The sequence below is a fragment of the Neopsephotus bourkii genome, unplaced genomic scaffold, assembly GCF_033783945.1.
Source record: "Neopsephotus bourkii isolate Nb327-2 ecotype Australia unplaced genomic scaffold, CSIRO-AGI_Nbou_v1 NB_481, whole genome shotgun sequence".
NCBI lineage: Eukaryota > Metazoa > Chordata > Aves > Psittaciformes > Psittacidae > Neopsephotus > Neopsephotus bourkii.
The window spans coordinates 5,462-73,979 of record NW_026900982.1 but is presented as its reverse complement, the minus strand read 5'-3'; the positions used below and the strand labels follow the sequence as shown (position 1 = coordinate 73,979).

The 68,518-nt window shown below is 51.0% G+C and overlaps 3 protein-coding genes across 7 annotated transcripts; 2 read left to right on the top strand and 1 right to left on the bottom strand.

Moving 5' to 3' along the window:
- Positions 1-15,517: 15,517 nt before the first annotated feature.
- On the top strand, positions 15,518-28,531 carry ZNF395 (zinc finger protein 395). 3 transcript variants are annotated; one of them, XM_061350132.1, is made up of 11 exons: positions 15,518-15,540; positions 16,284-16,377; positions 21,492-21,750; positions 23,650-23,876; positions 24,252-24,364; positions 25,087-25,322; positions 25,442-25,542; positions 26,586-26,850; positions 27,627-27,719; positions 27,935-28,038; positions 28,228-28,531. In XM_061350132.1, exons 3-11 carry the CDS (start codon positions 21,502-21,504, stop codon positions 28,337-28,339), a joined length of 1,500 nt encoding a protein of 499 aa, XP_061206116.1. In that variant the 5' UTR covers positions 15,518-15,540; positions 16,284-16,377; positions 21,492-21,501; the 3' UTR covers positions 28,340-28,531. The 3 variants fall into 3 exon arrangements, with proteins under 3 accessions (XP_061206116.1, XP_061206119.1, XP_061206118.1); XM_061350135.1 differs by lacking the exon at positions 15,518-15,540 and having other exon boundaries at positions 16,312-16,331; XM_061350134.1 differs by lacking the exons at positions 15,518-15,540; positions 16,284-16,377 and adding an exon at positions 16,941-17,094.
- A 3,649-nt stretch (positions 28,532-32,180) lies between these two features.
- PNOC (prepronociceptin) lies at positions 32,181-42,314 on the bottom strand. Of its 3 annotated transcripts, none has more exons than XM_061350136.1 (4): positions 42,189-42,314; positions 38,332-38,468; positions 34,480-34,906; positions 32,181-33,250 (listed from the first exon to the last, which is right to left on the bottom strand). In XM_061350136.1, the coding sequence occupies exons 2-4, from the start codon at positions 38,449-38,451 to the stop codon at positions 33,201-33,203; spliced, it is 597 nt and encodes a 198-aa protein (XP_061206120.1). In that variant the 5' UTR covers positions 38,452-38,468; positions 42,189-42,314; the 3' UTR covers positions 32,181-33,200. The 3 variants fall into 3 exon arrangements, with proteins under 3 accessions (XP_061206120.1, XP_061206121.1, XP_061206122.1); XM_061350137.1 differs by having other exon boundaries at positions 38,332-38,474; positions 42,196-42,267; XM_061350138.1 differs by lacking the exon at positions 42,189-42,314 and having other exon boundaries at positions 34,409-34,906; positions 38,332-38,627.
- Positions 42,315-51,123: 8,809 nt separating this feature from the next.
- LOC133210605 (serine/threonine-protein kinase PDIK1L-like) lies at positions 51,124-60,321 on the top strand. Its single transcript, XM_061350131.1, has 5 exons — positions 51,124-51,348; positions 51,709-52,319; positions 54,030-54,246; positions 56,221-56,470; positions 59,906-60,321. Exons 2-4 carry the CDS (start codon positions 51,774-51,776, stop codon positions 56,436-56,438), a joined length of 981 nt encoding a protein of 326 aa, XP_061206115.1. The 5' UTR covers positions 51,124-51,348; positions 51,709-51,773; the 3' UTR covers positions 56,439-56,470; positions 59,906-60,321.
- The last annotated feature ends 8,197 nt before the right edge of the window (positions 60,322-68,518 follow it).

The following is a 68,518-nucleotide window of genomic DNA, read 5'->3' as shown; positions in this document are numbered from 1 at the left end:
GACTCTGAGCCTGCCCTCGGGCAGATGTGTGGGGCTGCACCCCCGCACCCCCCAGCCGGGGTCACTGCAGCCAAAATTGGGGAAATCAGTGAAGCTCATTAGCAGCAAGCGGCTAATTTCAGTTCCCTGACATGGAGAAGAGATGAGGATGCCCTATGGCCATGGAGCAGGGGATCGCAGGAGGCTGCATGGTCCAAAAGAAGCTCCTAAAATTCCCAGTTACAGCAATGTATCCCAGTAAAACCTGCCACAAGTCCCAGTTTCTCTGGCAGGATGGTGCCAGGTGTTTCACAACACTCTCTTGGCCTCCTCTGCGGCCTCCTCTGCGCTGATAAGAAGGGAATTGCTTTGAAAAGCTTTAAAAAAGATGTTTTAATGCTCCAAACCTTCCCACTGGATTAAGTGTTCAGCCCATTTGCTTTTCCACAGAGCCAAGATGAGTTTCTCTTCTCATTTGCTCCAGGAACCCTTTATTTAGCATGCTGGGTAACAAGGATGATTACAGCTCATGTACTAATAATATCCCCTTTTTATGACACTGTGGCTGATCTTCAAGATGCTCAAACCAAATTCCTGCTCCTCTCTGCACTACAGTGGGGGTTCCACAGTATTTCATGGGGTGGCCCCACCAGCTCACCCCCCCCAAACCCTATTCATGGGGCTCCCCTGGCTGCAATTCCCACTCCCAGCAAGGTATCCCTAGCCCTCTCCTGCTTTTCTGCAGTGGGGAAGGGAGGGGATCCCTGACAGTGAAGCCTTGGCACCTTGGGGTGCACAGGTGGGATGCTGGAGTTCACCACAGTGCTCTTGCAAAGAGGGTCACATTGGGGTGCTCATGTTGGGGTGCTCACTTTGGGGTGCTCATGCTGGAGTGCTCATGTTGGGGTGCTCAGGTGGCAGGGGCTGCTTTCTGCCAGGACAGAGTGGTGGGGTAGGGGAGACTTCAATGGCCCTGAGAGGCCCTGGCTCAGATCTAAACCCACCTCTGTGCTGCACACACGTACCCCAACCACAGCTGGGGCACCCCAAATCACATGGGACCGCCATATCCATGCATATTTACTGCAGGAGGAGAAACACCAAGGTTACACAGCTTTTACAGTGTCTCCTTCTCCTCTGGGGCGAGCAAACCGGCCGAGCGTCCTGCCTCACTGGCTCCCTGTGTTGACAGACCTGCACAGAGCACAGCCTCCTTCCTGGATAAATATTTGACCAAAGGCATGAGCCGCTGTGCAGGAAGGAGGGTGGCAGGGCCCAGCGCCACACTGGCCCCATGGCAGGGAGCATGGCCCTGCCAGCGACCCGGGATGCTTGCACTGGTTGTTCTTTGCTTTGTATTATCTTGCTTACTAAGAGTGGAGAGTGGGGAAGGAAGTGGGAGTGGGGCACATTTACTTACTGGGTGCTACTTTACCCTTGCATCAGCCAGGGATGCTCCCCGGTGTGATGGCTCTGGGGTACCCACTCCAGTGTAGCGGGAGGTGTCCCTGCCTGTAGCAGGGGGTTGGAACTGGATGAGCTTTAAGCTCCCTTCCAACTCAAACTGTTCTATGATTCTATAACCCCCAATTCTCCCTCCCTGCAGGCACCCCCTCTCCTGGTGAATTGCAGGATAAACCCACAGCAGAGGACCCCAGGCTGCGTGTGCCGGGCTGCACACCCAATTCCCACACACTCTCCGAACCAGCCTTGAGGACTCCAGAGTTTCTGCGGCACCGGGAGCTGCCAGTTCTGCCGGGGAATACCAGCACAACCATAGTGGATCCTATGCCAGATCCCGATGGACGAATCTATGAAAGCATCCGGTACAAATCTGGGACGCAGAAAAAGCCTGGGAATGCTGGAAGCACCGTGGGGGACTCCCCATCTCTGCCCACCAAGGACGAGCCAAGCATCTCCATGCAGGAGATCATCCCTCAGGAGGAGCTGGGCAGCGAGGGGAGCCCCGTCCCTGTGTATGCCCGGGTGTGCAAACAGCACCAGCGGCCTGCCAGGCACCCTGAGCCCCAAGAAGAAGAAGAAGCTCCATCACTGCCAGAAAAGCGCTTTGATGTGGGGTAGGATACCCCAGAGGTGGTTGGGAGCTGCCTCAAGCCCAGCCTGTTCATACAAGATTGATGGAGGTTTTTCCCAGCTGCAGACAGCAGCCATGGAGAGCTGCCTGCTCCCTCCCCAAACCTCACATTAAGCTTTAGGTGGCCCAGGTTATCTCTTCCCATCCAGCATGGGGATCCCTGAGTGTCTCTCCAGGGCATCCCCATTGCCCATTGACTTGTGGGGAGTGGGTTGTGGGTGACCCCCACGTGGGGTTGACTGAAGAAAAACCACAGAAGAAAAATGTGTGATTATTTTTGGAGAAGGTCCAAAAAGAACCCAAAAATGAATACGGTGTTTGGGGGTGTTGATCAAGTCTGAGCCAGCAGCGTGCCAGCAATGGCACCCTGGCTTGTGTCAGCAATAGCGTGGCCAGCAGGATGGAGACACTGATTATTCCCCTTTACTCAGCACTGGTGAGGCCGCACCTCAAATCCTGTGTTCAGTTCTGAGCCCCTCACTACAAGAGAGACATTGAGGTGATGGAGTGGGTCCAGAGAAGGGCAACGGAGCTGGTGAAGGGTCTGGAGCACAAGTGTGATGGGGAACGGCTGAGGGACCTGGGGTGTTTAGTCCGGAGAAGGCTCAGGGGTACCCTATTGCTCCCTACAACTGCCTGACAGGAGGTTGTTGTGAGGTGGGTGTCTGTCTCTTCTCCCAAGTAGCAAGCAATAAAACAAGAGGAAACAGCCTTAAGTTGCTCCAGGGGAGGTTTTACATTATATATGAGGAATAAATTCCTCCCCTAAAAGGTTGTCAAGCACTGGAACAGGCTGCCCAGTGCGGTGGAGGAGTCACAGTCCCTGGAGGGATTTAACAGACATGTAGATGTGGTGCTCAGAGACATGGTTTAGTGCTGGCCTTGGCAGTGCTGGGTTAACGGTTGGGTTTGATGATCTGAATGGTCTTTTCCAATCCAAATGATTCTGTGATTCTACCGAGGTCAGACTCCCTGTGAAAAATCACCTGTAGGAATGTGTTGCTTACACGGATGGAGAGCTGTGTAAATAGTCCTTAATTGCTATTTTAATCATTTTTAATGGGCATGCTGTGCTTGCCTTCATCCCTGGAGCAGTTTGGATGGGTTCTGCTGAAGGGACAAGCATCCTGCCATGAAGGCTCCAACACGGGTGCAGACAGCAGCCACGTTTTGCTGGATCCTAGGTGTGGGCTGGACTGATAGAATGGTGGGACTTGGCTTATCACCCCCCTCAAAAGGCTGGCAGGGCCCTGGGGAGGCCTGGAGGGCAGCACACAATAGGAGCAGCAGTTATGTGGCGTGACTGAGATAATGCTGTTGTGCCTGCTCTCAGCATGTCCCTGTAGCTCTGCTATGAATGCAACCACCCACCAGCCCCAGGCAGCTTCATGGGGACCAGCATGGCCTCATCTCCCCCTTCCCCACTTCCCATCACCTCTCATTTGCCATTTGATGGCAGTCACCAGCGGATGCTCATCCTAAAGCAGGCAGACCCAAGGAGACTTGTCATATCCGTCCCACCACTGAGGTACAAGGGACTGGCTGCTCCCATCTCCCAGCTCTCCATCCCAGCAGTTATCAATCCTCTCCTTCTCTCACCATATAAACTTCCAAAGCAGCCTGGGCTACAACCCCAAGCACTCCTCCTTCCCTTTTTGCTCCTGAGCTCAGCATCCTGGCAAAAACACAAACCATGTCCCACCAGGATGTGGCATCATCTCCCCAGACTGGGCTTTTCCCCTCCAGCATCTGCCCCCACCAGCACCAACACTGGAGGCCACAGGCCACAGTGGAGAAGCTGGGAGGAGACTTTTACTTTAAAGGGAAAAAAAAACCTCCACCAAAACCATAAATACGCTGCAAGGTTATTCCTGGCCCAGGAGCAGGGGATGTTTCTATTTTCACTTGTTTCTGGATGGCAGTGTGCTGCTGCAAGCGGATGGGTGAGTCAACTTGCACAACCCCGGCACGCTGGGTCCAGCACGACTGTGCTGACGTGACTGCGTTTGGTGAGGCGAGGTTTGGGTGGCTGAGGGTCATGCAGAGTTGTAGGTTTCAGCTCACCCGGGTCTTGTCCCTGCCCTACAGACCCACCATCCCCCTGCAGCACTGGATGACACTGGTAGAGGGAGGGGCTGCCATTCAGGGGTTACAGATAACTGACCCCGCAGCGTGGTCAGGGCTGCTGGGATCTATAGGCTCACCTGCCTTCCTGTGCACTCTCATGCACTCACCTGCCTTCCTATATGTTCATCTGTCTTCCTAAATGGTCATATGGCTTCCTATACACTCACCTGCCTCTCTATATACTCAACCATCCTTCCACACATCCACCTGCCTTCTGTATGCTCAACAGCCTTCCTATATGCTAATCTGTCTCCTATACATTCGTCTTCCTATACAGTCATCCATCATGCACCCCACCTTCCTATGTGTTCACCTGCCTTTGTGTATGTTCACATGCTTTCCTATAGGCTCACCTCCTTTCCAGCACACTCATCTGCCTCCCTGTACAGTCATCTGCCTTCCTGTACACTCATCCACCTTCCTGTAGATTCACCTGCTTTCTCATTCAGTCCTGTTGTCCTATGCACAGAGGCTGTTGGTATCATCCCCTGAGCTGCAGCAGTGTCTCCATAGGCATACAGGAGGGCAGGTATGTACCACTCCACACCATCTGCAACCCTATAGAGAAACATCAAAAACTGAGATTAAAGGGGAAAATATTATCTTCCCCAGCAGGTTTCCCTCCTCACAGCTTTGCTGTCACCCACAGCACCCACCCTGTTCCTCCACACAGGGACAAAGGTCCCAAACTGTATCCCAGTGCTGCCAGGAAGGAGAAAGGTGACAGTTCACTGTCCCGTGAGGAGTGGGGGGGGGCTGGAATTGCTTGAAACGCCACTAAAGGAGATGAGGTCTGGTGCTGCTGATGGAATTCTGTGTGAAACACCATTTTAATAGAGAGAAAATAAAACAATGGGGGACCAAGGCATGCGTAAAGGTCCCCAGCATTGGGTCAAGTTTGACCAAACCCCTCACACCTGCGCTGCTGCAAGTGATTTTAGTAGCATAAGGGGAAACACTAGATTCTCAGGAGTGTGATGCATGAAGATTTGATAAGACTGAAGGTTTTCCTGGATTGAGCCTGGTTTTCCCTGGTGTCCCAGAATGAGTGTGCGGGCATCTCCCTGTCCCTCAGTAAGCATTAACCCATTGGTTGATTTGCACTGGGATGGAGATGAACACTAACAACAGCTTTATGAGTGTCCTAAAAATAAGGAAGAGAGTTTAGAGCATTTGGAAGCTCATCCATCAATCACAAGTGTCAATCTCTATGAAAGAGGATTCATTTCTTCCAGTTCTGCCAGAATTATTTGGCTTTAGATTTAATGTACCTAAAAGAGGTGCCTCTGGACATTGTTGGAGCCCCAAAGAAGAGGGTGGTGATGTTCTTGGTCTGTAGTTGGATGCGAAATAACTCAGGACTTTTCTCCACTGAAAAAGGCAAAGACCAAACTCCCCTCTCCGGCCAACCAAAGTATCTTTCATTAAAAAGGGAAACACATTAATTAAGTTAAAACCAATCAACTCCTACCTCCATTCCTATCACAGAATCTCAGAATGGTTTAGATTGTAAGGGACCGTAAAACTCATCCAGCTCCAACCCCACTGCCACGGGCAGGGACACCTTCCACTAGCTCAGGTTGCTCCAAGCCCCATCCAACCTGGCCTTGAACACTGCCAGGGATGGGGCAGCCACAGCTTCTCTGGGCACCCTGTGCCAGGGTCTTACCAGACTAGGGTAAAGTCACTCCCTGGTTCACCTCCAATGGCTGGAGCAGGTTGGTGTGTGCTGCAAGATGGGTACAAGAAGATGGAGGTCAGAAAAGGTGGTGAGATGCTGCTGGGTGCTGGTGACCCCCCATACACCTGGGCTCAGAGGGAAGCCCTTGCAGATGCAAACAGGTGGGCAGCTTCTGAAACACCCATAATATTCCACGAATACCGTGGCCAAGAGATGCATTGCAGCAGGACGGGCTGTTTGCAAAGAGGGGTGGCTCTGGCTGGTGGAGGAAAGCCCTAGGGCGGTCAGGAGGCCACCCCAAAACACCGGCAGCAGGAGAGCAGCTCGCTGGAAAAACAAACAGACTCCAGGGCAACAGACAACCGGTCTGTTAGGGATTTTCTTTACCTGCCGCTCAAAGGAGAGGCCAGTTAATTATTAATTCTCTATTTTAAATGAAGCACAGTTAAGTAAGGAGGGTTGGCTGTGTAAAAAGCCCAGGACTGCAGGGAGGTGGAGATCAACAGAGACAGGGCCAAGAAGAAATTACTGTGATCCTAAAAGCCCACTCGGGGAGTGGCGCTGAGATCGCATCTTAGGGGAAGACAACTCTTGACTGTGTCATGTGTATCTAGCCAGAGGCCTCCAGCCCCTCTCCCCTGGCTCACGTGGAAGATCTCTGTAGGGTGCTCCCAGCGCTCCCAGCACTGAGACCTTTTGGAAGGGAGATCCAGGATAGGACAAGCCTTTGCTGATATCCCTGTGAAGAGTCTCAAAGCCTTCAGCAACCTGCAGGTTGGTAACTTTGTGAGCCAGACGTGACATCTCTATACTTAAGAGCCTTTGGTGGACTCCTATCTGTATGTCATACAAGCTTCTGGAGCAATGCGAACCTTTAGTACCCAGAGCATCCTGCAACAGAGTCTCACAGCTCCACAGGAGACTGAGATGGAAGGCTCCATGTGGTTTTGGACTTGTTGCAAACTGGTTTCACTCATTATCCCACCTTGGCCTCCTTCCTCCTCACTAGCAACACAGTCTGTGCAGATCATTATATCCCCCTTAACTCAGAGCTGAAAGAGCTTTTTCTTGCAGTGCTGCTCCTCCAAACCTCTCAGCATCTTCATCACATTCTTCTAACAAGAGAATTTCTGTGCTGCCCACTGAGAGCCAGTGGAGAAGCTCCAGTTTGTGCCCGGTGGTCTGACCCATGGTGAAGAGCCAGGCTTCTTAGCCTGAGCGCCCTGGCTTTTTTTCCCTAGATGCTGCATCTCATCGGCTTAGATCCACTCAGCTTCCAAAATAAACTAAGTTCAGACGCAAGACACAGCCTGTGCCTGGTGCACTTGACTGAGTGTTTTGTGTAGACCTGGAGATTCCTCAGACTGTGGGGACTGTAAGCCAAGAGCAGTGCTGGGAGTGAGCGCAAAGAGTTAAAAGTGAGCAAGGCAAAAGGAAGGAGGGGGAAAAAAAAGGCAGAAAGGCCAGAGTTTATTAAAAAAAATAAAATTAGAAGCAGGAGCAGAAAAGGAAACCCATGAGCCCTCTCTGCTCCTCCTTGCTCAGACCGCAAAGAGGAGGGGAGGTTGGAGCCCGCATAAGGTCTCATCTCCTAGAGAAGCTCCTGCGACTCCAGCACTGAGCAAACCCCTTCCCTAGCAGGCGCAGGAGAGGGACTACGAGCTCCTCAGTGTATCCCCGTGTTTCCTAAACCCCCTTAAGAGGCGTACCCACTGCGAAGAGCTGGTAATCGCTGGGTTTCGACATTTCCACGAAAGCCAGGGGCTGCAAGCGGCTCAAAGCACCACTTCCTCCGGTGAAACACACTGGGGTGCTTACAAAGCCCGGCAGCCCATGATTTGGAACTGTGGGATTTGGGATGCTCCCCGCGGGTGTCCCGGCAGCCGCTGGAGCAGGAGCGGGGAGCCTGGAGCCAAGTGGCTCTGCTCCCTTCCCCCTTCCCAGCTCCATCGGCAGCTTGTTGAGACGAGCCGGCGCTGGCTGCTGCATGCTTGGCAGTGAAGGCGCAGGGAACCTTGCCCGGGTTTGGCTGGGCGAGTTCCCTGGGTCGTGCACAGCAGATCTGGGATAAACTAAATCTGTTGTCTGCTTGTAATCTGAGGAACAAGGAGAAGCCGCGGTGGTGCGGGCACACTGTGTGTAGGCACAACCAACACGCAGCACCTGAAGGATGAAGGATGACAAGGCACAGTCCCGTTACCATACCAGGAACTAATTACATGGTTGCAGAAAACTGCAAGGAAAGAGAAGAAGCACAGGAGTCCCTGGATGATTTTAAGGTGATTGCTCCTCAAAGGAGCTTTTGCCGATGGGGTTTGCTTGACAACCTGCAACAGAAGAGCTCCCTTGCCAGAGCAGGTGCTGGCTTTGGGGGTTTTGCTTTGATGTGGCCCACCCAGTGCCCCTCAAACACTGTTTTTTCAGACTATCAGGAAACACTCATATCACATTTACAAACATTTTCCTACTTGCATTAGAAAAAACAATTTTAACATGTGAGTGGAGTGCCTCAGTGTGCCTTAGTCACAGCGTGCCTGAGATAAAAGCACCCCGACATTGATTTTTCAGCTAATTAATATATATATATATATATATATAATTTTTCCCATCTTTCTCTTTCCCCACCTAAGAACTTGTTGCATCAAGCAGGGGCTGAGGGCCAACATCTGGAAGCAAGACAGAGGCAGCAGAGGCAATCGGGAGACTTGCAACCCAGCCAAGGGCTCTGCAAACCTCCACCAGAACCCACCTCTCCTCCTGCCACAGCCGCCTCTGAAAAGCACAGGGAGGAGGAGGAGCAGGCTGGAGCACTGGCAGTGCTGCTCAGAGCACATCGCAAGCACGGGCTTCGTTACACGTTTGCATTGTTCTTTCCTGTTTCCTTTTTTGTATTGCAGTTGGAAATCCAAAGGGTGTCCAGGCTGCTGCTGAGTGCTCCTTTGCAGCCATGCCACGAAGCATAAACAGCCAGGAGCCCCTTATTACACTGTATATGGACAGGGAGCCAAACACCCTTTTTCATTTTGAAACTAATATACCCTCCCCCCCACAAATAAAAAGCACACGCTTTCTTTTTAAAACATGCTTACTCCTTGCAGTTTGTTTCATCTGAGATTGCTCTGCATGAAAAGCATTTGTGACAAACAAAAAGCAGGAGTGCAGCACCAAGCGAGCATCCAGGACACTAGTTTCTGCCTTCTGCATGAGATGTTGCAGGCTGTTTGGTTTATAACGTGGAAAAAGAGCCTGGAGGGCATCTGGATAGAAGCAAAATTGCAACCGGCTGAACTGCATAACCAGGAATTACAGCGGCACATCATCATCCTCCTTGCAACTCAGAAACAACACAGCGGCAGCTGAGGGCTGCAGGACATGTGTGGGTCAGAGCTTCTGCTGTGGATGCGGATGTGACAAGCCTCACCACCTCCACGGAGGTTTCCTGGGTTGCCCTGCTCATGTGAGATGCTGTGGATAATGCTGTTGCAGAAAGCTTCCCCCGACACCACATTTCCCTTCTCTGTATACAGCTTTGCAGATAATCTTTCCAAGCACCTCCCAATGTCCTGTTCAGCGTCCCATACGCTTCCGCATGGGAGAGCTGGCAAAATTGCATTGAAAGGGTGTTAGGATCAAAGCACCAGCTTTTGTGTCAGCGACTGGAACAGGCACATTGCAATAACCAGCTTGCTGGAAATATAGAGGAAAATAAAATGGGATTGTTTCACTTAAAACCAAAAAGCACATCAATTCTCTGTGGATACACACTTCCCTTCTCCCCAGACCAGTCTCTGACCATACAATGTTTACCGCAGTGGATCTGGATCAGGTGAGGGTTTGTAGCTGCTTGTAAATGCAGGAGGTTTTTCCCCCTCCAGTTTGTTGAGAGCATCAGCACTGGGATGGCCACACAACCTCCAGTTTGTTGCGAGCATCAGCACTGGGATGGTCACACAACCTGCTCCCAACCAGAGGCAGTGCACAGGAGCACACTCCAAGCCAACTGTGTGCTCACCAAGGCATGCAAGAACTTCATCTCCTCCCAAGAGCCTAACTCCAACTTTTCCTATGCAATGAAGAGATTATAGTCGACAAAACAGAGATGAGCAAGGCAGGTGCCCTGAATCCCAGCAGTCGGCTTCTTGCAAGAGATGATGCTCGGGCATGGCTTCTTCTCGCACCTCTCAGCTCACCAGAAGTAGCCAGGGGGGAGATGGACCGTTTTGCATGGCCACTACAAAACTCTCCCACCCTGCAAGCCGTGGTTTTGCAAGCCTTACTTTAAGAAGGTAATTAATAGCTCGCAGTGTGTGAAGTAATCAAAGTCTTGTTGAGACTTCGAATGAAGTGTGATTAACTTTGAATCAATTGAACCCCTCAGGGATGCCTCAGCCCTCAGCACAACTTTGCCATGGGTTAATATGCTTGCCTCCAAATAATTTCCAGGCATGGATGAGGAGATGGCACAGACTAGGGATGATTTCCAGGAGGCAGCTGGTATAGTGACTCTTCTCCCAGGGCTAGGAGAGTTCAGTGGTGGGGATGTGGTCAGACTTCATCAGTGGTCCTCAAGGCCTTAGTGTTGCTGATTCACCAGTATCGTTGTTGCCATTGAAGTTGAAACTGGGAAGAACAAACAAAGGAAACTCTCCCAACTCCAGCTGGCTTTTGGTAAGGGCAGGATTTTAGGCTAATATTCTCCACCTGTGCACCAATACAGCAAGTGTTCAGGCATTGCACAAGAATGAAGGGTTAAAATCGATAATTTTAGATGATGTAGCCTTCATCTTAGGTGGACACCATGTCCCACAGAAGAGGCTCCTCACTTCTGATGGCCAACCTGACTGTGCTGACAAGCTCTGAGGTTCTGTGGGATGAAACACCCCACAAACGGGGGGAGAAGTCCAATTTCCAAATGGATGGCAATGACAAAATGCGACTTTAGTGAGTGCCTGTGCCTTGAGTCTGGGAGGTCTGCTGGTCTCAGCTGTGGATGCTCAGTTTGGGAAGGAGGATGATGAGCAATGATGCGTCAGTTGACTTGCCTAAGTCAGCACAACTGCAACCATCAGGATGATGAGCTTCTCAGGAAACCCACAGGACAGCATCCAAATTCCTGGAGGATGCTTTTTAGGAAATGTTCATACTTTTCTTTAACTTCATCATCTTTGTCTTTGAATTTACTTATTTTCCCCCTATCCTCCCCACTTTTCTTCCTCAAATGACTTGATCCCACGAGCTGAAGATTTTAACAGCATCATGTCCCAAAGACTGCAAAAATTGGCAACTTTTAAGACTCAGACCCAGATCTTCCCAGCCTGCAGATGCCCAGATCACAGTGCATACTGGTCCTCTGTAACAGTCTCAGCATGCAGGAAAATCTAGTAAACCCCCTCCAGTTTATTTGGTTAATTTGGTATCAGTGGCTTGGCTCTTATTCATCTCCTATCAAAACAAAATGAATTATATTAATAGATTCAAAATGTCAGTTAAGCAGTTTATCCTGAACTCATGTATTCAGAAATTAATAATCTCTTGAGGTCAAGGGACAGAGGCCAAAGTAAAATGCTGGGCACAGCAGTAGGTGGGTAGAACCAAGCCAAACTTCAGCTGCTCAGCATTGTGGGACTCAAACTAACATTTAATATTAAGTGAAAATAAAACTGTAATAGTCATCCTGTGGACATGGTTATTTTATATATGGCATTTTTTCTATTGTGTTTCCCCCCACTTCTGTTTCAAAATGTTGCAAAATTAATTCAGAAATTGGGTGTGTTGCTCACATTGCACACATAGCAATACTGGGAACACTATAAAACAGAGTAAAAGAGAAAAAAGAACACCAGGAGTAAGCATATCTTAGTTTTACTTACATAAAACAGGCTAACCCATCACTAAACATTAACTGGGAATTTTCCCTTATGAGTGCATGGGGATTCACCAAGATACCCTGTCAGATTCTGAGCAACCACGGTTTCATGGGATAGGAAAGCAAACCTCTGCTGTAGATAACTGGCTTTAAAAAACTGAGAAACCAAGGGGAGGAATAAATAGTTTTATGTTCATTCCCCAAGGCAAGAGGATAACAGATGGAATCCCTCATGGACTTGAGCCGGGTGATCTGTTGTTCAACACATCATTACAAAATCTAACCAGGGAGTGAGTAGGGAGGTGACAATGTTTACAGGCAAAATTATCCCAAACGGCCATGCCTGAAACCAGGGGAAGATCTCACAGCACGGTGTGATGGGGAGATACAATGGGAGATGTGATTTAGTGTCAGTAAGAAACACATCTTGGAAAAATAATGCTAATCGTAGGTGTACAGCCACAGGCTCTAAATCAGCTATTACCTCTCCAAAATAAAGACATTTGGGAGTGATTATTGGTAGTTGTCTGAGAAGATCAGCTCAGCAGTAGTCAAGTTAAACATTGGCAGCTGTTAGAAAAGTAATATAAACCAAAATAGTAAACATCATTATGCTGGAGGTTAAAATACCACATTTTAATGACTGATTCTGATCCGTCCACCCCATCTCTGAAAGTAAATGGTAAGACTGCTAAAGCTACAGAGAAGGGCTGTCATGGTTAATCAGAGGGAGAAATAAGCTTCCGCGTAAGGGAAGAGCAAAAGCCTGTGAAGGACGTGACTGGTGGGGCAGAGAGAGAGAAGGTCATAGAGCTCCTGAGTTACAAATACTGCAGGGATGAGGAAGGACTAATTAGGCAGTAAACACCTAAGACAAAAGCTCGAGACACTGAAGAAAGCCCTAGACAAAGAAAAGCAAGGAAACTTTTCACGTAACACATCGGTCCCTGGTGAAGCTGTGGGGACAGGATGTGGAGGAGACCAGGCGAATTAAATGGGTTCAGAAAGGGACTTAAAGAAATTAATGGATTAGAGGGTCATTAGTGCTATTAAACATGATAGGAGGATGCTCTCCAGATTAAAAGTGGACTATTAACCACAGAAAAGCCTTCTACCCTACACAAAACGATCCCCATGTGAGATTTCAAAGGCTGTTCCTGCAGTGCACGCACTCGTCATTGGTGCTGCCACGCTTGCTCACAGCCTGAACAGAAATGCCACACACAGGGCGTCAACTCCAAATCCAGCCACAGATCTGCTCGTCTGGGGGTCAGGCTCACCCACGTATCAATGAGCTTTACACACTAGCATCGATCACATTGAATTTTATTGGTACACAAAGGAATTAGGTGCCCAGGAAGTACCTGGGATATTTAAGCAGTGGATCATGCACAAACTGCTTTAACTTATTGTTAAACACTCTATGCAATACTACACCTATACTTAGTTTCTAAATCTGGGCTATATACAGGCACCATTAGTACTTACTCTCCTCACATTTAACCTGGTTAGTTTACTTTCAGCTAAAATGTAATCTGACATCAACCTCAAACTCTTGACAATAAATCAGTGTAGTGAGAAATGGGAACGAGCTAGGAAAGAGCAACATTAAATAATGTCCTAAAGTGGGTTTTAAATGGCCTTCAGTGAGTTTTTCAAGATTTAGGATAGCTGATTTTTGCAATTATTTATTCACTCCTATGATTTTATGGAGGATTTTTGGTGGGTCATAAAGAATTTTTGTTAAAGCAGAGGGGTGAATAAATGCCCGCGGAAGCAGGAAGTGTATATGCGTGATGTTGCAGCCATACCATGTGCCTGGCCCGAGTATTCAGCGAGACATGGCAAGGATCACTTGCACTGCTGCTGCTCATTGCCTCTTGCATAGAAAACACATGATCATTTACCTTAAACTTTAACTGAACTTTCTCCTCTTTTCATTAAATAAAACGAACTGTGGTGCCCACAAGCCAACTCGAAGTTGAGCCACTTTACTCCCTGGAGTGCCGGGCTGCACCACTCTGAGGAGCATCCACACCTCGCCTAAGCTGTGGATACGCCGGACTAAAGGCAAAGCTCCCCATTCCCTATCGGGGAGCACACCCTCTCCATCGGGCCAGGGCAGCGCCAGGCCCCCACGGCCCCTCACGGCCGCCGGCCCGAGCGGGCCGCCCGAGGTACCCCTCACGGGAGACACTCCCCGACTCGGATGCTCGCCCAGGCCCAAGCGGGGCCTCCGCCACACTCCCCGCCCCACAGCTGAGGCGCTGGCCTGGGTGACCGGCGGAGGGAAGGAGGAAGAGACCCCGGCGCCGAGCCGCAGCCCCGTCGGCTGCCAGCTCCGGGCACCACCCCGCGGGCCGGGGGAGGCAGGAGGCCATGCCCAACCGCCGCGTCCTCTCCGAGCTGGCGCCGCACCCGGCCGCAGCGCCGCTAAGGGGCGCCGAGGGGGCGGGGCCTTTCCCCGCGACCCGTCGCGTATTGGCCGCAGAGCGGCACCTCCTCCCCTCATTGGTCCCTTCCGGCTCGCCTGCCGCCCGCCGATTGGCCCCACATCCCCCCTCCGCGAACGGGGGCGCGAACGTGCCGGGCGGGCTGTTCCCTGGCCGGGGGGCGCGCGCGGCCGCCTCGTGGGGAACTGCACGTAGTCAGAGCGGGCGGGGGGGCGGGAAGGGCACGCGCCGTTCCCGCCAGCGCCGGGGGCGCGTCAGGGACGGCTGTTGGAGGGTGGGGGAGAGGGACGGGGACCATGGGGGGTGAGGGGAGAAGGACGGGGGCCATGGGGTGTGAGGGGAGAGGAGGGGCGGCAGTGGGGTGCGAGGGGAGAGGAGGGGCGGCAGTGGGGTGTGAGGGGAAAGGAGGGGCTGCTATGGGGCGTGAGGGGAGAGGAGGGGTTGCCATGGTGTGTTAGGGGCAGTCTTGAGAGGAGGGGTGGCCCTGAGTGGTTAAGGGGTAGTCGTGAGGGGAGGGGCAGCCATGAGGGGTGGCAATGAGGGAAGATGTTAAAGGGAAATGAGAGATGGCCGGAAGGGGACACCTTAAGGGGAGGTGAGGGGTAGGGGCAGTCGTGAGTGAAGACCGTGACGGGAGGTGATGGGAGATGAGGGGTAGCCATGAAGGGTTGAGGTGGCAGCTGTGAAGTGCGTGCCACTATGGGGTAATACGAGGGGTGACGGTGAGTAGAGATCATATGGGGTATTGCCCTTACTGACATGGTTTAGTGGTAGACTTGGCAGTTCTAGGGTAAGTTTGGACTCGATGATTTTAAAGGTCTTTGCCAACCTGTGTTGATTCTGTGAGATGAGCGGTGGCTGTGAGTGGAGATCACAAGGGGAGATGAGGGGTTGTGGCCATGACAGGAGATGAAGGGTAGGGGTGAGGCACAATGGCAATGGGGTGTAAGGGGCACTATGGCAGGAGGGGTGGCCATGCAGTGAGGGGGCTGCCCTGGGGGGAGATGAGGGGCAGCTGTGGCTGCTTGTGAGGCCAGCAGAAGGTGGCTGGCTAGTATCACCACCCTCTGAGGAGCAGGGCTGAGATGCCCCAACACCACCCGCTGGCTCCTTTCCTCAGAGCAGCCAGTGCACACTGGTCACAGGGGTCCTGCTCGTCGCCAGCCCTGTTCCTCTCCCTCAGCTGCACCTCTTGGCCCCCAGGCCTGCGCATGGGGCAGAGCTGCCCAGTGAGGCCTGTGCTGTGGCTGGAAGGGTGTGCAGTACCCTCCTGGCTGCTTTGAAACGCCTCCACTCGCATGTTGCAGCAACACCTCTCTGGAGCAAGCTGCCTCCTAAGGTGCATTAGGACAAGGGATTTTGTAGGCATCTGCCCTCATCTGCATAGGTAATACCTCACATTTCATTTTAACAGGTATTGAAGTAGCTTAGAAATCCAAGTCTGAGGAGCTTGGGAGGAAATTTCTAAGAGCATTGCTGGAAATAGATGATCTTGGCTCCTGTTTGGCTGCTTTGGAGAAGGTGCCTTATTTATCCTGGACAAAATAATGCTGGAGATACTAGAGACCTTACACAGACAAGACAGATTTCAGTTCTGAAACGAGTGGATGATAACCCCATCCTGTCCCAACAATTTACCTTGGACAACCGTAGTAAAAACCCAGCTGCGTCCTGAATATTAGTTGGTGGTAAAAATACACTTCTTTCTGAAGCTGGCAATAGGCCCAGCATTTGTCTCTGCTGGCTGACACGCACTAAAACAAATCGCCTTGCCTGTACCGAGGTTTTAAAGGTGAACAGGCTGGTTGTGAGCAGCCCTTCGACATAGGGAAGTGCTTTTTATCCCAGGAGGTACAAATTGGTATTTGGCGGGGGGGGGCTCCCAAGTAAAGCCCAAAAGTGTGTTAGCTGCTGCCTTTGTCCATTAATAATGTGATATAAATGAACAAGCAGCAAAAGTGAGAATTTTTGTTATGGGGAATGCAGAAGTCGAGGTTTTAGAGGGGCGGAGGAGCATTCAGCACCCAAAACAAACCTCAAAAGAAGCACTGACGGTATTAATTCTCCCTTACTGCTAAACAGACTTGGTGAGATCGGTGAAGCTGTCCCGACAGAAGAAAAACCTTCGAGGTTTGTCTGCGGTCACGCAGTGCCGGGGACTGGAGTCGGGGTCATGGTAATGTTCCTTCCTAATTAAGAGACATTAGCGGTAGGTCCCGTTAAATGCAAACCGCGAGGCCCCGGCCGCAGAGCTGCTGTAAACGGCGGAACCCGGCAGGCAGTGGGGCCTCCACCTACCCGCCGAGAGCCGGCCCGGAGAGAAGCCGGGAGGGGACAGGGGATGCACCCACCGTCGGTCGCCCGCCCTCCCCCTGCAGCGGGCGGGTAGCGCCGGCATCCCCCGGGCCGGGCTGGGGCTGGGTGGCGGGGGCGTGCATTTAAAGGGAGCCGCGGAGCCAATGCGCAGGAAGGGGCTGAGCATGTGGGGAGGTTGTTTACAACAGCCCGGCCCCGGGAGCTTTAACCCGGCCGGCGGCGAGGCGCGGAGCGGGGCTCGGCTACCCGGACGCTGTGAGTAGCGGGCTGGCGGTGCTGGGTATCCTCTTCACGGCCGGACACCCTCCTTCCCTCCCCATCCTTGTACCCCGGCCGGTATTGCCGGGGGAAAAAAAAAAGGCGAAAAAAGGCCAAATAATAATAATAAAACCCCGCGCGCGGGAGCGGCTGTTCCCGCCTGGCCGAGCCCGGCCGCGCCTCCCCCGGCCCCGGCTCCTCCCCGCCCCGCCCGGCGGGGCTCCAGGCCGGGGCCGCCGCATACGTGAGCCGGCTGCGGCGGGGACACGGATTTCAAAACAAGCTGCGGCGGGGGAGGAGGGCGGGAGCCGCGCCGGAGGTAAGCGCCGAGCCGCGCCGGGCCCACTCCCCCAGCTCCCCTTCTGGCTGTGGCAGCCGGCTCTGCCACCCCCTCTCCGCGTCGGGTCTCTGCTGGCCGCCGGTGCGACCACCCCGCCGAGCCTTGTCCCGTGCATGCCTCCCACTGTCCGGGGGCCGGCCCGGTGCGTGCTCACCCTTCCCGGTGTTTGCACCCCTCCCCCTTCACCGGCCCGGTGTATGCCCCGCCCCCCGGCTTGCCCGGTGTGCCCCCCCCCCCCCAGCTCTTCCCCGTGTGTGCCCCCCGCCCGCCGCAGCCCGCCCCGCGCACACGTGCCCTGCCCGGTGCCGCCCTCCGCGGCAGGCCCGGGCACACGCCTCCTCCTCCCCTGCCTCTGGCCTTGCCATCTTCCCCACGTGCCCTGCCAGCCCGCACGGCCGCGGGCCCTGTCCACGCAGGCACGCACACATGCCATACATGCCCTGTCTTCTCCTGCGCGCTCGTCTCGGTCCCCATGCGATGGTTTCAAGTCACAGAGTGCCGGCACAGCTCCCAGAAAGCTGCAAACTCCCGCCCTTTCCTTCCTGGCTGCCCTCGCTGCCGGCACACACCGTCCCGCCAGTGCCTGGGGAAGTCGCTCTGCCTGCACCGGCGTTCCTGCTTGCACCATAAAAACCATTTTTAGGCAGGAGGGCGTTCTCCGAAAGCGTTTTCCTCTGGAATCCCCCGACGTGGGTTAGGGTCGGGCAGCCCTTCCTGGTGCTGCCGGCGGGGATACGGTGCAGCCCGCGGTGACACGTCCGCGGGCGTAACCCAAGCCGTGAGCACTGAGGCGGGTTTAGGAGGAAACTGGGAAAGCGCCTGTTTTGTATTAGTGTCTGTGAGGGTTAGGTCTCGGGTGGGTTTGGCTCTGTCTCGGGGTCAGTAGATCTTCTTACTTATTATTTTTAATAAAGGCCCAAGCTTTAGAGACTGCTCCATGTGGATATCTTGTCACAAGTGCCAACAGGCGTGGGGCTGGAGTGTGGTTTGTAAAGGGCTTTGGGACGTTTTGGGATGAGAAGTGGCTTTTTGGAAACCACAGGCTGCAAGAGAATCAATCAATAGAATCATAGAATAGTTAGGGTTGGAAAGGACCTTAAGATCATCAAGTTCCAACCCCCCTGCCATGGGCAGGGACACCTCGCTCTAAACCTGGGGTTTATTATTTGTTATTGCAGCTTTTGGGATCTCTTACAGGGTGGACTTTGTGGTACAGGTTGATGATTGGCAGAAGTTAGGCTGTATTTGAGGGAACCTAGTAGCACTTATTCCTAAAAGAAAAATGGGGTGTGCTGTAACTGCACATTCTTTGGAGAGGGGGATCTGTGCTGGTGGTCCTGGTTTGTGCAGCACCGTGGGTGCACGAGTTGCATTTCTCCCAGCAAACTCTGGGCAAACAGCTAGTGGGGTTGAACGCCAGGGCACCCTCCCCACTTTGTCATGGCCCACTGACCTTCCTGCTTGCTAAATGAAACATTCCTCATTTGCCAAACGAGGCACCCGCTTCCCCAAAACCTCCACCGAGGCTTTTTCGGTGCTGGTGGCAGCAACACCAGTAGGCACAAGGGCTGACGTTTTCCCCCGGCAAGAGCTGGAAAAATGCCGTCCAAAATATACTCCCGGCATTGAAGCAAGAAATAATCTGGGATCTGTGCCGGCTCTGACCCCTGTGGCGCGTGATTGCTAACAGCTGGGAGGGCTTGCGGCGGCCACAGCAGCGTGGCCTCCCGTCTCCGCCTGCACCACTGATGCCCTCCCAGTTCTTGCTCTTCTTGCTTTGTGTTTTGGGGCATGGGTAGGGAGGGAGAAGGATTTTTTGCATTAGTGTGTCACTCTCACCCATGGGCTGCGTGTCAAAATGGGGTCCGGCATTCAAAGGTCTGCTGGAAGCAGATGTGGCTCTTGGATGGCTTTTGGGAGGGTTTTCTTCCCCCCTCGTTGCAAGCGCGCCTCTCTCCTCCTTCCCACTCTCCCCCTTGGACTGGGGGAGGAAGGAAAGGGAAGGCAAAATAAAACCACGAAGGAAATGAGAAGCAGCTTCCCACCTTTGGCGTTGCCCTCCCCATATCTGGCCATTGGCCAAGTGCTGCATTCAAACTGGCGCGCACTGACCACTGGGGAGGCAGCAGAAATTCAGTGCTGTCTTCCATGCAGCGGTGGCATCGACACTGACACACTGAGCCCTCAGAGGGGCAGTTCCCAGTGCCTAGGATATCTGAGAGCAAGGGTTTAAGGTGATGTGGGAGAAAATGTGTGCTGGTGGTTAATGACCATGGGGGGGGGCTTTACCGCAGCTTCACTCTGGGATTTGAGACAAACTGTCAGGTCACCTTGTCAGCCCTTTTGGTCTCCTTTTGGATTGGAAAGTCTTGTATGGGCATGTAGATCTGAGAGCAGAGCTGTTCGGCCAGGTCACCCATGTTCATCACAAGACATGTACCATGGGAAAAAAAAATGACCTTATCAGACAGAGTGCTCCCAGGAGCATCCCCCAGTGATGCCCATGTGCTGCAAAATCTGGCGTATTCTCGGGCAGGGCAAGATGAGAGGGAAGCCCAGGGATCAGCCCTGCTTGTCTGGCTGCTGCAGCCTCAGATCCTGTTCTGGTGGGAATATGGCAGCAGTGAAGTCCCTCTGCGTGGTGGGCTGGCAGCCATGGCACGAGGTGCTCTCCACGGCACACCTCCATCCTTTTCATACCCTATCCCTCTTTCCCTGTTCTGTTCTTTTGGCTCCTAAATAGCTGTTAATTTTCAACTTGGGGACAGTGGGATTTTGGGGGAGGACAAAGAGAGCTGAGTTAAATAACATACAGTTATTCATACCACTGCTTGTAAAATCCTGGGTGTCCTTTGAAGTGGGACATGGTTTGGAGTAAGTAACCCTTCCTGGGATGGCTGGAGACGAAGAGGAGCAGTGAGTTCTCCATCCCTTGTCAGGAAACTTTTCTCATCTGAATTAGCATGCAAGACAGTGCTGCATAAACCAGAAAACCCCACTGTGGAAACACAAAATAATGTGGCATCTGCCATTAAAATGCTGTTGCTTCCTGACAGTGACCCTGTGCAAGGAGGAGAGGGTCTGGGCACAAGTGCCTGGCAGCTAAGGGTTAATCCTCCCTCTTGCACAAGTAGCAGCTCCTCAGACTTGGACTCCCAGTGTCCTAGGTTACTCTCCAAACAGACACCCAACAGACACCCTCAGCCCCTGGCCGGTTAGGTGATGCTCATTCACAAGCCCAGGGAGGGTGACAGAAGTGGTGGGTTTGTTGTACAAAAGCATGTGGCTTTTATGGTTCACCTCAAGATGCAGGGCTGCACCAAGCCTCTTACCTCTTCTCCCTCCTCCCAGTCCCCAGGCACCATCCCCTTTGGCCTTGCTGCTCTGTGCATCCTCACTGCTCTGTGCATCCTCACTTCCTGTGCTTCTTGGTGTCTCAATGGAGGAGGCATTGGGAGGAAGATGGGACAGAGGACAGTGTGTGCTGCTGGGGCCATTGGATTTGTCAGGGCGGGATGAAACATCTGTCCCCAGGTCTGGGTGTCCCTCGCTTTTAGGGAAACCTGTAAACCCTTTTTTCTTCTAAAACAGTAAAATCTACAGACACAAAGAAATAAGGCAGATTCTGTATAGGGTTGCTGCAGAGATACACTAAGAGGAGGAAAATCTATGTCGGGGGAAAAATGGGCGGAAAAATAGTTTACAGACTTAACAGAGAAACAGTTTAGGATGAAAGTGCTCCAAATTGTTCCTTTTCTAACAAAGCAGGGCAGGAGGATGCTCCTGTTCTGTTGCTAGATTGACCCTGGGAGGGCTGGGCATGAGCTGCAAGTGTGGAGAAACCTTTTGCAAAAGCACAAGAGCTCCAGAAAAGGGGGAAGTGGGGATGCCAGCTGTGAAAGAGCACTGCCTTTTGCTGTCAGAGGGCTTTTGTCCCCTGATGGGGTAGGGGAGATGCAGGACTGCACTGGGCACAGGCCCAAGTCTAGAGGTCAGGGTTGAAGAGCACCGACAGTGGGTTTTAGTGTGATGGAAGGGAATAGCTGCAGTGGCCTCTGGAGCGTGTGCCAGTGTTGGCTCAAGAGGCTGTCTTGACTCTGTCCATGGGGTTTCCTCGGAGCTGGTTCATCCCTTTTTTCTTGTTCTCCAGAGGTATTTAGGAATGACCATAAAGACAAGAGCTGAGGGTGTGGGGTGGGATGTTCAGGCATGCTGCTGTCTCTGTGTCCCCAAGGGGTCATGGCACGTGGAAATTCTGGAGCAGCAGAGAGCTGCTTTCTCGACTCCTGGGATGGTGGTGGTAATGGTGGAAGATACTGGTTGAGTTTCATGGTCCTGCACTATAGGTAACATCCCTATGTCTTTCTCTTCAGCAGGGTGTCCGACATGGCGAGTGTGCTCTCCAGGCGTCTGGGGAAGCGCTCCCTGCTAGGCACCCGTGTCTCCACCCCTGGTGCCTTGGCCGATGGGGTGCTGGTGGCCACACAGATCCCTGGCTTGCAGACTGACCTTGGCCGGGCATCCACCTATGCGGTACCTCAAGAGGATGGATCCTGTACACTGTTAGCGGAGGAGAGCAGCCAGACGCCCAGGCTTCCCAGCCCCAGCTGCCAGCAGCTCTGTGCCGGACAGCAGGTATGTACAGAGGCTCTCGGTGTCCTTGCCTGGTGGGATGTGCTCTGGTGGGTGAGAGAATTCCTGGGGCTCTCCGGATGCAGAGTGCATTGGGGATCTGCCAATACTGAGTCATTAATAGGTGTTGGTGTTAGTGCCCATGCCCCTAGGCATGCCTGGTGGATTTCTGCTTGAGCTGGTATGGTCCAAACCCATCTCTTCCAGGAGATGTTTCCAATCCTAGGCAAAAGTGGGTCTCCAGAGAAGAGGGTGAGAAGACCTGATGCTTCCCTCCAGCATTCTCCAAATGACTGAGGCAAAGGGAGGTGGTTTCTATACATTCAGTGACTCCCAGGGGATTTATCTTCTATGAACATGTCCTGTCTCCCCATAACTCATGTTTACATCTGAAGGGAAGCGGCAAGGAGCCCCCTTCTGCCTCGGGGTTGAGGGCTGATGGTATGGGACATGTGGTGAAGAAGCTTAGGTAAGACTGAGGCGCAATGGCTTACCCAGAAAGAACATGTAGTCCTGCTAGATCCCAACACTGGTTGTGCCATGGGCTCCTGAGGGCCGTGCCTTGGCCAGGATGCTGCCTAGAACAGGAAGCAGCACTCATTTTTGAGCCCACCAGAGCAGTTCCTGCTAATTGCTGGCCAAGCAACAGTTTTCAAGGAGAGCTGTGAGCTGCTGACATAGAACCTGTTTCTCGGCTGCTACCTGCAAAACTGTAAAACATTTTCTGGACAGAGCTCATGAAGTGGATCGTAAATAAAGTCCCTGTTTGATTTCCTGGCTCTTCCTGCCCCATGCTCATTAACCACAGGACAGTGAGAGTTGTTCTCTCCTATGTGCTCCACTGTGGAGGATTTTGTTTGCTTGCTTTGCTGCTGTGAATGGCATAAAAATAGTAATGGGGTACCTGTGCCGGTGGTTGTAAAGCTGAAAGGGATGTGGGCTGCTTGTGCTGTGTGTGGTTCATGCAGAAGTCTTGCTCGTTTTCAGAAAGCAAGGTCAAGGTCTTCTGTGTCTTGATTCTTGCACTGATCACCGTAACCTTGGTCTCACTGCAGGCAGCTTTTTCCACCATGGTGCTTCTCCTGGAGGTCCCACCTGAGGTAGTTTCACATGCTCCTCCCCAGTCAGGGTATAGGGGTATGTGTCCATCCTATGTTGGCTGCTTGGTACAACACCCATGGCACTTCCATAAAGAGATATTCCTATAAATAGCCAGAGACACGTGTAGTGTCTTTCAACCAGCTACATTTCCACTAACAGAAATAGGTTCATGGGTGGTAGTGGTGGAAAACTGCCCAACAGGAAGAGTTTGGGACTCTGAAGAAGGGCATGAGGTGAACTTTGCACATGTCCTTCCCCTGCATGAGGAGTTGAGACTGGAGGAGACAAGGCATACATTCAGGATCACTTCTGCCAGGAAACCTCTGTTCCCCTGCTCCCCCTATGCCTGTTAATCTGCATACGTTGCTAGGGTGTGTAATAATTGTGGGACTCCTTGCAGTAGGATGGCGTGAGAACAAAGCCAGAGCAGACAAATTAATTGGAGGAAAGTCCACCCAGAGTCACAACAGTCAGAGGTGGTTGATACTGGCTCAGGAAATCCCTCAACTTGGGATGGCCAGTCAGGGAGACTGTGTCTGGGAAGAGCACCTCTCTTGGTGGTGGGGTTGCGATGAACCCTGGTCAGGCCTCTGGTTTCCTGTGAGAGCAGTCTGAAGTCCAAGTTCTTCATGACAGGCTCTGGCTTTATCCTGAAGCTCTCCATGGCCCCTTCTGCTGGAGAAGGAGGAAGAGGGGGAATTCTGCAGCAGGCAAAGGCTTGCTTGTGCTGTGGCAGGACATCCCCCAGCAGCAGCAGGGCACCAGGTGGCACCAACAGACCGCCTCTCATGTCATTTTCAGGTCCTCATCACCTACAGTGGGCAGGAGTGCGCTGGCCTTGTGGAGCAGCACAACCCACTGAGTGACAAGATGAAGGTGCTGCCAGAGCAGGGCTTGCAGGCGTGCTGGAGGGTACAGGACGTGCGGTCAGCCATGCTCCAGCCCCCTACCCTGCCTGCAGCTGGTGGTCCCACCCCTGCTGATGCACTGCAGAGATCTGTGTCCAGCAGCATCGATGTGCCCAAGAGGTTCGTGCCTTTGGCTGGTGGGATTTCACTCAGGTGGGAGAGGGGCTCTGGGCAGCTCCGGCAGTGCTCACGCTTGGTTTTATGCCAACAGAGCGAGTGGTGATGCTGAGGATATATCTGCCTTCCCAGCATGGGATTATCCAGAGCATGGTTAAATTTAGGATTAAGGGGATTTTAATTTTTTTTTTCCTCCAAATGGGAAGAAAACATCCTTCCCAGTGACTTCAAAATGAGTCAGTCTATGGAGGGAGGCGGTAGGAGTGAACTTGTGCTGCTGCTGCAGATTGGTGCCCTTTGGGTGCCCAGTGGGTCATACCTGGGCTGTTTCTCTGCATTTTCCTTGGCACATGTCACATCTCTCCCCTTTTGGCGCAGGAAAGCTGATGCTGCTGTGGAAATGGATGAGATGGTGGCAGCCATGGTGCTGACAAGCCTCTCCTGCAGCCCTGTGGTGCAGAGCCCTCCTGCTGGTGAGAGCAGCATCCCCCGTGAGTATGCTTTTAAAAATACACATATATATAAAAGAAAAAACATCTGAAAGAAAAGGATATGTGGAGAAACATGCTGAGCCATTTGGATCTCAGTGCTGGGCTTCTTGCTGGCTGCATTCATTCTTTATTCCTGTTGTTGAAGAGTTGCCAGCACTGTGATGATGCTGGGCTGGAGGTGGCTGGGGAGCAGCACAAGGGTCATGGCAGAGCCCACAGGTGTCAGCACCAGTTGGGGCCGAGTGAGCTGTGATTCCTCTGGCAGCATGGTGTGGGGTAACCCTGCTCTCCACAGCCGTCCCAGGGGACCTGGGAGCCCCACGCAGGAGTCCCATGCCGGGGAGCACCACTCAGGCACTCCTTTTTTTAGCCACAGTTTCATTCCCCAGGGGTCAAATGCAGCCGGCAGGATAAAAATAGCCTCTTGGAGCCGTGGGAAATGTGCGTGCCCTGGTGCTGGCTGCTTGCTGTGTGCTGGCTGTGCCCGCGGAATTGCACTGATGCCAAGGAGCATGGGGAGGGGAAGCAAGGGATAAACGACTAATAATTGGGAGCTGGCACTGAGCAAAAGTGCAAAGGCTTCACCTTGCCAGCTTTTAACAAAGTAAATCGTTTTAGGCGAACTGCTGTTGTGAGTGATCCAGGCTCAGGGCTGGTCTCTGCCCTGGGGGGCCGTTGATTGGCCTTGAGCTGATGGTGGCGCATGTGTCCCCTCCCTGCAGCCTCACGGGCAGTGTGTGATCCATGGAAGGAGAGCGGTGATGTCTCGGACAGCGGCAGCAGCACCACCAGCGGGCACTGGAGTGGGGGCAGCGACATCTCTACCCCTTCACCTCCCCACCCCGCTGGCAGCCCCAAGTACTCCAGTGAGGGCCTGAACTCTCCCCAGGTGGATGATGGCTTTGAGACCGACTCTGACCCCTTTCTCCTTGATGAACCCGCTCCACGCAAGAGAAAGGTACTGCTGCTGTGGCAGGGGGTGCCAGCACCAGTGGGGCGGCTCTAGCTGAGTTGGCATCCTGTATAGAGAGGATGCTGCTGCTGGGCAGAGAGTGACATAGGCTATCTCTCCACCAGAACTCGGTGAAGGTGATGTACAAGTGCCTCTGGCCAAGCTGCGGCAAGGTGCTGCGCTCCATCGTCGGCATCAAGCGGCACGTCAAGACCCAGCATCTCGGGTAAGGTGAAGATCTTCTTAATCCCCCTCTGACCACAGGTCCTGCAGCTGTGTAATTTGTAATTCTTGCAGCAAATATCCCCAGTGTCAGAGATAGTGGCCTTTGTGCACTGAGTTTGGCAGTTCTCATTCGTGTTACAAGAACCACTGTTGTATGTGTCCCCGCCTTTAGGTAGCCCAGAGCTCTCGGGAAGGTATGGGAGCCCCATTTGAGCTTTGGGACTGCCCAGCTTGGATGTGCATTTTTTTACTGGGAGAGTTCAGGTCACTTGTGAACCCTGGGCAGATGCAGACAGGCACCAGCACCACTGGGTTTTGCAAGGGATGCCAGCCAGAAAGCTGTGCCTCCTGTGGCCATTGTGTCTGGCATAGGCACCCATGTGCCAGCGTGGTCGGGACTGCCTCTTTGACATTTTGCTTTGCTTTGTCCCGATCTCTGAATTCCCCCAAAATACAAGGTGGCAAGGGTGGGGGGATCACTTTGCTGTGCTCCCCTACTGTGGGCCTGTGACACTTTGCATCGCAACCTCAGTTTTCTCATGCCTTTGTCCATATTCTCCAGTGTGGTTTTTTTTCTCTCTTGCCTTGCAAACATGAGCACTCTGGGAAAGGCCAGGATAGAAGGGCTGCAGTGCAATTGGGCAGCGCTGGACTGCCATCCAGTGCCGGCTGGATAAACATGCTGGGAAAATAATCAAAAGGACTTCAGGGCTGTTTCCTGCTGGGTCAGCTGCAGGGTTTCATCTGCAGCTGTGCTAAGTGAGCTCGATTAGAAATGAGCAGGGGATTTTCTGTGGTGCCTGGTCAATATGCCAGTATTTTTTAAGGCCCAGAAAAAGGTATTGATGTTCCTTGGAAGTGTGAGGTGCTGCTGCAGAGGCACTGGGTGTTGCTGATCACAGCTGATCTGTTATTCTGGAGTGTGAGGGTGGAGCTGCTCTGGCTGGGAAGGCAAGATCACTCTCCCTCCAGGAAGTCAGGCGCCACTCACCTGGATGGAAACCGGGCTGCCTTTTCACTGATGCTCCCCTTTCCTCCTGGCAGGGACAGTGCAGACTCTGACCAGCGGAAGCAAGAGGAGGATTTCTACTACACTGAAGTGCAGGTGAAGGAAGAGCCAGCACCAGAGGTGGCTGCCACCACCAGCCCCATATCCACATCTGCCCCCATCATCATCCAGCAAGCCCTGGCGAAGCCAGAGGCGCTGCTGGTGGAGCAGCCAGTGCTGGAGCCCGCCCTGGCCAGCAGTGCCCTAAGCCAGTCTGCCCCCAGCTCCTTCTGGCACATCCAGGCGGATCACGCCTACCAGGTGAGCTGGTGGCATCTCCTGGGGATGGGTCGTGTCCTGAAATCTTGGCAAAGGGCAGGTCATGATCCTGGTTTTGCTGCAAGTCCCCGCTGCAGCAGGGGTGTTTCATTGCCACTCCCACATTGCCACTTCCACGTTGAAGGGACTTTGGTGCCCGTGTAACAGCATCTGGAGCCTGCCTGCTCTTCAGCCCTTGAGCAGCCAGCTTCATTAACACCTGGTTGAGTGGTTTATGTGCTCCTGCCACAGCTCCCAGGCCAGGGTGAAGCTGCTGGCCTCTGCTCCCCTGCAGTTACCCCGTGCTGGTATGCAACACGCCCTTCTGCCGGCAGATAACCGGGGCTGGAATGCAGCCGTGCCGGATCCTGAACGTCTCTGCTGCACACTTGTTGCAGAGGGCACAAGCTTGGAGGCATAGAAAATCTGGGCATCTGGAGTGGTGGCCTTGTGAGAACCATGGGCCAGTGGTCCTCATTGCAGGGGCTTCTTGAGAGCAGAACGCTCTTCTGGAGCTGACAGTTAGTACAGGGACAAGGTATATAGATCCATAAGCTGCTGGCGTATCCATTCCTGTCCCAGGGAAAGGATGTGATGTCCCCTGTGTTAGCAGGATCTAGCACCGGAGGAGGGCTTGCGATGGGGATTTCCATCCCGCCCCAGGGCTTGCAGTTTGTGGGTGCTCTAGGCTGGTCTTTGCTGGGAGATGAATGCCTGTGGGCCACACACAGGAAGGGGGAGGCTTTGAGGCAAATGCTGATCCCTCTTTTCCCCCACAGGCATTGCCCTCGATCCAAATTCCAGTGTCCCCTCACATCTTCACCAGCATCAGCTGGGCCACCGCCACCTCAACCCTTCCATCCCTGTCACCGGTGAGTCCTGCATGTGTTTCCCCTTCATCCTTTTGGGGGGCAAGGTTGGGCTAGGAGATGAAGGGGGACCTTGTCTCTGCTTTATCGCTCCCCACTTAAAGCATCCAGATTCAGGGACTAGGGACACACCTCCCATTGTCCTGTTGCAGCACTCGGGCTGCACAGCAGGGGGACTACATCATTCTGCATGCCCTTTAACACCCGATTTCCCGCAGGTGCGGAGCCGGTCACTCAGCTTCAGTGAACCCCAGCCACCAACGCCGATGCTCAAGTCCCACCTGATTGTCGCCTCGCCGCCCAGGGTGTCTGTCGGCACCAGGTGAGGGTCCCTCTGGCCAGAGGGGAGCAGAGGTGGAGCCCATCAGGAAAGGGGTCCTCTCCTGCAGCTCTGCTGAGGTGTACTGCAGCGATGATGCTCAGCTGCTGTTCCAGAGCCTTACCCCTTCAGTACATGAAAGTATCTGCAACAAGTTGATAAATGTTATTTCTTGTTTCCCCCCTTTTGCAGGAAAGTCCGCGGTGAAGCCAAAAAGTGCCGTAAGGTTTATGGCATCGAGCACCGGGACCAGTGGTGCACAGCCTGCCGGTGGAAAAAAGCCTGCCAGCGCTTCCTGGACTGAGCGCAGCACCGCGGTGCCGTGTCCCTCCCCTGCTTCTACCCAGGAGCACTGAAGTCCCTCACTGCTGCAACCAGGGACCTTGGAGGTATCTCTTGCAACCCCAGAAGATGCCTCCAGAGCTGCCTGTAAATTCCTCCTCGTGTATATTGTACATCTGCTGGTTTGCTCTGTTTTTAAAAGAACGTTTTCCAACTTTTTTCTTTTTTTCTAAACCTGGAGAATATCTCCCTTTGTACAGTAAAAGCTGAGGCTGGGAGGGAAGGAAGCTGGTTCCTCAGGGTTCACGGGAGATTGTAGGTGATTTGGGGACCAAAGACCTTCCTGCATTTCCCAGATCAGCCCTAAGATTTCCCAAACTGCCACAGCATGGCTGGGGTGAGGCATCGAGGCAGCTCTCTGCGTCCTTTTACTACCTATAAAAGTGCAAATTCCTTGTACCCTTTAAGGGAAGGGGTCTGTAATGATTCTAGCTTTAAGAAAGAAAATGCCATTGGATTGCTGGAAGCCAGGTGGGAGCTGTTCTTGGTACAGGGGTTGGAGGGTTCTTTCCCTGCCTGCATGTGGTCTTTGCTTGGGTCACATCACACCTGTGGTTTGAGCCTACACATGCCTCCAGTCAGTTCCACTGACTCTTGGGAGGGGGGAAACACCCAAAACACTTTAATCAGGAAAACTCTGAGACTTTTTAAGGCAAAACCTACATTTTAGGCTTTGTAAGTCTGCTTAGCTCTGTGACAAATCCAGGTTGTGGTGCTTGCCACGTGTTTCAAAACAAGGTTGAGCAGTTTTACTCTTTTGTAAATTAATGATTCCACCAGTAAATGCAGCTGGGAGGACTGGGAAGGCCAAACACTTCAATATTGGCTTTTAAATCCCATCGAGCCTGGGGGGAGTCAGTTTTCTGACTTCCATCCTTTAAAATCGGTATTTACCCGATCGAAATTGCTGGTGCTTTCTTGTCAATGTTGCTGCTGTCTCTGCTCCACCAGCAGCACTGGCAGGGCATCATGCTTGGTGTCAGACTGGGATGCCTGTGGCCCTGGAGCCAGATTCCCGGTCACTGGTTTTCTTCCCTCACTGGAACCGGCAGCTGTTTGGATTTGTATTACTTTTTTGCTGCGTTTTTGATAATCACAGTCTCTAACCTGCAGCCATCGAGGCGAGAGTGGTCCCTGCACTCAGCTTCAGCCTGGGTTGGTTTTAAGGCCAGTGCCACAACCCAACTTTCCTTATAGAAGTGAAATCAGGTGGCTGGGAGAGTCCGGTATTGTTCCCAGATCACCATGAGCCCTGCTGCTGAAGGGATCAGATGGGCAGGCGAAGTGGGTTGAGATCCATTTATTCCTGGTGCTTGTCGATGTGTTTGGGTATTTTTTGTTGTTCGTTTCTACTTCTGTGCATGTAAACAGTTTCCCATCCTGCAGCCTGATCTCTCTGGTATCCAGCTGGCCAATGCAAAATATGGCCACTGGAAAGCCAGAGGGAAACTCCCCAGGCAGGGAGTGACCCTGCGGGGTTCCATCCCTGGGTGTGTCTGGACACACTGGCTCAAATCCCAGGAAGAGAAGTGGTTTTGGCTCTGCTTGTTCAGGCTCCCATCCTTGCTGGACTGCAGTGTTAGGAGTGAAATGTCAGAAAAAGCAATTCCCACTTCCGTCGGCACAGGTGCCGAGCCTCTCAGGAACGGCACTGGGATGTCATCATGCATGGTTTTGGTGATGCCAGTGGCTCTCAAGAAGCAAGCTGGTGCTTTGGGATCTGTGCATTCCTCAACCCACCTTTGCCTCCACAACACAGAGAAACCAGGCAGGGCCAGAGATTCTGTTCCTTGTTCTTTATGCCCTTTCCGCCCCAAATGAGATGGGGCAGAGCCGGGTCTCTCGGTACATTGGCCAAGCATGGCTAAGGTCCCACTGGTCCCAGCTCAATCACTCTGGGAATTGTCAAACCAAGCCATCGGGGTGCAGCACCGCCTCCTCCCACTGCACACAGCACTTCCTGCCCAGCAGCGGTGCTGACCTGGCATCGGAGTGTTGGAGCGTGGTGCCATTTTATCAGGGATGCAGGTACAGCTGCTTTTCCAAGGGCTGCTGCAGTATGGACAGAGGTGAGCAGGGTTGTCCCTAGTGCTCACAGCGCTTTCCTGTTGGGTTTTTATTTTTAATGGAGAAACTGGTGCAGAGTGGGTTGGAATTCATTTTTTTCCCTTCTGGTTTGGGAGTATTTTGGAATTTTTACACTTTAGAGCAGAAAAACCTCATATTTTTGCAGAAGTGACAGCAGGCTTCCACCAGGATGGTTGGCATTGGATATATACTTTTATATTTCCCCCCTTATTATTTCCCTTCCCTTTTATCTTTTAACTTGCTTCCAGCCACCTCCCAACCGTTGGACTTTCCCTCCTAACACTTGAGTCTTGCTGTTCTCAAGAGAACTCCTCTTCATCCCCAGCCACAACATGTAAATCCCATGTGGAGAGTTTTCCCTCATCCCCATGGCTGTCTCCCAGAGTGCATATATGTATGTACATAAGAACCTCTTAATTGGACGCTAATTAGAGGCTGCTTCCCCTTCTCTGCTGGGATACACGGCTGGAGGGGTAGAGCTGGACCCCGATTGGCAAAGCGAGTGTATTCAGTGCAGGGTGACACCACGTTGTCACTGCTGCCATCAGTGGGGACTGCAGGGTCCTGTCACAGGGAACACTTGGCCTTGTGGCCTTGCCGCTGGTCAAGCAGGGACGGTGCTGGGTTGAGTGAATTTTCTGTCATGTTGAAGCTTTTTTAGCTGTCTTCCGAGTATTATTTTTATTGTAAAAAAAAAAAAGCCCACAAAAGAAAAGAGAGGGGAAAAAAAAAGTTAAATAAAAATGTGAAATGTAATTTTTACAGCAGCAATATGAGATATATTTTATAAGAAATAAAAAGAAAAGTTGCCTGATGCCTCGTTGGCTCTGCCTTGTCCTTGCAGCCCCAGTGTCACCCCCAGTGTCAGTGGGTGCTCCCGTGTCCCCCAATACAGCGGTGGCAGCACTTTCTGCGGCTGCTCAGCCTCAGCCTGAGAATCGTCTTGGCACAGCCCTTGCTGGCACCACTAGATAGCAGTGTCTGCCCGCTCTCCGCGGCAGCAGGTGCTGCGCATCCTTCTTTTGTGCTTTTCCCCCTAAATACCCTAAATCCAGCAACTTGTGAACCTGATACGTGCTAGACCCGTGTGGGTTATGTGCAGGATGGGCTCAGCAGAGTCTCAGGGCCTTCCGATGTTCAAGTTGAGAAGTTGCTTTTAATGCAAAACCCCCTTGATAACTTGATTTTATTGGGTTTTTTAATGCATGTGGAGGTGAAAGAGGAACGGGAAAAGGGGAAATAAAGTGGAGAGAGGAAGGGACTGCAAGCTGTGGCGATGTCACTCCTCTCCCCAGATCTAGGGGCTTCTCAGAGCAGAGCCCCCTGACCTCCAGTTGGGCTGGGGATGCTGGGGGCTGTGGGTGCAGGTGCCCTCATTATCCCTATGGAAAAGGGTTGTGGGTGGGATGGAGCCAGATAGGAATTCCTTTTCTTTCTCTAAAACCCTAAAATCCCTTTTTTCACCCCCAGTAACTCCCCAGTCCATCCCATTTTTGGTTAAGGGGCGTGTGTGTGACACCACCACTTTCCTAAGTGCTGATTCCACCATCCTGCTTCGCAAATACCACAAATGTACCAAAATCTCCCTTTTTTCCGCCCTAAAACCAATTTATTCCACAGCGGAGCAGGATGATCCAGCATCCCCCATGTCTGGCAGAGAGGGGGGCACAGCAGGGACCTGCTCCACAGGCATTGACGGTCGCCAGTCGCAATAGTATTGTAGAAACAGTAAACTAATTTATTAATCCTTTTGCTATGTACAAGTTTAATGGAGAAATCTTTGTATGAAACAATTAAAAAGAACAAGATCTTGGGATTTTTTTTTTCCTTTTTTTTTTTCTTTTCCATAGGGATTATTATATTCTATTTGTTTCGTACAAACAGTGAAGGGCAGCGCTGTGGGTGAGACCCGAGCGAAGTCATTCCCATGATACGCTTTTATTGTCTTATTTTGGTTTTGGGGGGAGCAAATTAGGCAGGAGAACCGATTGGCTTCTACGATTCTCCTAGGAGCGACATGGAAAAACCGCATCCTGGCGTGTGGGGACTGGGACATGGTGCATGCCAAGGGGGGGACGTGAGGAGGACATGCGCACGGTTGGTGGTGCTGAGCAAAGAAGTCAACCCCAGAGGCTTTAAAAAGCAAGGAAAACACCTTTAAAAATGGGGGGAAATAAAAGAAAACAGGGAAAAATGAAAATAATCAGACATTTACAGGTGGTTTCTGGGTGCAGGGGTTGGAGCTGGTCACTGCTGTGGTAGCCATCAGGTTGGATGTGCAGGGATGGATCCCAATGGGACGTGACCCCTTGGCATCCCCCATCCGAAAAGTTGAAATCCTGTGGAAAGCAGTAAGCCCCAACTGGGGAATGCCAACCACTGCTGGGAAGGCACCAGGAGTATGAGATGGGATGATTTTCACTGGATCCAGGGTGGCTTTTTGACAGTGGCCAACGCAAAAAGAAAACAACCCAAAATCCAATATATTTTTTTCAAAATTCACCATTTTTCCTTATTTTGCTCAAATTCCCACCCGCTCCCCCGTGCTCTTCTCCCGCCCTCCCCGCAGCATCTCACTCCCGTCACCGGTGGAGGCCGAAATTCGTCAGGTTCCGGCTTAAATCTGGCTTTAGTGAGTGAAGAGCAAAGTGATTTTTCTGCCCGCATGCGAGTCTGAAGCGCTTTGGGGTCCGTCAGAGGGAGGATGGAGGCTGCTGGGGTGGACAGGAGCAGGGTTAGTTTTGCCTGTGCCTGGCGGAAGGTGCTGGGATGCGGTGCCGGAACGCTATAAAAAATAAAAAAAAATAGAGGAAGGAAAGGGAAAAAAAAAGGGGGGGAAATAAAAAAAAAAAAACAGAAAAAAGGAAAAAAGTAAAATTAAAAAAAAAAGAAAAAGAAAAAAGGAGCTGAGCCTCATGGAGGGAGCAGGGGCTCCCCAGGGGCTGTGGGGTCAGGGGTACATCCCCTAATTTTGGGAGATGCTACCCAGGGGAGGGGGAAAAAAGGAAAAAGAAACAAAAAAAGGGGGAAAACCTAAAATTCTCCCAAATTGACAATTTGGGGAGATAGGGAAGGGGGTGGGTCTTGGCAGCTGGAGTGGCAGGGGGCTGCGAGCACCCCAGGAGGAGTGGAGGGAACATGCCTCTCCCAGGGGCAGGGGCTCAACCCGCTCCTCAGTTTGAGAGCATGGAGCTGGAGTGTTTGGGGAGGATTATACAATATCTAAATGGAAGAGGTTCCACTTTATTTTAACTTATATTAATTTATTATTTTAATTTATATTTATTTTAATTTCTTATTTTCATTTAAACCATTTACATAATTAATTTTTAACAATATAAAATTTGTATGTTCTTTTTTTCAGATTCAGTTTAATTTTCCAAGTTTCTAAAATTTAGTTTATTTTTTATTTTTAAATATTTATTTTCTTTTTTATTTTTTAATTTAACTGTGTCAACTGTTTTAATTTTTTCATTTTTTGAAATTTATTTTAATCCTTTATTCTTCCATGTTATTTTTCCATTTTAAAAAAGCAATTTCACTTTCTTCTTTAAAAAATTATTTATTCACGCTGTAAAAATTCGGATTAGTTTTCAATTTGTGAAAGTTCTTTTAATTTTTCATTTTTAAATTTTATTTTAATTTTTCAATTACAATAAATCTGAATTCATTTTAAGGGATTTGTACATGCTTTGGAGGGGGGGTGCTGAACCACCCTTCAATCTACTTGGTGTGGAGGACAACACCTTTGTGCCCATCCTCTGACAGGAAAGGGCCTTTCCCCGCACACCCTCTGGATGCTGAGATGCCGAAGGCCGCTCTCAGCATCCCTGGTCTGTAATTTCCCATTTCCAGATTAATTCTTTTGGCTCCCTTTTTAATTTGCACCCATGGACATGAGGAGGAGAGGGGTAGAGGGTTGACTTTTTTGGCCATGGCGGACCTAGCCGGGCAGCGCGGGTCTCCGTTAGATCTCGTTGTGCTCGCTGATGCCGCCGGCAATGTCGTACTCACTGGAGCGGGGTGACATGCCCAGGTACTGCTTCAGGAACTCGCTAAACCTCTTCTGGTTGTTCCACTTCCTCGCCGACTTGCGGACCCCGATGAAGCCCCCGTACCGCTTCTGCACCCCCCTGGCCATCGGTGCCGGCCACGAGCCACGTGTCCCACGTGGGAAACTGCCGAGGCGCCGGGAAATGTCCTCGGGTGGCTGCAGGAAGGCTCCCGGCTCCTCTTCGACACCTTCATCTTCGGCCTCCCGTCGCCGCAGCAGCTCGCTTACCTGCAGCGGGCTCACCGGCACAGCTGCCACCGCGTCATGCCAGGGATCGCCAGCGTCCTGGAGGTCGCGGGGCCGCGGGGCGGGTCGGCCAGCAGCAGCGGCACACAGCTCCCAGGTGGCCCTCGGCACAGCTTCGCCTTCACACTCCAGGATGCAGACCTGCATGGGAAACACAGGGGTAGGCATCAGACGGGGTTTGGTACACGGGGTGGTGAGCCCTAATGCCAGAACACCTGGCATCCCCCCACTTCCAGCCTGCCCAGTGATGCAATGCATTGGAAGACACCCATGGAAAGGTGCCAGCAGCTCATCAGCCCTTGCTTGGCCTCATTCAGTGAGGTGCCCCTTCCTAAACCCTGTTCCTGGGCTCCCAGTGGTGGTGGAGACGCTGGAGAGCCATGGCAGCTGTTCACCATTCCTCTCCAGATGCTCCAGTCCTTGCTGGATATGCTCCATACTTCCCAGTTGACATCCATGATCCCATTCCACCACCCCACGCTCCACACTGCTGGACCTTTAGCTGGGCACAAGGCCAGAAAATCACCCAGCAATGGGATGGCAGAGGTGGGAAGGGACCTCTAGCATTGCCCATGGGTTGTTCTTCCCCAGGGGTATGACTTTGCTCTTCTCCTTGTTGAATTTCATGAGGTTCTTATTAGCCCATCTCTTCAGCCTGGCAAGGTGCCTCTGGATGGCAGCACGACCCTGTGGTCTACAGTCTGCACCTCCCAGCTCTGCATCATCTGGTACTTGCTGAGGGTGCATCTGCCACATCATCCCAGTCATTAACGAAGATGTCAAGGTCCTCCAGGTTTCAGTCCACCTCACTGCCTGTTCATCCTGTGCTTCAGCAGCTTGTCTATGAGGATGTCATGGGAGACAATGTCAAAGTCTGATGAAAGCCAAGACAAGCTTTGTCGCACTGCAAAAAGCTGTCAGCTTGGTCAAGCACTACTTCCCCTTCATAAATCCTTGCTGTCTACAACTGGCGACCTCCTTGTCTTTCATTTGTTCAGAAATGCGTTGCAGGATGATGTGCTCCACCACTTCCCCAAGGGCTGAGGTGAGGCTGACCAAATAGCTTCCCAAATCCTTTCACACCTTCCTCAAAGACATACGACATCTGCCTTCTCCCAGCCCTCAGAAACCCACCCCAATCACCACATCCCTTCAAAAGTCATCAAGCCTTAACAAAAAGATGCCCTTTGGCTTCCTCCCTGGTTGTGTCTTATCCCTTTCTAAGAGGCCTCACGTACCAAGGCAGGCCACAGACCCAACACTGAGGTGGGGTAGTAGCCCCAGATGGGCTGGTACCACTAATCCCAGCACCCAGGAGGAACCATCCAGGAGAAGAATGTAGAAAAACCAAACCAAATAATACCCAGAGAAACCAGAGCTGGAGTGCCCAGAAAGAAAGGGTTGTCTTGTGTTGGAGAGTCTCCATCCCAGTATTAGCTTCATGGTGGGCTTAATACCAACTGGAGGAGCCCGTGCTGAAGCACATCAGTGTGTCTTATTGCTACAGGCCATATCCAAGACCCGAACCTTTGCAAACTCTCCTCACCATGGGTTCATTAGCTTTGGCAAGCAGGAGGTGCTACAAGTCCCATTGTGGTGTCTCAGGGCTGCAGTTCAAGCATGCAGCTTTGCAGCAATTGGCTATTTCCACCCCTGAGGGCAGCCAGGCTCTTCAGACAAGCAGTGAGGTGGTGATAAGGGTCCATGTGGACACACCAAGTGTATCCTGTGCTGAGCCAAGATCCTGTCCTGGGATTTCCAAGGCTATGTCAGCATCTACAGCTGATGAAGTGTCCTGGCAGTGGCCCACGCTGGAGATGAAAGGTTGATGGATCAAACTCGGGTAGCAGCTCTGATGGGCACCAGTGGATAGGCTTCAAGAAGAATTACACCAGGTGTCCTATTATCCATCCCAAAAGCAGCACTGTAAACATTCCAGTGTCTTTGACCATTGTGTTGTGGTCTTAATTCACATGGAAATGGCTTCTGCCACCAGGCCATCCCACAGAGTTTTGGGAATCCTCATTAAACACTAGCCAATGCTCCTCCATGTCAAGGGTTCAAACTACCTTGGGATGCTCCTTCCAATCTTCAGTTGGCATTAGTGGTGCCACCAGGAGTTTACACCATCCTAGATGACTCTAGGGTACCACAATGTAGGTGATTCATCCATATATTGAAGCCCAGCTCCACCAGCTCTCCCTGTCCTGCCCTGGCAGCTACGACGCTGGTGCAGACATGCCTGTAACTTCAGGGGGATCTCCTATTTCTGCCCCTGAAGTATGGATCATCCACACCACTGGTGGGTGGGACTTCTTTGGAAGTTGCTGTGGAAATGGTGGACAATTGCATCAAATTCCACCACGATGCCTCTTCCAGCTCAGACTGAGCCTCAAAAAAACCCAGGTTCCTCTGCTCCTGGTACAAACCACTCCCTTTGAGAGACAACCTTGTACTGACCCATGAGCCAGCAACCATCCCGTCTGTTCTCCGTCTTGCCAGCCAGGGCAAATAGAGAAAAACGCAGCTCCAGAAGCAGGACCAGGCAGGAAGGCAGGGGCTGCAGGAACACTGGTACCTTCAGACTGCAAAACAACATGCTGGGGCAAAACCAGAGCAATCGCCCTCCAGAACGTGGTGGTAGTGAGATGGGAATGCAGGATTTGCCTGCAAGGGGGTGGCATTGGAGTGGCTCCAGCATCTCCACGGAGCCCTGGCACTCTCCAGTCCCTCGTGTTTTTGCAGGGGTATTTCCCAGCCCTGGGGGCTTCCTGAGCTGCTGGCTCCTTTCAGGTGGATGTCTCAACCTGCTATGGTTTATCATTGCTTATAAATTGGTGAGCAGGCAGGGGAGAAGCGGTGGATGATCCCGCAGGAGTGGAGGGGGAGCAGGAGGGAAAGAAATGCTGCTGGGCAGGGCACAGCCACGGCTCAGCAGCAAGAAAAAGAAAGGATTAGGGGCTGAAATAAATAAAAACCAAACAAACAAAAATGCTCTTTAATGGCTCTTTCCATCTGATGTTGGAGGCAAATCAAGATGGTGAGAGGGTCTGCAGGGTGCTTGATGCCCAGCCCCCCTAAACACTGTGGTTCACATCCATCTGCAAACCTGGTCCCATCCTGATAGGACTCAGAGGGAGATTTGGGTGTCTTCTTGGAGGATGGGGTGGGCATTGGCAGCAGTCTGGGGTTGGTATAGGTGGGGACAGTGATGCTGCAAGCCACGGGGCAAGAAGGCTAGGGATGCTCAGGATCTTGGGAGCCTCTTAGCCTCCTTGGGCCATTGCAGCCTTGTCCGCATCACTTCCAGTAGCTGATTTGGGGTCTGCATCTTTCCGGATGGTATCCCTGCGGGGTGCCCAAGGAGGAGGGGCAGTGATGGCACGTGGCACCTTCCCCTTGAGGTTTGACATCAACCAGCAGCCAAAACCCTCCCCAGACCCCAAACCCCAAACCCCAACCCAGCACAGAGAGGAAGGTGCCCACCCGGTGTAGGGGGGTACAGAGGTGTTACCCCCGCTGTGCTGCCCATGGCAGGGGACGAGCCAGCAGGCAGAGGCACTTACGAGGACGTCGAAGCTGTCCCGGTAGAGGTGGCGGTCGCAGTGCAGGCAGTCCCCCCGGCAGTCGCCCCGCGCCCGGGCGAAGAGGCAGAGCAGCAGCAGGTCCCAGAGCACAGCCCTCATGGCGGCACCGGCAGCGGCTGCGGCACGGGAGAGGGAGAACCCGTGAAGCCGGGACAGCACCGGCACCACCGAGCCCTGCACCCGCACCTGCACCCAGAAGCGCCCGTTCTCAGCCCGTCCTCCCGCACCCCAACCCACACACGCGTGTTCCCGGTCTCCCTGACAGAATTATACGTTCAGGAAAGGAGCCCCGGTGCCTCCTCAATCCCAAAACCAGAGCCGGTGTGTCCCAGCTTCATTTTTTCCAGCCTATCTCGTGGCATGCGTCCCGGACGGGGCTTATTTTAGCAGGTGGACGTGTTGGGGCAGCACGTCCCTGGCTGTCCCCTGAGCAGGGCGCTCCTTATCTGAGCATCGCTGGGGCTGGGTGAGGATGTCCCGCTCCGGTTTCCCCTCTGGGTTGTTTCACTGGTGGTGGCACGCCTATCTCTGGAGGGTTCAGCCATTGCTGCTGGCAGGGATTGCTTGGGTCTGAGCCCACCCAGTGTGGAGCAGCAAAGCCAGTTCCCAAACTGTGTCCTGTCTGGCTTTGCCAACATCGGTGACAGACAGCGGTTAAGAGACATGACCAAGGTTGTGTGCTTCCCTCCACTTCCTGGAGGTTTAGCCTGATGCATTCCCATGGCCATCTGCAAGCAGGAAAATTGGTCCTCCTGCCCCGCTCCTCAGCCTCATGCCTCCAGGAAAAGGGATACTACATCCCCACAGTCCTTAGGAGCAGGTCCTGGTGCTGGTTTATAAGGTTTATAAGCCAGCCAAGGGCAGGAGATGGAGGTGATGGAGAGGAGCAGGATAGGGATGTGAAGGTTGGTGCACTGAGGTCCCAGCACTGGAGCAGTACCCAGAAACCCCCATAACTGGGATGCTCAGAGGTGAGGAAGACCTCAGTGGTGGTGGCTTTGCAACCTGTGTGCTGCTCCAGCACCATTTCAGGCTGCTTTATGGGGGGGACTTTAGCACCTGGGGATCCCCACTTATTTCTCACTCTACCAAGGTGGGGAGGGCACCCCCACTCTTTGCAGTGGAAGCAGAGCACCCAGTGGGGTCCTCAACCAGCATTGCAGTCACCTTTGGTCCCTGCCATCCAGGCAGTGACACAGAGCCTGGCAGCTCCCAGTTGTCATTTGCTGGAAAGTACAAGGGGAAGCTGATAAGAGCAGGGATTGAGGCTTAATCTTCATTGAGTCTCATTAAAACTGGCTGGCGGCGTGAGTCAGAGGTGTGGCAGAGAGCTCCCAGCAGAGGGCAAGCCCCCCCCAAATCACTCAGCTCTAAAATGGGGTTTGGCAGAGCCAGGGAGGGGGCTGCAACCCACCCCCCAGCCCTGTTCCCATGTCCCCATGAGACATCAAGTCCAATGTCCTGGGCTAAGCAGGTCACATCTGGCTGCGGAGGAGGCTCTGAGATTACGGCTTGGCTTTTCTTCCCCGTTAATTGAAAGATGCTATCGGGCGGGCGGGATGCGGTACCCTGCCAGCATCACCGGCCAGGCCAGCGGTGGGAAGGAGGGAAACAACCCCCCCTTTTGTGCATTGGTGTGTGTGTGTGTCCCCCCCCCAGATTAAATCAGCCCTTTAAAAGGGAAGGACCAAGTGTAGTGGGGTTTTTTTCTTGCTTCTGCCCTTGGGTGTTTGGGGTGAGGGGGGTTGCAGGTAATGGGGTGGTGATGGCGCGAAGCCCTTCCTGAGTTTCACATTCACAGACCCATGTGAAAAAGGATGTCTTTTTTTTTCCCTTTTTTCCCCCAGTCTTCCCTCTTTTTTATTTTTCCCCCTTTTCCCCATTTCCCCCCCTTTTTTCCTCATTTCCCCTCATTTATTCCTCATTTTCCCGCATTTTTTCCATTTCTTTGTATTTTACTCCATCTTTTTTTGGGGGGAAACCAAACCTGGGCCCTATATCTTAAGGGATTCACCAACCAGTCCCACTGCTTTCATGTCTTGGGATGCCATCAACCCTGGCAAAGGCTGTGACAGCCCCGGTGTCATACCACAGCCACCTCCATGGCTCCTTGGACACTGAGGCTGCTCCTGGACACAAACCTTCCTCTTCCTCCGTGAAAACTAAACCTATCCATCCAGGGAGGGGGCGCCAGGATATGGCCACTCCATCTCACAAAAGAGCTTTGGGACCCCCCCCACTGCTACAGGCTGCCCCGAGGGTGCATCCTCCGGAGTTTCAATCCAGTGGAATTACCCTCATTAATATTTTTTTGGGGAAAGAAAGAGGGTTTATTTAGAAATCCAGCCTGCAGTTCAGATAATGGCAAGGTCTGGTTATCTGTAAAGCTTTTATTTATTGCTCCGGGTGGGATGATGTGGGAGATGCAGCCGTATGAAAGGGCTGATCTGGGGGGCAGCGGGAAAGATGTGGGATGTGAATAACCCGAGGAGAAGAGGTGGAAGGGGAAGCAGGTGCTTGCTGAGATGGGTTTTATTCGCTTGATTTGATGTGATTTGGGATAGGAGCTCGCGGGCAGTGCTGGGGAGCTGCTCCCTGCCTCTCTCCTGGCATTCTGCAGCCCCTTTTCCTATGGGAGAAACTAACAGAAGGGATTATCCCAGCAGTAGGGTCGACATCCTTCCCCAAACACCTTCTCAAGGGTTTAAATGTAGCGAAGCTCTCGCTTTTCCAGGTCAGGATCAGTCCTGCCACGTGAGGAGCACATTTAGGAGCGCCTCGCTTCCCACACCTGGAGCAAACCAGCCCAAATTCATGTTTTGCTTGCTAATTCCCACACTGCCCAAAGCCAAGGCCTGATCCAGAGGGCAAGAAAGATGCGATGGGGCAGGATCCAGCCCCGCTGGGAGTCAGCATTGAAGGAGTCAAAGCTTTTTCCAGCCAAAAAAGCACAATACTGTCCAACAGTGTCCCCCACTGGCACTGGCTAAAATACTCCCCCAGCTCCCCCAAACCCCGGTGATGCCGCTCAGCTTTTGGGGGGATTTTAGGGAGACTCGGTGAGGTTTGGGGCCGGGGGCAGGGTTGGCTGCAGATTCCCAGCGCTCGCCAGAAAAAGAAACGTTTTCTTTTTTTGAACCCCCTCAATCAGGTAATTGGCCATAATTGGCCAAAATTAGACGCCGCGGCGTGACTATAAACACAGATGTGGGCTCAAGAGGCTGAGAAAGGCTGTTTAGAGGTAAAAAAGCTCAGGAAGAACATTACTCCCTGCGTCCCCGTGTCTCAGCCATTCATTCCTGCTTTTCTGAGGGAGACTAAAAAAAAAAATCAAAGCAACAAATAAACCGTTTTCCTCCTTTTTGTGCTTTTTCAAGAGGAAAAAAGGGATCGCTCGCAAGCCGGGCATCTCCCAGAGCATCCCGTGGTGGCCCCAGTGAAGTCCTGGCTAGGAAAGAAAGGGGCAGAAATATTGAATGGGGAAAATCGTGGCACGGCAGCTCCCCCAAAAAATCCCCTATAAATCCTACTCGTCCCAGAGGAACCCACCATCACCCCCTGGGCTTCCCCCTGGCTTCGGGCAGGTGGCCCGTGCTGACTCTTGTTGCATCCCTCCGGCTCCACTCTGGTTGATTTTGGGGCTGGATGGTAAAGCTGAAACTTTTCCTCTTGTGGGATAGAGGAGATGGATTTCTCCCTCTGGGAAGATATTTCATTTAACCCTTATCCATTCGGGCAATGTCTCCGGGTGAATTGGAGCCGGACAAACCATTCTCAGGCAAAAAAATCCCCATCCAAGTCCCCCCCAGGATGGAAAATGAAAGCGGATTTCCTACCTGCGGGTGTGCTGTCGGCTGCCGGCTCCTCTGATCTGTGACTTCTCCGGTGCCTGTGCCACGGTGGTATATATAGACAGTGTACACACGCATCCCCACACCTCCCTCCCCGAACACGTGCGTCTCTGAGCCCACCCCCGGGGGCTGCCAGTGGAGGGATGCGCCAGCCGGCAGCTGGGGAGCAGGGATGTGCATCCCTCCCCTCCTCCTGCAGCCTTCACCCCTTCCTCTTCCTCCTCCTCCCCAAATCTGGGGGCAGCCTCGAAAGAGGTGATGGATGCTGGCCTTGTGCTTATCCAAAGGTGTGGTGTGTCTGAGCAGCCCAGGGATGGTGGGGTTGGGATGGAGACTGGGGGGGTGTAAAGCTGATGCTGCTCGGTGGCCCCAGCGTGCCCTGGTCCAGACCTGGAAGGTTACAAGGATCTGAAGGCATCAGCAGCTGGGTAAGCCCCAAAAGCACCCCCAAAATCACTGCTCAGCCCTTCCTACAGGGGGTCTTTTCTCCCCCTCAGGCCCCACAAAGAGGCAAAGAAGGGGTCTCCAACCCTGTTACCAACCCACTCTGCCACAGCTGCGGCAACAGCGTGCTGCTACCGAGCACGTCGTGCATCGATGGCAAGCGTGCGGGTGGGAATAATTGATTTCAGGCTCAGTGGATGATGGAGGGGGGGGGAAGCAGAAAATTCCAACTCCACATTTCACGGATGATGGAAACGCCCGGCAAGCCAGACACAGCCGCATGCCGGCACCTCGCGAGGCGGAGAGCTGGATTTGGCCATTCCAGCATCAGGGATAGATACTGCCTTTGGTTTGGAAAGGCCAAATCCATCTTGACCTTCAGTGCTTTCTCCTGCAGACCAGCATCACCCCATTTTTCTCCCCATTTAGGTGACCTGCAGCAATAACGCTTGTCCCTGCTGGTGCCAGCATGGAACCAGGACCCCCCCAAGCATCATTCCCTGCCCCACCTCAGTAATTAAATAATAAAATCTGCCTCCATGCTGTGATCCTATCTTGGTAATTTCTTGTAATGACTCCCTAGGAAGGGCTGGAGATCGGAGCTAAACGCCTTTTTTGTTCAGATACAGCTATTAAATAGTTGCATTTAATGCCCCCCGGGTGAGACCTCGGATGCGCTGGTGCTTGGGCAGGCATAAAAAAATGTAGAAATTGATGAAAACAGGCAAAAGTGGTGAAACAGCATCCTAGGAGTGATTGAAGGGGACCTGCCCAGTGCTGGGGGCAAGATGTAAGCCTGGATTTGGGGTGTTTCAGTGGAAAATTTAGGCTGGTGAGCTATGCCATGCCAGTTTCGTGGGCAGCCAGTTGTGAAGCGGTTCCCCATCTTGCTCCCAGATGAGCACTGGAAATAGAGTCTCTGCTTTACTAAAGATATATATATAATTGATACTTATATTTTAACTTGAAATATCTATTTTATATAGATATAGATATTGCTTCATCCTTCCTTAATCACTTGCCTTTTCATTAAGGCCATATTCCCTGCCTCTTATGCAAAGCCGAGCAGCAGCTGAGCCAGAGTGAGAAAGGCTTCGTGCTTCTTTTGTCCTTTCCTGGGGTAATTTCACAAGCTCTTGGTGCTGCTCTTCCCTCCACAGCCCCCCCCAAACAGCAATTTCTCAGCATTTATTGAAGTGCCACAGCCTTTTCTCCCCTAACCTGGCCAAATGGGGTTGCCTCCACATCTCCTTGTCTGAGCCATTGATAATGATGCTGTTGAGCTAGCAGGAGCAGGAGGCAGCAAATGACATCGAGTGATGTCATTTACAGTCTTGCTAATTAACAAAGGGGTGGAGGGGGATGATTGACAGCCGAGGTGCCCAAACCCAGCATGCTAGGCAGGAGAAACACCCAGCTTTGCAGAGTTTCCAGGTTTTTCCAGCTCCAAGATAAACTCCCATCATCAGTACTGGGGAGGGAATGGGTTTGGGATCTGGAGACAATTGACTCCTTGTAAAATTAAGATTAATTTTAGGATTTGTTAAGGTTTTGGGGCATTTCTGTTTTGAAGTTAGGTCCAACTGAGCGCTTTCCTCCGTGGTTTGGGGCAGGGGAGGGGAAGAACAGCTCTGGCGAGGCGGAGCAGGAGGATTCGAAGTGACAGGCAATTAGCAGCGAAAAGCAACGATCCCTTTCAGAAAGCGGACATAAAGCAGATGGGATCTGGCACAAGGGAAACATGGAGAGGATTCAAAAGCTGCCTGGAGGATGCAGGAGCTGGAAAACTCTGGAGCTGGGAAGTTTTGTTGTTCCCCAGGTCTCATGGATCTTCCCGCAGCTGGAGGCACCAAGGACATACCCAAGCCTCCCATGTTCCCTTTTGGATGCTGCCTGATTATTTTCCTGATTAACCCCTGGTGTTTATAGGACAGCCATCCCCTCCACCAGGAAAAGCGTTCCCCTGAGCATCACCTCATTTCCCTGCCCCTGCTTGGGTACTCGTGCCCAGGAGGTGATTTTCCAGTAGCTTTTCAAGAATCAGACACTTGATGCAAGGGCCACATCCTGCTCACGGGCGCCCTCAGTGTGATGCTTTCATAAGATGAAGGAGCAATTTAAAAGGCCTCACTGCCCCAGTTTGGGGTTGATAAACGCCACAAGTGGGGTACAGACCAATGCTGCTGATTTACTCCTATTGGCAATGACTGGGGGCTTTGAGTTCTGCCCCGGCAGGATGAGGATGAGCGTGATGAAGGTTCAAGCCATTTCTGCTCCCCAGCAAGCAGCTCAGCGCTGGGCAGGAGAGCAGGGCTGGCACACTATGTCTCCTCACCAAGCTGGGTCTTGCACAGCCACTGAGCACCACAGCCAGCTGAGTCCTGCTGGGTGGCAGGCAAGGACTTGCCAAGCACAATGGGAGCCTGTTTGCATCCTTCACTCTTGATAAACCTCACCAGAGGCACCTGGCTCTGGGCCATGTGTGGGGATCACTGGCAGCCCTGCTGAGGATGCTGAGGTTTGCCTGGAGGCCTGCCTGCATTGAGCAGGAGGGAGATGCTTTGGGCAGGGGTGGAGAAAGTGAACCTCAAAATTGAATGCAAAGCTGGGGGGGGGGGGAATGTAGCTCTTTCCCAACAGGGGTGGCTGCCATGGGGGGTACCCTCTGGCTCCATCACTATAGAGGCGAAGGGTGCTGTGGGTGCTATTGCAACTGGGTTGCAGCTGATTCAATTGACTGGGTGGGAAAATAAGCTGATTCTCTCTCAGGTTGGCCGTCCACCACTTTAGTGAGTTGGATGAGCTTGTAAGGGGTTTGATGGGCAACAGGAGGATGTGATGGGATAGAAACCCATGCAGATGCAGCTCTTCATGGGCAAAGCAGCACATTATCCTCTGCCTGGTTGCAGTGTGGGCAACGATGACTTCACTGCTGGGTCTCCACCACAGTCTGGCTGAAATAAGTCTGGGGCCAACAACAGGTGAGTTGGGAGACTGGGGAAATGTTAAGGAAAAAAAACCTATGAAAGGGAGGGGAGAGCAGTCCCTTTCTGCACTTTACATCATGCAGGAAAGAAGCAAAGATGATATTCCTGTAATAGAGAGACTAGAGTGATTCAGCTTGAGGTGACATCTAGGAAGATCATAATTTCTGCTTGCTGCCCTTCATCCCTGCTGCTGGGAAGGGCCAATTTGGACACAGAAGCTCCACTTTGCATTGGGAAAGGGAGGTATTACCCTCAAGGCCCAAGGGATGTGGCTGCTTCTCTTGGCACTGCTTCAAGGTTTAATCTTTGCAGATGCTGGAACCATGTCTGGATTGGTGCTGAGCACCATAATCTGCTTTGAGGTTGGCCCTACTTTGAGCAGGGTTGGGACTAGAGCCCGCTGGAGGTCCCATTCTGCCTTTCTGGGACTTTCTGACCCAAGGGTGATGAAAGACAGGGAACAAAAAGGGACGAGGAGGGCCTTTATTTAAAGTAATAAAGACAGGGATATTTCACCCCACTGCCTGTAGTGAGCACAGGAGTCACAGGATGTGGCCATCTCCACCCATCTCCATCTCTGAGCTGCTCCCATTGGTGATGGGGCAGCTCTTGGAAAGCTGTGGCAGCTGGGGAGCAGCTTTGACCCACAATAAGGTGATGGACTCTCTATCCTGGTGCTTTTTGAATGAATTTCTGGGACCAAACTGCCCTGACCAGATCAGAAATCCCCCACAGCACCTGCTCTGCTTGCTGGTGGTTCTGGAGCTCCTACCTTTCCTCTGGTATTGGCTTTTGGAGTCCCGTCACATCAACCCTACACAAAGAACAAAGATAGGTGATGTCTATTTTTGAAGCATCTCCAAATTTACCATTCAATGCAATTTTGGTGCATCATCCCGGACCCCCCTCCTGGTTACCCCATGCTGGGACACACCATCCCCAAATGTCCCTATGGCTCTACCCTCCTCAGCTCTGCTCTTGCATGGGCCACATGGATATTAGCTGCCATCACCATCACCACATGCCCACCTTGGCTTGAACCCACAAAGCAGAGCACAGCTTGACAACAGTCCGCAGCCTTCTCCAAGCAGAACCATGAATAGGTTCATCAGGAAATAAAACCGATGGCAGATACTGCCAGCAACACAAGAGCTCAGCCTCAGCGAGCAGTGGGGGCTCAGTGGGGCCCTGCCAAGTATTTGTGTCATCTTGTTAGAAATTGCAGTTTTATTGAAAACCTGATTGTGCTCATTTAGCTGTCGCTCAAACCCTTCTGCAGCCACTTACTAGCGGTGGAGCAGGGAGCAATAAGACTTTGCTGAAGATCACCCATCCTTTCACAAATTACCTCTTACTGATGAATTAAGGCCGTTGAGACAACGGCGCCTGAAAGCTGAGAGAATATCTGAGTTTCAGAAGAAATGCCCTAAGCCATTATCCCTCTTTATTCATCACCTGTGAAGCCACATCCGGAGTGTTGAATGGGATGCTCGGCTCCGAGCAGTAATGCAGTGACCGGGAGGCCCTGGGGATGGGTGGTGGGTGGAAGATGGGATGTTGGGGGTGCTGTTAAAAAGGCTGTGGAGCAATATTTTGTTCGAATGGAGGGAGAAAATGGTAGCTCTGACCCCAAATATGCTCCAACATATGGTGTATGATCCCTTGTACGTCCCTTCCACAGTGCAAGCAGGGGATCCTGCTGGAGATGAGCTTGATTCTGGTGTGGGAAACTCATCTTATTAGCACCACACGCTGATTTTTTGGGGAAAAGCTCTTGACTTTAGGCAAATCCCAAAACCACATTTCAGTGCACAGAAAGAGCTTTGTAGGGAAAAGATTTTAACCCACGGCATGGGAAGTGTGGGCATGTCCATATACACATACATGGGTTTGGGGCTCCAAACACACCCTCGGGGCCAGCTGAAAAACTGCTGTCTGAGGCTCCCTGCCTCCCAGAGCATCCAGGAGCAGTGATGCTGTTGCCTCTTGATTGCTATATTTATGTTCACCCCCTGGGGCCAGCACATGGAAGATGGGCAGGATGATGTTCCAACCATCTACTCACTTCTTCCTTTGGGGACATGGCACCCCCTATCTCCTCGTTTTCCCATGAAAAAAAACATCTTCCCTGGGGGAAAAAGTCTGCTTGGCTGATGGATGGTGGCAGGGACGGGCTGGCGAGAAACCAGATTGAAACCGGTGACTCATTTCCCACCAGCGGCTATTTCAGGGGGGAAGAGCGGCCGTCCCCACTCCTCCAACATCCATCAGGTGGTCGGAAAGTCCCCGCAGCCACCTCCAACACGCACCCCTCTGCCGCTGGGCGGACAAATGAGTTTTCACCCTGATGGGATGTTTTTCTTTCTGTTCTTGCATGCACAGCCCATGCTATCCTCTGCTGGACACGGGATGAAGACACAGCTTCATCCCTGCTGGTACCCAGACCCCCTGTGTCCCCACTGCTGTTGATGGTTGACATTTGGCTGCGATGGAGCAGCTTTCCCTGGGTGGGAGGGAGATAATTAGCAATCAGCTTCCCTAGGACATTGCCATAACTTATAGATACCACAGTGTCTATAGATGCTGACATGGAGCTGAAACCAACCCAGAATTACCAGCACACATGCCCTGCAGTGGTTTGGGGCAGGATTTGAGTTTCAAAGTGCCAGTCATGCTATCCTGGAACAGAGGATGGCTCTGAGCCCAGAGCACCGGCACACATCCATAGTCATGCAGTCCCAAATGCTCACGCTGCCTCCAGCCAGGCTCATGCCAGGGAAAAAGAGCTTGAAGTTTAATGAAACAGGATCAGCAATCGATAAAGAAAACAAAAACGAAACAACAAAAACAACAATAAGGGGTTTCTTTGCTCAGCAGCAACTAAATCTCTCTTCTCATCCACCAGTCCTGCCCATCTGACCAGGCTTGTACCCTCTGCCATCCCCATTGATCCCAGTGCAGGGATCCCAGCAAGGAGCCTAGCCTGATATCCACTAACCCACGATGCATCAAAAAATAACCCCCAAACCCTAGCATTTAGTGCTTTGTGAAAGAAAAACTGCTACATCACTGCCGTCTTTAGCACATAAAACCTCTGAGTCACCAGAGGAATGTGCAACGCTTTTTAATAGAGTCCAAACTGTCCCAGCAGGCCCAATGTTTAACATTCAGGGATTTTGATTTATTTTATCTTTATTAATTTACATTGCTCCATTAAAATATACCCCAAGCCCCTCAGCACCCCAACATGGGTGGCTGGAAGGGGAGAGGGGAGGGATGAGCTGCGAGTTCCTTGCTGTGGGACATTGCCATGGCTGAAGGATACTGCTGTGATAATAAAGGAGTAAGAATCCAGCCGAGGCAATTAAAACCCTCCCTGTCAGCTGGATATGAATGCAATGGGATGGTACCTGACATCCCACCAGGTTCATCTTCCCCATAGCATCCCCATATGGAGGCAGGATTTGGGGCTGATGTGCTCCTGGGAGTGTGATACAGCATCTCTGGGTCTGAAGCCTTTTGTTTTAAGATGCAAGGAAACAGTTCAGACCAATGCAGTGGTTTTATTTCATATTGGGAGCATTGGCTGTTATTAAAACCAATACTGAGGGTATGCAATGGACACACAGGTTGGCCACAGGGAAAACCTCCCCAGCCTTGCTGATTAACACCAGAAGACCAGGATGCTCCAGTCATCAGGTTGAATCCCAGCTGCAGCCCCTGAATCCCCATCACTGTCCTCCAGGATGACATGTGGGACCAAGGTGGGTTTTTATTTGGTTGACATTCGCAATCCAAGTGCAACCAGGGTGGATGTTCCATGTGTTTTCTTGCTCCTGTTTGCTGGGATGCAGATGGTCCCAGGTGCTTCTTGCTGGTCCTTTTACCCATCCCCATCAACGTTAAGGGTGTATTTAGGACACAGATCTCTCCATCAGTTTAAACACGCACCCCAAAGACACCTCGTAATATTGCATTTTAGTTTGGAAACACGGCCAGAAGGACAGTTGCACAGTTGCGTGGCTACGGGGAAGGAGAGACGGACGGACAGACGGACGGACGGACGGACGGACGGAAGGTCACTGCCCTCCGCACCGCACCGCTCCCCTCGCGAGCATCAGCCCCGGTACCGCGGCACCGTGCCGAGATTTGGCCTCACCCGGCAACCATCGTCCGCCGCAGAGTCTACTGGGATTTGTAGTTCTCAAGTGCTGCCACCTTCACGCAGGCGCACAACTTCTTTTCCCGGGCTGCTTGCGGGGGGAAGGAGAAGCGCTCGCCGATTGGTCCGCTGGAGGACCAACCTTCCTCTCTCTGACTTGTGATTGGTTCGACCGCACCTCCCTCCTTCTGGTTGGTAGGCTGCAGGCAGTGGGTGGGGTCGCTTGGCGGCGCGGGAATTGCGGCTGCGGCTGGAGCCGGTGGTGAGAAGGATGGTGGCACTGGGGATGGCTGGGAAGTGGGAACGCAACGGGCTGGGCCTGAGAGGATGCTGGGGAATGGGGCAGGGGCCTGAGGTAGGGAAGGAGCTGGGGGTGGGTGGGGAAGTGACCTGAGGTAGAGCAGCGGCCTGAGCAGACCACGGGGTCTTACTTGAGATGCTGGGAAGTGCTGGACCTGAGGGGATGGTGGAGGTGGGGATTGAGGTGGGGCAGGGGTGTTAGGCGGGAAGTGGGGAAGAGCTGGGCAGGGGGGGATGGGGAAAGGGGCTAAGGTGGGGAAGGAACTGGGACTTGAGGATGGGGAAAGGAATCTGAGGGGAGGAGAAAGGCATTCAGGTGGGATGCTGGGAAGAGGTGGGCCTGTGAAGCTGGTGGAGGCGGGGTATGGGGAAGGGCCTGGGGGAGAGTGGGGTGGGGAAGCGGCTGAGGTGAGGCAGGGGTGAATGGCGGTGGGGAACCGGAGCTGGGCACAGGGTTGTGTCTTATTTCAGAGGGCGCGGCTGGGATACGGTGGGAATAGGTTTGGCGAAAGGGTTTAGGCTCTTCCCAAACCTGCTTTGGAGGGGAGTGGGGGGGCTGAGGTCTGGGTAAAAGGATGAGAGATTTGGGAAGCGAGCACAGCAGGGGGATGGAGCTGGAGGAGGGATGGGGTGGAGAAGGAAGCTGAGCTTTGCTGGGAAGAGGGGGGGTTATGTTGGGGGAGCTGGACTGAAGGTTTGGGAAGGGAGAAGAGCTTGAGGGGAACTGAAGGCTTTGAAGCAGGTGGGATAGGGAGAAGGGGGAAGTGTTAAGGAGATTGGAAAAGGAACATGTGGGGCATGAAAACAGAGGATGATTGATATGGTATTAGGGAGCCAAGAAGAATGGTGCTGAAGAGCAGTGGCACAGGCAATGGGGTGAAATGAGAGGTTGAAAAGGGGGATAGGGGAGGAATTGAACGAGGGGCCATGGGAATTGCAGCAGGAACCTGTAGTAGACGGTGAAGTGATGAATGACCTGGGATGGGGTCCTGGCAGTGGGACAGGGAGCTTGTGGCAGAGGGGGGAGTGCAGTGTAAGGCTTGCAAAGGGATTGGAAGAAGGTGAGCTGGAAAGAGTGAGCGTCAGGGCATGGACTGGTAGAAAATTGGTAGTTGAAGTGCAGGGAGGTAGCCACTGATAAATAAATAAATTTACTGGAGCAGGAGTGAGAGTGAAAGATTTAGTGCCAAACTGGCACTTCTGGCTAACTTTATTTCTTCAAAAGTCAATTCTGGTGAAAGTAAGTGCAGGTGTTACCCAGGAGGTCTTGTATTTCCTTCCCTGCCCTGCTTAGGAAACGTGTCTTCATAGTTCTTTTTCTTTCTCACTAAGCTTTGTCCACTGTGGACAAATCAATGTCACTTCGTAGGTGGTTCTATCCCACTGTGCAGCCAGGATTGTACTCTCTAATGTCTCAAAGTTACCATGGATATAGACTTTCTCTTAGAACCCTGTTTTAGCTGTTGGTCCTCATGAAGTTGCATCATAAAATGATGCATATACTGCTAGAATTGATACCACTTGGAAGTATTTGCAGTTAATGATTGGTAAGCTGCTTTGTTGGGGGAGTTTTAAGCTTTTTATCCCCTTCTCTTTCAGGATTTTACTGCAGGTGACTGATTGCCATGAGTTCCAATATTCTCCTCTGATTTGCTGTTCACTGGGCTGAAGTGAGGGATGGCTGAGGAAGCCAAGTACAGCATCATTCGGGAAGTGGGCCGAGGGAACTATGGGGTGGTTTATGAGGCCATCCTTAACCAAACTAGAAGCAAAGTAGCTGTAAAAAGGATACACTGTGATGTGCCTGAAAATGTAGAACTGGCTCTGCAGGAGTTCTGGGCCCTGCAGAGCATCCAGAGGCAACATGAAAACGTGATCCAGTTGGAGGAGTGTATCCTGCAGAATGGCCAAGTGTTTCAGCCCATTAGTCACCATTACCGGAAATCAGACAGCCACTTGCTACTCATTGAGACCTGCCTGAAAGGACGGAGGTGCATGGATCCCAAATCAGCCTGCTTTCTGTGGTTTGTGATGGAGTTCTGTGATGGTGGCAACATGAATGAATACCTGCTGTCCCGCAGCCCCGATGCTCAGCTGAACAACAGCTTCATGCAGCAGCTCAGCAGCGCCGTGGCTTTCCTGCACAGAAACCAGATAGTGCATAGAGACCTGAAATCCGACAATATTCTGATTTCTCATAGACATGGAAGTCCTGTAGTAAAGGTAAGGGAATAAAACTTTGTTGTAATGAGTATGTGCTCTACACAGCAGACCAATACAGGCAGGGGAATGAAGGGATTGAGAGTACCCCTGAGGGGAAGGACCTGGGGGTACTGGTGAATGAAAGATTGGACATGAGCTGGCAGTGTGCACTTGCAGCCCAGAAGGCCAATCGTATCTTGGGCTGCATCCAAAGAATTGTGACCAGCAGGTCGAGGGAGGTGATTCAGCCCCTCTGCTCTGTGAGACCCATCCTCCGTTCAGTTCTGGGGCCCTCAGTACAGGAAAGATGTGGACCTGTTGGAGATGGCCCAGAGAAGGGCCACTGGAATTATCAGAGGGATGGAGCACCTCTCCTGTAAGTAATGGCTGAGAAAGCTGGGGTTGTTCAGCCTTGAGAAGACTCTAGGGTGACTGTATTGTGGTCTTTCAGTTCTTAAAAAGGGCCTATAAGAAAGATTGCGATAGGACAAGGGGTGATGGTTTTAAACTGAAAGAGGAAGATTCAGGCTGGATGAGGAAGAAATTTTTTACAGTGAGGGTTGTAAAACACTGGCACAGGTTGCCCATAGAGGTGGTAGATGCACCATCCCTGGTGACATTCAAGACCAGGCTGGATGTGGTTCTGGGCAACAAGATCTAGATGAAGTTGTCCCTGCTCATTGCAGGTGGGTTGGACAAGATGATCTTTGATGGTCCTTTCCAACCCAAACTGTTCTGTGATTCTACATGCATACATGTCATGTGCTTTGGAATGGGCTTTTGATAAGTCTTGTGATACTTGTAGTAAGCATACTCAGAATATCTGTTATCAGTTGTGGGCTTTTTTCTTTTTAAGGAGTCTTGGAAGGAAATGAAGGTCACAATGGTGTTTTTCTGTAACATCCTTCATCCACTGCTTATCTGTTGACAGGAGCAGTTCAGGGCTCTCAAGTTTCTGCATTCTAGATCATCAGAGAGATCATGATCTGTCCAAAATGAAGCAATATTTTCTGTGCCCTTAAACTTTAAGAACATACTGCCCTGTTACAACAGTTAGTGCTTCCAATATTGCTGCCTCAAGCACATATTGATGTTCAGGGGAGGCAGGGAATGTCTTTGTGCTTCGTATTGGTGCCCTGATTGAGATAAGCACTGGCTAGCTGTGCTTCTTGTAACAGTAGATTGAGAGGCTGTTCCAGCTCTACAAAAAGCTGGGAGCCAGCTTGCTCCTGAACTTGCAGTCCCAAGAGTTTGAGTAGTTAGGACATAAAAAATTGGGTTGGTGCATTCAGATAATTCATGTCTTGACATATTCAGATCAATAATGGTATTTGTACTTCGACTCATAGAGCTGTCAAGGGACACTTAAATCCATGTCATCTTAATCACTGTGGATAATAATGGTAATGCAAGAAGAGATTTGGTGGGCTCACTGTGGAACAGTACGAGCTGCTTCTACCACAAGTTGTTTTCAAGGTATGTTAATGCCCAATTAGATGTAATCAAAGTGAACTTGACAGAAGGATAATGATCAGATGCCTGGTTTGCCCATCTTAGGAAGGGGAGCAACCAACAGGAAAGGAGTTGGGAAGGGACAGCTAACAGGAAATAACCAGCTCTTGCTCACCGGTGTTTGCTGCGGTGGATTTTGGAGCGGAATTCACTGAGCTGCTGTTTGAAAACTTGCTGTTTGTGAATAACTGATTTTTATTTTCTTTACATGCATTACAGGTGGCAGATTTTGGTCTCAGCAAGGTGTGTCAGGAGAAAGGGAACGTGAACCAGCATCGTTTCTCTTCTGCGTGTGGATCCAACTTCTACATGGCTCCAGAAGTATGGGAAGGTCACTACACTGCGAAGGCTGACATCTTTGCCCTTGGGATCATTTTCTGGGCTATGGTTGAGAGGATCACCTTCCGAGATGGGGATTCTGAGAAGGAATTGCTTGGTGAGGATCAGATGAGTGCTGTCCTGTTGTCACTGAAGGCTCTGGATCTGTAGGGATACTCTGAGAGGTGTTCTCCCAGGCATAGTTACAAATGATGTGGCATATGTGCTTTGGATTTGCCTTTTCCCAGGAATTTGCAACCCAAGAAACATAAATCTGACTGTTTGGGGAGGGAGGGGAATGTGTTTGGGTTTCTTTTTTGTTGTTTTCAAGAGAACTGCAAAGAAATCTTTTTCTTCTGCATTCATTGTTTTAACTTGGTTGCTTCTCATGCTGGGTTTTCAGGTCTTGGAGACATATCACTAAAGCAGAGGGAATGCTTTTTCTATTTAGAAATCATTATTTTATTTGGAAGATTAAAAGATTTACAAATACTCTGGGGGATTTAAAGGCTGAGGGAAAGATCGCTTCTGGCTTCTCTGCTCTCAGGCATTCCTTACCCCAAGGAATGCTCTTCAAAAATGGATTTGGCCCTTGTTATTGCTAAAAAGTTATAAAGGGAGAAAATACTTATAGCTGTTGCTGAGGCATCTGTCTCGCAGCTATATTCTTTATAGAGGATTTAGTATCTATATGCTTCCATTTGCTCAGAAATGCTTTGAATGCTTTTAAACCCAAAACTTTTATGGATTTGGGCTTATGAGTTTGCTTGTAGCCTTGACTTGGCATAACCAAGGTATGGGATCACTTGGAGCACTGAAAGGATGTTCCAAAGAGCCAAATAATCAACTTGGACAGGATGTTTTGAAAAGCTTCGTTGCCATCCCGCTGAGTTCCCTCACAGTTTAGGGATGCATGATGTTGCAGGGATGACTCCTCTGATGGCCTCCTTGCTCATTCCCTCCCTCCCCACTGCCGCCTCCTTCCTCCAAATCCCCCACAGAAATGCACGCTTGAAATACTTTGTACTAAATGATTTCAGAAAAGTATATTGCAGTGGAAAATCCATCTCAAGAGGAGAGAATGCCAGTCATGCACATTAGCATAATAATTGAAGACATCTACCCAGGCTCTGAGATCATGGCATACCTGTCTGTCTGTCTTTTAAATGTTGAAATTCTTAAAAGGAATTTCCATGAGGAACTTTGGGAAGCTATTGTGCTACTCCTGTAATTTTTTTCTATCTTCCAAGTAGGCTCAGTTCTAATTCTGTTATTTGTTTCTTTTTAAAATGCCAAACACTGATAAATGTTTTAGCTCCTGCCTACAGAAACAAGCAAATGGTTGCAGCTGAGACCAAAGCATGAACAGATTTCATTAAAATAGCTCCTCGCCAAGTTCTGATAAGGAGTGTGCAAGGCCAACCTTTTCTATGCACAGGCAGGTCACTGCCTCTGAAACGTTTATTCCTTGCTTGGTGCAGGGGCAGCACAGCTTGAGTGAGCAAAGCTCTTTCTACTGTCTGGTTTGGAAGCCGGTTAATCATTTTCAACAACCAGTGAAATTTAGATTACCAGGAGCAAATTTACATTTCCCTTCCTTAATCTTGCTGAGGAGAAGTTGGCTAACGGTAAATGGCCTGTGCTGTCATTTGAATTGAAATTTGTTTGACTAACTGAGCAAATAAGTTTTGTGTTTAACTCTTTTCAAGTCACCTCAGCCAAGCATAGTCTCCCTCCCTCTTCTAGAGCTTCTCAGTCTGGTCATAGGGAGTAAAATGGAGGCACCTCATTTCAGCAGCCTATTTTTTCTGCAGATGGTCCATATAACCGCTTGCTGAGCATACCGTGTTTAAACTTGCTCCCTGTGTTCCACACGGCTGCTCACACAGCCTTGTGCAACGTCGTGATTACTATTTAAAAGTAAAAGCCTCTCCTGATAACAGCCTCTCCCAGCATTTGACATGGCAGTTGTCTCTTAATAAGTGATAAGCCTTTCAGATGTGTTGTTTTCCAGATTGTCTATCCATACTGCACATGACAGTGTTTTGTGCACTTTTACTGTATGACCTGACTCCTTCCAACCTGTGTGCAGGAACTTACATCTGCCAAGGGAAGGAGCTTGTTCCCCTCGGAGAAGCATTGCTGGAGAACCCCAACATGAAATTACAGATTCCCCTGAAGAAGAAATCCATGCCAGGTGATCTCTGCAAGCTCCTGCACGACATGCTGGCTTTTAACCCAAAGGAAAGGTTGGATGCCTTCCAACTAGAAGTCCGAATCGGGCAGATCTCCTACGGCAAAAAGCGCTAACGTTCTGTCTCCTAGAGATGAAGGACGTTCAGGTTAGTGTCTCTGCCAGGCTACTCTCTGTTTACTCTGAGCTTAAAGGGGATTTTCTCTTAGTGACCAAAGCCCTCTAAATCAAATGTAACATATAGCAGTTCTGAAAATGCAGTGATGGGAGTATGCAGTCAAACTAGAAGAAAAAAAGCCTTCAATAAGCATTTAGGGAAAGGGATTTGTTTGAAGTGCTTCTAACAAAGAAACTTTTTCTCCCTTAATAGTGTTTGTTCAGGGAATTGGCTGTGCTGTCTGGAATTGCCATCCTGTCCTTTACGCTAAACCTCATCTACTTCCACAAATGTGGGCGGGTTTCTGCCATCACTTCAGTGTTTAACTCTGCTTGTTTGTTGCTTTTACAATAAGTTTGCTAACTAAATAAAAGCTGAATTAGGCAAAAGTTACTGAATATTTTGTGTTAGTGCATTTTAAATATGGCATTCAGGTATGGGAGTAACTGTCAGATTAAAGACAGATTTTTTGGTTTTTTTAATTAAAGCACTTTTAATGCTCAGAGGGCATCAGAGGTGGATGCTCCAAATGTTCAAGGAGCTTCCTGTCCTTTTTGGCAGATAAAAGGCCTTGATAAATGTCTAGGAAAAGTCTGGACTGGAAGTCCAGTGGCCTTGCCAAGTCCCACAGTGAGGCTGTTGGTTTTACGTGCCCACTGAACGTCCAGCATCAAATACAAGGCAGTCTGTCATATCCTCTGTGTTTCAGTAGAGCAACGAAAATACAGAAGGGAGTTTCCAGGATTTTCAAGTCCTGTCTTCTGCTATCATGAGCTTCATGTTCTAGAACTTGATAAATGCATCATCAAAACAAAGGTATCGTCTGACACTGTCACTGAGAGTGAGCATCTGGCTGTCCTTGTAGCGAAGGACATTGTCCTTTGCAACACAAATGCCTTTCTGATCTCTTTAATACTCTTGATCTTGTGACAGACTTGTCCTTTAGCTTAAAATGTTCTTTGTCCCGGGTGTTTGCCCATTCTGAACTATTTATAGAGAACAATTGTAACCTTAGCAGCATTTCCTCCTGCTCAAGGTTGGTTGGTTGGTTCCATTGAGGTTGGCTCCTCCATCTCCTCCAGTTACAAATGATTTCTGCACTTTAGATGGGTCTCTTCAGGTCCTTGTAAAGTGCTAGGATTTACTATCCAGTCTGGAAATACTCTTCCTGGTGTATTCCAGGATAGCATCTCTCCTTTCATATCTGTCACTTAATCCTCTCATAATTACTTTGTATCTTGAAGCCTTTTTTGACTTGATTTGCTTCAAATAAATAACATTCTGGGTTAGAGCAGTTACTTTTGCTTGCAGATGCATGACCTTATGTTTTCTATTTCCAAGTTTCATCCTGTCAGTTAGAAGAAGCAGTGGATGACTATTTCCTCATCCTTTTTGATAACTGTAATACCTCCAGCTTTGTCATCAGCACACTTCTAACTGTGCCACGGCTGTTAGTTAAAACAGTAATTAAAGAAGTCTGTTGCCAGTGCCAATCTTGATAAAACTCCACTCTAGCCTCTTCATTTCCAAATTACCAGTTTCAGTTTCCCCTTGGGGCAGGTTAACTGCCTTGACATCTTCCTTTTTGACTAATCCCAGTCTTCTCCTGACTATCTAATACTTCCTTGTGTGGTACATCAAATGCTTTACTAAAATCTCAATGGACAAGATCAACACTTTTTATCTAGAAAAATCAGTTTTATAGCTGAAAATGCAAATCCTACCAGAGTAATTGAGTCAGTTCTGGGAACTCCTACCTGAAATGGGAGGCCTGGCATACTGTAACAGCAGCAGTACCACTAGTTGGCAGGCCAGCCCTGAAGTGGTTAGCCTGTTCCAGAGGAATTAGCAAGGATAAAGAGGAAAATAAGGCTCTAGCAGTACAATGTCAGGCTTACTGCTGTTGTATTTCCTTTTCATATGAAACCGTAATGGCAAACAGGTTTGCAGACTAGGCTCAGATGAAAAAACACCAGCACAGGCAGGACATATCCCTGAAAACCCTGTCTGTCTCAATCCTCTTCATTTATTGTATCCGCCTGGTCTGGAAGAAACTAGTGGAATACAGATTACGCTTGATTTTGGCATGGAATCGGAGTTGATGCAGCAGTGACTTGTGGCACAGTGCTTTGTGCCATGAGGTGCTGATGAAAATGCTGTCAGCAGCTGTGTTAGCATGGACTGGAATGGACCCCAACCTGCCTTTTGAAAATGGGGTTGTCTTAAACCCTGATACATGGACGCTTCAGTCCATAAAACCATCTGATTTCCTATTGGACTTTGCTAATCTAAAATCAGGAGTAGGATGGAAGCTGAGATTCTCTGATTCTAGTAATGCTAAATCTAGGAGCTTCAGTCGAAACTCTCCAATAGCAAGCTTGACTCAAACAGGAGTAACTTATTTTTCCACAATTTTTATCATAAAATTTCTTTGTTATCATAGGGCAGTGAACTCTACAGTGTTGGGCAGCCAAACACTAAACCAGAGCAGTGTGAAAAACACCTGAATGAGTTTTCTCTCATGAATTTAAAGACAAGGATAGACCTGTGATTCAGGAAGTCCTTCAGTTTCACATAGCTCAAAATGACACCAAGCTGTGCTGTGCAGTAGACATGCTGCAGGGAAGGGACGCCATCCAGAGGGACCTGGACAGCCTGGAGAGGTGGGACGGTTTAAACATTGTGGAGTTCAATAAGGACAAGTGCAAGGTCCTGCACATGGGTTGGGGCAATCCCAAGCACAAACACAGGCTGAGCAGAGAGTGGATTGAGAGCAGCCCTGAGGAGAAGGACCTGGGGGTGTTGGTCAATGAGAAGCTCAACATGACCCAGCAGTGTGTGCTTGAGCCCAGAAACCAACCGTGTCCTGGGCAGTGTGAGAGACAGGCTGAGAGAACTGGGTTTGCTCAGCCTGGAGAAGAGAAGGCTCAGGGGAGACCTTAGAGCAGCTTCCAGCACCTAAAGAGGCCCACAAGAAAGCTGGAGAGGGGCTTTGACAGGGGTCTGTAGGGACAGGACAAGGGGGAATGGCTTTAACCTGACAGAGGGGAGGTTTAGATGAGATATGAAGAAGAAGTTGTTCCCTGTGAGGGTGGTGAGGCCCTGGCACAGGGTGCCCAGAGAAGCTGTGGCTGCCCCATCCCTGGCAGTGTTCAAGGCCAGGTTGGATGGGGCTTGGAACAGTGTGGTCTAGTGGAAGGTGTCCCTGTTCATGGCAGGGGTGTTGGGGTTAGATGAACTTTAAGGTCCCTTCCAACCCAAACCATTCCATGATTTTTTACTGAGTAAATCTTGCTTGTGTACCTGCCCTAGTGTATGCTATCAGTGTCCCCAAGGCAGAGCAGTGGGCCAGGGCGCCTCATATTTGGGCCAGTGCTCTTGCCAAGCTGTGTTTTATTTGGCAACTTTGGTGTGTTTCCTTTGCAGATATCATTTCCTGCTGCGATCTGGAGGCCTCGGAGATGGTGAATAGCTGTGCCTTCCTTTGGAATGAGTGGGTCCATCAGAAGACTGTTGCTGGTGTCCAGTTTACCCAAATGGTTATATTTAAATGAACAGCAATTTTATTTATTTGTACAGTAATTTTAAGAGGAGAACTACAGAGTATCTATTTTTATCCAAACCGTCAGTGTTTAATTCTATGTTCCTTTATGCAGCAAGTAGCACAGGTGAGAGCCTGGCTGAGGTGGTCTTGTCTGTCCAGCCACACTCACCACAGCCCTAGAGCAATTTCTCAACTTGCTCTTTTCAAAGCAATCCTTGTGCAACCTTTCACTGCTGTCCTGTGGCTGTGCTTTCAAAGGATGGCAAAGAAACATGTGGAAACTGCCTTGAAACTGGCTTCTATGATTCTCTGATTCTCTGATTCTCTGATTCTCTGCCCCGTTGCATGCTGCTTGCCTCTCCAGCCCTGGCTTCTCCTTGACAGGGCTGTGTTGCATGTCCTTGGCACACAAGTTTGTCTTTAGGAGGTTTAATTGGAGCTTTTTATTGTGTGTAATTCTTCACTCCGTGTTGCTTGGCCATGTAAGCGAGTGAGGTCTGCTGAATGAGCTGGCAAAGTGTTCAGTGTCTGTTCTGCAAACTATGAGCAGAAACAAAAATGTATTTTCTTCACAGTAGCTTTTGAATATTCTTGCTTAGATTAACTAAAATGCTTTCTTAAAATAAATACAAAGAATGTTAAAGATGCCAACTCTTGATTAGAACATATGCGTCACTAACACTTAAAGTAGTTTAAGGAATCATGCTTCCTGCTGTGTTAGCTGCTTGTGCCAGCTGTTCTTACAAGGGGAATGAAAAGGATTGAACTGGAATCTTGGCAGGTAAAAGGGGAGTCTAATTTATACCCTGTTTGAAAAATATTTTAATGTATCTGTAAACTACCGCTGATCTTTGCTTTTCTTAAGGAGCTGGTTGCTCCTGGAACAGGTTTCTCCTGTTCTCTGCTGTTGTGTGGAGGTGAAATAGTGGCCTTCAGGGACAGCTTCCTTCGGTAGGAAAGGAATGAGCGGCCAAAAGGGGCATCCCTTGTGGGTTGAGCCGTGCTGAGCTCTCCACCACTGATGTCACACAGAAGTCAGAAACGCATGTATTTATGTTAGAAATAGATTATAAATGTTTTTCCCCCTGTCCTACTCTGTGATTGTGATTTGGAAGTATAGAAGATTAGTATTATGTGTTATAAATGTGATTCATGGAGAGGATCTTTTGTCCTGCCAGGACTTTATCCAGAGGCTCCACTGGCCTTGCATGGGGAAGTGTAATACTTTATTACCTGCTCCTCTGGGCTGTAACGTATGTTTATCATGCACAAACCAGCATTGATTGACCTCTGTCCCAGAAAAGATAACACATGGACTACCCATAGGAGTGGTCCCCCGAAAGAGCTGTTGTGGGAGCATATAAAAAGCTAATTCAAATTAAATTAAACTTGACTTTGAATTTAGGAAATCTCTAGTCTGATAGCACTCTGGCAGATGAAGTACGTGCAGCAATGACAGACATGATCACTTTGAAGCTCATTCAGCTCTTGACACCTCTGCACGGACAGGGCAATGGTGACTAGAAATATCTCAAAATGGGGTCTGGACCCTTTGTTGGACACAGTCACCCTGTTCTGGAGAACACTTCTGTCTTCTTGCAGGAGACGGGTCTGGCTTTGCAGCTCTATACCTGTAGTAGAGCTCAGCCTTACCTAATTGCAGTTGTTGCCTTGATTTAAATACATCTTGGAGTCCTGGGGAATCATAACTCAGGACTGTAGGCTGGGATTGTCTGTCTGCAGCTTTCAGTTAGAAATACTCTTGTGCTTTGCAGTGCTGCTGTTCTGAAGTAAGGTTTCTTCATCCTTCCCTTCCTCATCCTTCAACTGCTGCTACTCTGCTTTTTGCCACTTCCAAGCACACTGATGGTCTTCCAGGGCTCTTTAGTTGACCCAGCTCTATTTGTCTGGCCTGTGGATAGGTCTGTCACACCTGTGCAACACATGAGGAAAACTGCAGGGCACAGAAATGGCCCTTTACTTTTTTTCTCCCTTGTTTTGCCGTTCTGAGTCTCAGCTGCTGGATATCTTTAGCTAATTTACCTGTGCTCTCATCACTTGAAACTCTGTGCTTTATAAATTAATAAAATGCTGTGGGGTTTTACTAATGTGTTTGAAAAGTGTGGTAATAGCGAGCATCTCTTCAGAATAATGTGAAACTCCTCCTTTTCTTAAAGGTACCACTAGTTAGTAAGTCTTACTCTAATACCTAGAGAATTGGTAAATGAACATCTGCAATGACAGCCTCTAATTTAAGTGACTGCTACTTAGGGAAAGGGGTGTGAGGGAGAATCCTGGAGCTGCTGTGTGTAACGCTCTGAAAACAAGCTCAGTATTCAGCAGTGATCTAAAGGGTAAATGTAACGTCTGTAGCCAGGAGAGGAAGAGAGCAACGTGGATCCATGGTATTCTCCATTTTAAAAGCTGCATGGAGCTCATTAATAATTATATAGCTGAGGAAAAAGAAAGAAAAATACAGAGGTTTGTCAAGAGTCCTACAGTTTGGGAATGGGGGATGGGAACTTTGTTGAATTCTGGATGTTGAGGAGCAAGTGAACTCCTTATGGAGTGGATGCTCCCCTAATGATGTGAGAATAGAGGGGGTGCGCAGGGGATGCCCAGGTTTCATTCAGCACAACATAAATGAATTGCTGAACTCCCTGATGAGCCATTCCCTGGTGATAGGAGGGTCAGAGGATTTAAATCTCTGGGTGCTTACTGAACAGGGGTTTAGAGCAGCCCTTGGTTCATAGAGTTCCTGAACTGCTGCTCATGGAGCTACTCTCTCTAGTGCCCTGTTTGTAGATAGGAGTTTTTTCTTCCATGTCCTGGGGAGATGGTGATGCTGCTGTCCTCTGTCTCACCCTAATGTGCTGAACCCTGAATATTGCTGCCCATCACTCACCCCTGTCCTGGTGAAGTACCTGGGTCTGGGTGAAAACTGCTGCTTTGGTAACTGGAGGAAGGTGTTTCCCAGCAATAACTGCTTGTGTGGATTCCTATCTGAGGAAGAGAGCAGAAATGTCAAGTGCATCCCAGGGCGACAGACTGCATGTGGGGGTTGTGGCACCTGCCTCTTGGGACTCTGACACTTGATTTCTTGTAGAATCACAGAATGGTTTGGGTTGGAAGGGACCTTAAAGCTCATCTAATCCCAAAACCCCTGCCACGGGCAGGGACACCTTCCACATTGCTCCAAGCCCCGTCCAACCTGGCCTTGAACACTGCCAGGGATGGGGCAGCCACAGCTTCTCTGGGCAACCTGTGCCAGGGCCTCACCACCCTCACAGGGAAGAACTTCTGCCTAAGAGCTCATCTCAGTCTCCCCTCTGTCAGGTTAAAGCCATTCCCCCTTGTCCTGTCCCTACAGGCCCTTGTCAAAAGCCCCTCTCCAGCTTTCTTGTCAGCCCCTTTAGGCACTGGAAGCTGCTCTAAGGTCTCCTGGAGTCTTCTCCAGGCTGAACAAGCCCAGCTCTCTCAGCCTGTCTCCATAGCAGAGCTGCTCCAACCCTCGGAGCATCTTTGTGGCCTCTGTTCTCACTCAAACAGTTCCATGTCCTCCTTATGCTGGGCCCCAGAGCTGGATGCAGGATTATGGTGGGGGGGGGTCTCACCAGATCAGAGTAGAGGGGAAGAGTCCCCTCCCTCGACCTGCTGGCCATGGTCCTTCTGTTGCAGACTAGCATAAGGTTGGTTTTCCCTAGGTCAAACATAGGCAGCGGTGACTAAGGACATAGCGCCCTTTCTTGAAGCTAAGGTCATAATCTCTCTAGAAGGAAAGAACAGAGAGATGTGGCTCTTTTGATTCAGCTTTTTCTTTCAAGCAAGCAAACAGTGAAGAAGCTTCATCCTGCTTTGGTGGGGAAAAGTTCTCCATTTTCTTTCTCTCCCCTGCAATGAGCCTTATGTGCACCAGAGTGGTTTGTTAGAACAGCCTCTCAGTGCTGGAGCTGTCCATCGAGACCGGCAGTTAAACTGATTGCTTTGGATTAAGGATGCTTCAGACTAGTTAATGTTTTTCAATGGGACAAATAACATCACTCACATTGATGCAGGATCGCTGGGGGCTGGATTTATCCAGGGAAGAATTAAACACTGGCTACCATTCCCGGTCAGCGTCAAGTCAGTCAATACTGCTCTATTTTTCTCTAAAATGAAGCATTGCCTCCAAATCATTCATTAGCAGAATCCTCCATTAATCATAAACCCCAGCACATCTCACCAGACAGCAGAAGGGCTTTTTTTCCCTCTGCCTGTTAAACATTGCACTGGGGCTGGTGGACTTATGGCTGCTGGGAAGCGTTCTTGAGGACTAAATAAATGCACAAGGTCTGTTAATCACAGAGACTAATGAAGGTGCTGGGGCCAGCAGTTATCTGCAGGCAACCGACGTGCAGATGGGTGGCTGGAAGTACAGATCATACTGAGGGGTACAAGGCAGCCTGTTGGATTGTCTCCTCTCAGCAAAGGCTCAGAATGAGATAAGGAGAGCAGATTTGCCAACCTCTTCTCCAGGGTGGGGAGGAGGAAGGATGGGTGGTGTGGACCATGGTTCCAGTGAGAGCTGCAGGCCATGGCATCGGTGCTCCCATGATCCTGAGTCATCAGCCAGAAATGTTCCCTTTGTGAAGTGTTTGGAGGAAGGATTTCATTTCTGCATGGCTGGAGAGGTAAGAATGAAGTTACCATGGAATCACAGAGTCACTGAGTGGTTTGGGTTGGAAGGAACCTTAAAGCTCATCCAGTTCCAACCCCCTGCCACGGGCATGGACACCTTCCACTAGACCAGGTTGCTCCAAGCCCCATCCAACCTGGCCTTGAACACTGCCAGGGATGGGGCAGCCACAGCTTCTCTGGGCAATGTGCCAGGGCCTCACCACCCTCACAGGTAAGAACTTCTGCCTAAGATCTCATCTCAATCTCCCCTCTGTCAGGTTAAAGCCATTCCCCCTTGTCCTGTCCCTACAGGCCCTTGTCAAAAGCCCCTCTCCAGCTTTCTTGTGTGCCCCTTTAGGCACTGGAAGCTCCTCTAAGGTCTCCTGGAGCCTTCTCTTCTCCAGGCTGAACAAACCCAGCTCTCTCAGCCTGTCTCCATAGCAGAGGTGCTTCAGCCCTCAGAGCATCTTTGTTGCCTCCTCTCGACTTGCTCCAGCAGCTCCACGTGCTTATACTGGGGCCTCAGAGCTGGACTCAGGACTGCAGGGGGGGCTCTCACCAGAGCAGAGCAGAGGGGGAGAATCCCCTCCCTGGTCCTGCTGGTCACACTGCTGGTGATGCAGCCCAGGACACGGTTGGTTTCTGGGCTCAAGCGCACGCTGCTGCGTCATGGGGAGCTTCTCATTGACCAACACCCCCAAGTCCCTCTCCTCAGGGCTGCTCTCAATCCAGTCTCTGCTCAGCCTGTATTTGTGCTTCGGATTGCCCTGACCCAGGTGTAGGACCTTGCCCTTGGCCTTGCTGAGCTCCATGAGGTTTGCACTCCCCTGTCTCCAAGCTTGTCCAGGTCCCTCTGGAAGTTACTGACTTGTGCAGGTGCAGAAGGATGGGAACCACTCCTGGACTGACTGAACCTAGGGAAATACTTCTCAAAAAAAAACCCAAAAAAACCCCAAAAAAAGGAAAATGGGAAAAGCTGCAGTTTAATCACTGATGATGGATACAGGCTATGTCCTAATTAAAACAGGTCCCACTGCAGCACTCAGTTCACATTAGCTGCTTCCCCTCTCATCCTAAATTTGAACATGTTGCTGCTTTGTTCCATTACGTAGCTGCTGCCTTCCCCCAGCAAAGGAGGCTGTTTCCTCAGTGCATAAACCCCGAATGCTGTGTTTGAATTCAGTTTGCTAAGCATGATCCAGGTACTCTCGCAGGCGAGATGTAAAGGCACCAATGAGCCACTGCTGACGTTGCACAGGAGCATCATTGAGAGGGTTTGAAAAGGTAACGAGTTTGTGCAGTTCAAGCTGTCAATCCCTGTTGCTCTTTCAAGCTTCTTCATACACCCTTAATTGATTTTACTGAGGCTTTTTGAAGTCAGAAGCAGTGATTTGATCCCTTTTAAACTTCCTTAATTCTCAAAGAGCTACAGGATCAGATAAATCTATGTGAAATTGTTTTAAATGGAAATAATGGTCAGCCTGCTGGTATTGCTCACACCTCCTCACAGCGCTCCCGCTCGGCACAGCCTTGCACTCACCCCCTTTCCAAAGGGCTGCGTGCACAACAGCCTGGAGTGCAGAGGAGCCACTTTTCCTGGGAAGAGGGAAGTTGGAAGCCACCATCCTGTCGTGTGCTGATGGCCTCACAGGGGTGTACAGCCTGAAAGACATCACCCCTTGTCCTCTTACAGGTTCCTCACAGAGCTTGGGGTTCAAGTTTGTGAGAAAGAGGTTCTGCCCCTCTGCTCTGGTGAGACCCCCCCTGCAGTCCTGAGTCCAGCTCTGGGTCCCCAACATAAGGACATGGAGCTGTTGGAGTGAGTCTAAAGCCACAAAGATGCTCTGAGGGCTGGAGCAGCTCTGCTATGAAGACAGGCTGAGAGAGCTGGGCTTGTTCAGCCTGGAGAAGAGAAAGCTCCAGGAGACCTTAGAGCAGCTTCCAGTGCCTAAAGGGGCAACAAGAAAGCTGGAGAGGGGCTTTTGACAAGGGTGAATGGCTTTAAACTGCCAGAGGGGAGATTTAGATGATATTTTAGGCAGTGAAAACATGTATCTACAGGGCAATTCGTACACATGGACTTGACACTTTGCTGGGGCTTTTTAATCTTTTTCCCTTAAGCCATCACCAAGTTCTGCCGAAGCCGTGTGCTGGGTGAACTGAGCTGTCAGTTGGTGACTGAGCAGTCCCCGCCTTTTGCTTACACTGTAGGCTGAGGCTAAACCCACACATTTGCCTTCCTCCCCACAATTATAAAGAAACTGGAAGAGGGAGATTAAAAACACCATAAATCCAAGTGTGCTGCAGCAAGTTGAAAGCCACCAAAGCGGGTCTGTGGTGCGGTGCAGGGCCCGGCAGCCTTTGGTAGCGGTGCTGGGGATTGAAATCCCACACAAGCCCCCAGCTGAGAAGGGGAAGGGACAAAAGGGGAAGCAGGCAGCGGCGTCGATAAATCAATGCCAAACCACTTCTTCCCCATTCGGAAAAGGACTCGAGGCGAGCCCACGGGTTTTGTGTCGCTGTTCAGCCGAGCTCAGCGGGGTGCCGCTTCACCTGCGCTCTGTTTCTCCGACCCCCCGACTCTGTATTCTCATTAAGCAGCGCTGATGAGCACAGCCGGATCGTGACTGCTCCAGTTTTTACCATCAGGCTCCTCTCCGGCTCCTGCTTCTCTCGATTTCATCCTCTCCTTTTCCCCCAGACCAGCCGCAGAGTCCCCAGCGCGATGCTTATTGCACTGGAGGCAGGAGGCGGCCCCTGCTGCCGCCGCACCGAGGATGCGAGCGGGGAAGGCAAACAAAAGCTGAGCTGCAGGAGGAGGTTGATCCTCGAGAGCAGGCCAGCTCCCAGCGCTGCTGGCCTCACCGAGAGGGGACCCGGAGTCGGAGGGGCTGCTGGGTTACTCGCCCTTTTTTCTTTCTCTATTTCCCTTTGGTTTTCTTTTCCCCAGCTCCCTTTTCTAATAACGAATACAGCTGCTGGGGTCTCATGGAGCAACGGAGCGAAGAACAAGACCCCAGTGTAGCTGGGTGCAGGATGTGCCGAACTAGGATCTGAGAAAAGGTATTCTTGTGTTCTCCCCAAACTGAGCAGCATCTGATCTGCAAAATTCCTCCCTTTCAAATGCAGAGTCACAGAATGGTTTGGGTTGGAAGGGACCTCTAAAGCTCATCCTGTTCCAACCCCCTGCTATGTGCAAGGACACCTTCCACTAGACCAGGCTGCTCAAACAGGGGTCTATCAATCAGATGTAAAAATTACCAGTAACATTAATGACAGCGGAGCAGCTGAGCTGCTCATGCCCTGCTTCACCATGGTTATCTCAGTGTTGGAGTCTTCTTGGTTTACAGTTCCTGTAATGGTGATGCTTCATCTTGGGCATCTTAAGGCTTGAACACCTCAAGGTTTTGATGTATCTCCCAGCTCCTCCTGCATTTCAAGCTGCTGCTGTTAGGCTGTGGTCCTTCACCTTCTCCTGGATCCCCTTCTCCTGGAGCCACCTCTTCCAGCCTGTAGGAGTTACTGTCCAGAGTCATTCAGCACCATGCTCTGCCAAAAGCCACTGGCACATCAGGTCCTGTGGTTCCCAGGAGCTTCTTTTTTCCCTAAAGAGAATATTGAATCACTGTGTTCATTGTGCCTGACCTGGGTTGCTCATTCACAGCTACCCACATAGCTTTGAGGGACAGGAACCACTTCTGCCTGCAAAGCTACAGGCAGGGAGAGCAGCTACTGCACCAGGGCGACCAACAGGTAGCCTTGGGCAGAAAGGAGACCTGCTGGAGGTGTCCATAAGAAGGCTTCTGCTGCGGAGAGGGAACAGGGGGGTGTGCAGGTGC

What these genes read in the sequence shown, in the direction of transcription:
- ZNF395 (XM_061350132.1), top strand. Translation starts at nt 21,502, where the DNA reads ATGGCGAGTGTGCTCTCCAGGCGTCTGGGGAAGCGCTCCCTGCTAGGC. An exon ending in AGCATCGATGTGCCCAAGAG is followed by an intron (nt 23,877 to 24,251) that starts GTTCGTGCCTTT and finishes CTTTTGGCGCAG; the next exon opens with GAAAGCTGATGCTGCTGTGG. An exon ending in CCGCTCCACGCAAGAGAAAG is followed by an intron (nt 25,323 to 25,441) that starts GTACTGCTGCTG and finishes TCTCTCCACCAG; the next exon opens with AACTCGGTGAAGGTGATGTA.
- PNOC (XM_061350136.1), bottom strand. Translation starts at nt 38,451, where the DNA reads ATGAGGGCTGTGCTCTGGGACCTGCTGCTGCTCTGCCTCTTCGCCCGG. An exon ending in GGGACAGCTTCGACGTCCTC is followed by an intron (nt 34,907 to 38,331) that starts GTAAGTGCCTCT and finishes TTTCCCATGCAG; the next exon opens with GTCTGCATCCTGGAGTGTGA. An exon ending in GGGCATGTCACCCCGCTCCA is followed by an intron (nt 33,251 to 34,479) that starts GTGAGTACGACA and finishes TATTTTTTATAG; the next exon opens with CGTTCCGGCACCGCATCCCA.
- LOC133210605 (XM_061350131.1), top strand. Translation starts at nt 51,774, where the DNA reads ATGGCTGAGGAAGCCAAGTACAGCATCATTCGGGAAGTGGGCCGAGGG. An exon ending in ATGGAAGTCCTGTAGTAAAG is followed by an intron (nt 52,320 to 54,029) that starts GTAAGGGAATAA and finishes CATGCATTACAG; the next exon opens with GTGGCAGATTTTGGTCTCAG. An exon ending in TTCTGAGAAGGAATTGCTTG is followed by an intron (nt 54,247 to 56,220) that starts GTGAGGATCAGA and finishes ACCTGTGTGCAG; the next exon opens with GAACTTACATCTGCCAAGGG.